Source organism: Triticum dicoccoides, chromosome 2B (assembly GCF_002162155.2).
Source record: "Triticum dicoccoides isolate Atlit2015 ecotype Zavitan chromosome 2B, WEW_v2.0, whole genome shotgun sequence".
NCBI lineage: Eukaryota > Viridiplantae > Streptophyta > Magnoliopsida > Poales > Poaceae > Triticum > Triticum dicoccoides.
This window is the reverse complement of record NC_041383.1, coordinates 572,176,621-572,245,114: the sequence shown is the minus strand read 5'-3', so window position 1 is coordinate 572,245,114 and position 68,494 is coordinate 572,176,621. Positions and strand designations below refer to the sequence as shown.

At 44.6% G+C, this 68,494-nt stretch overlaps 3 protein-coding genes and 2 long non-coding RNA genes across 6 annotated transcripts; 4 read left to right on the top strand and 1 right to left on the bottom strand.

Moving 5' to 3' along the window:
* Positions 1-14,650: 14,650 nt before the first annotated feature.
* On the bottom strand, positions 14,651-15,936 carry LOC119364934. The gene is made up of 2 exons (XR_005175228.1): positions 15,568-15,936; positions 14,651-15,258 (listed from the first exon to the last, which is right to left on the bottom strand). It is a non-coding gene; the product is annotated as an uncharacterized LOC119364934 (long non-coding RNA).
* Positions 15,937-19,872: 3,936 nt separating this feature from the next.
* Positions 19,873-21,442, top strand: LOC119364930 (probable aquaporin TIP3-2). The gene is made up of 3 exons (XM_037630505.1): positions 19,873-20,177; positions 20,287-20,534; positions 20,835-21,442. Exons 1-3 carry the CDS (start codon positions 20,030-20,032, stop codon positions 21,234-21,236), a joined length of 798 nt encoding a protein of 265 aa, XP_037486402.1. The 5' UTR covers positions 19,873-20,029; the 3' UTR covers positions 21,237-21,442.
* Positions 21,443-22,717: 1,275 nt separating this feature from the next.
* Positions 22,718-26,033, top strand: LOC119364933. Its single transcript, XR_005175227.1, has 3 exons — positions 22,718-24,495; positions 24,652-24,775; positions 25,049-26,033. It is a non-coding gene; the product is annotated as an uncharacterized LOC119364933 (long non-coding RNA).
* A 5,138-nt stretch (positions 26,034-31,171) lies between these two features.
* Positions 31,172-34,607, top strand: LOC119364932 (UPF0426 protein At1g28150, chloroplastic-like). Of its 2 annotated transcripts, none has more exons than XM_037630507.1 (3): positions 31,172-31,350; positions 31,432-31,581; positions 34,300-34,607. In XM_037630507.1, exons 1-3 carry the CDS (start codon positions 31,285-31,287, stop codon positions 34,480-34,482), a joined length of 399 nt encoding a protein of 132 aa, XP_037486404.1. In that variant the 5' UTR covers positions 31,172-31,284; the 3' UTR covers positions 34,483-34,607. The 2 variants fall into 2 exon arrangements, with proteins under 2 accessions (XP_037486404.1, XP_037486405.1); XM_037630508.1 differs by having other exon boundaries at positions 31,173-31,350; positions 31,441-31,581.
* LOC119364931 lies at positions 34,351-39,897 on the top strand. The gene is made up of 2 exons (XM_037630506.1): positions 34,351-34,483; positions 37,781-39,897. Exon 2 carries the CDS (start codon positions 39,219-39,221, stop codon positions 39,627-39,629), a length of 411 nt encoding a protein of 136 aa, XP_037486403.1. The 5' UTR covers positions 34,351-34,483; positions 37,781-39,218; the 3' UTR covers positions 39,630-39,897.
* Positions 39,898-68,494: the final 28,597 nt, after the last annotated feature.

Here is a 68,494-nt window from a genome sequence, read left to right as displayed (position 1 = left end):
AGAGCAATCCTCCCACTCGGGGGCTTAGCTGCGACCCCGTAATCGCCGAAGTTAAAACATTTCCAAGTGGAGAGCAATCCTCCAACTCGGAGGCTTAGCTGCGACTCCGTAATCGCTTAAGTTAAAAAACATTTCCGAGTGGAGAGCAATCCTCCCACTCGGAGGCTTAGCTGTGACCCCGTAATCGCCTAAGTTAAAATATTTCCGAGTGGAGAGCAATCCTCCCACTCGGGGGCTTAGCTGCGACCCTGTAATCGCCTAAGTTAAAAAACATTCCGAGCGGAGAGCAACCCTCCTGCTCGGAAGCTTAGCTGTGACCATGTAATCTAAAAAATGCGCCGAATGGAGAGCAATCCTCCCACTCGAGGACTTAGCTGTGACCCTGAACTTGCCTAAGTCGAAAGGATCCTCGAGCTACGCCACAAATACAATGTGCGCTCCACCCCAACCCGCAAGGATGACGAGGTGTCGACTAAGCACGCAACCGAAAAACATTCGGAAGCAACAAGAGCAAGAGCCAAAATATTCAAGGAAAGCAAACTTCAGATAAATCCCTCAAAAGTTTGGAACCACGACAGGCAGAAGTACAAGGGCATCAAGCCCGAAAGAGTTTAACGGTTACATAACCACTCGGCATCCCGAGGCAAAAAAAAGGTCGGGCATAATGTTTGTTTACTCGGCAAGAGGAGGACTTGCTGGCTCGACAAAGCTGTCAAGGTCGATATCGTCGGTGATGCGAGTGGCGGCATCGAGGAAGGTGTCCATGAAAGACTGGAAATTGAGCTTCTTTGTGTTGGCAACCTTGAGGGCCACCAGCTTGTCTTCTTTGGCGTCCTTGCAATGCACTCGGACCAGTGACAGAGCAACATCAGCACCACACCGAGCGGCTGACTTCTTCTATTCCTGCACTCGACCACGGATTTGATTCAGTCGAGCCATCAGAGACTCAAGATCCTGCAAGAGTTCCTCCTGAGGCCAGAGTTCAACATCAACCCGCGTCATTGCGGCCTTCAGTCGAGCAAGGTACTCCACGATGCTGTCCAAGCGAGACTCCAGTCATAACACATTCATCGCAACGTCGTCTTTGACGGGGCAGTTTATGGGATCGAGACCTGTCTCGACCCGCCCAGTTTCTGCTTCAAAGTTCTGGCAAAGCTTTGCATAGTCGGAAGAATAGTGAATCAACAGTTCAACAAGACAGGTCAATCGACGCCTCAAATCAGTCGAACAAGAGGAAATACCTTCAAGCTTTAAGACCAACTTTGCAGCAAGTTGCCCCAGATATGACTCCAGCTCACCCTGCTTGGCTTTGAGGTTCCCCACTTCACCAGTCAAGTTCTACTTGTCCTTCTTTAGTTGCGCAATCTCATCTTCCAACTTGCCGACTGAAGCCAGCTTCTTGTCCTCAAGCGTTGTTTCTCTCGCGCCTCCTTCTGGGCCGCGGCAAGGTCTTGATCCTTCTTCTCTAGAGCCTGCTTCATTTTCTCTAAAGAAATAACATTCTTCAGACGAGCTTGAAGTTGACGGTTTTCACTATGCACATCTGTTCGAGTGGAATCACTCGGTTCAAAGAGACTGGAAAAGAAGAAAGGGAGAATCATAAGGTGAAAGGTTCCGAGTGGTTACCTCCCATGATAGTTGTTTCGTCCTGGGCCTTCTTGAGGTTCTTCTTAGCCAGTTCCAGGTCAAGGGTAACGTTGATTTGCTTCTTATTCAGCTCAGAAAGTTGAGCTCCAAGATCACAAGACTTCTGCAGTCAGCAAAAAGGATATGTCAGTCGACAAGAACAAAAGTCAATCTCAGTGAAAGTTACTCTAAGACTACTACCGAATCAAACATTCAACAGTAGTCTCGGGGACTACACCCAGTGGGTGCACTTAGCGTGCCCCCACTAGTTTGGTTTTACATTCGGCATGGTCAGCCCAGCAGGAGTAAAAAAAGCAATTCTCAGACCACGGCCGACTACCAGCAGTCGACCGCGGTCTCGGGGACTACACCCAGTGGGTGCACTTAGCGTGCCCCCATTGGTTCAGAGAAACACTTGACTCAACCTAGTCGACTCAAGTGGAAAAGCTATTTCAGTCTAACTACAGAAAACACCACAGTGGGTGGTTGAATGAGAGGTGCAGTCCCATAGATGCACATTAAAGGTTCCAAAACACTCATCCAAAGACGTCATATGGGCAGTGAAGCGACATTTGCAACTATCACTACTCAAAAGATCAGTCGGAAATCAACTAATCTTGACGTTCGCTTGCAGAGCAGCAGTGGTGTTGTAGGCAACCTGACTGGCCTCATGCACCACTTTCATCTGCTCCATCACAAGGTTCACCTGGAGAAGAGCCTCCCTGGCAGCACTCGGAGGCTCGGCCGGAGTCTGGTACACAGCGAAGAGTGATGATGGCAACACAGTCGGAGCAGCCATGGGATCAGACACGTGGAGTTGTACTGGAGCGTCAGGGGCCTGAGCAGTCGACCCTGATGGACGGTCAGTCGACAACAGATTGGTGAAAGTGATGTTGGTCTGGGTCGGATCTCTGGACCGCTCGACCATCGTCTCAAGCATCGGCCACTCATTCGTCCTCCTGCTCGAAGTCCTTCCCCTCCTCCTTCTCTCTCTCAGAAGCACTTCTTCGTCTTCATCGTCTGAAAGGGTAATGACGTCTCGCAGGGCTGCAACACAGACAATCCCAAGAGTTCAATCGACCAATGAATCAGTTGGCAGATCAAATTCAAGTTGGAAAGGGCTTACCGACCCTGGAAGTAACCGCGTTGTCAGCCTCCTCATCCCCTGGGGCCTTGTCAACATCCATGTCAGTCGCAGTAGTCATGGGGCTGAAAAAGTTCATAATCCACTCGGTCAAAACAAGAGTATCAGTCGGAAGAAGGAAACACAGAAAGATAGAGCACTCACCCAGAGGCGATGGGAATGTCCATCTTGATCTTAGGCAAGGTCTTCCGAGTCTCCGAAGGCACGACCTTGGGCTGCTTGGTGACCTTTTCCGTCGGCTCTGGAGTCGATGTTCGAGTGTGTTTCTGCACTTGGGTGCTTGGGGCCGCGGTCTTGCCGCGCCCACCCACTGGGTCATGAAGAAGTTTGGATCGGCGCTCCATGCGTGGTGGCGAGTCGACTCCCTCGTCGTTGTCCGACTCGTCACTCTCCTCCTCGTCGTCATCCTCTAGGGACTGCCAATCACCACTCTCTTCTGCGCTGTCCTCGCCCTCTTGGTCCTGCTCCGAAGTTTGTTCGCCATTGGGCATAGAGTACATCTCAGTATAAACCTACAAGACAAGAAGTCGAGTGAAAGTTAGTCGGAGTCAAAGACAGTCAGAACATGTGCCCAAATATAGTCGGTGGCAGAGACTAAACCTTGTCCGGCTGGTTGCTGTCGCTGAAGGGGTCGACTCTCCTGGCGCCTCTGGGGTTGTCCTTGTTTCCCGTAATACTCCTCAACCACTGGGCCACTGTCTTGGCCAGTACTTCCTCTGGATGAACCCGAGCAGTGTCATTGGCTCCAGAATACATCCACATAGGGTGGTCACGAGCCTGGAGCGGGTGGACGCGTCGACTGAGAAATACCTCCAGCAAATCCATGTCGGTGACGCCTTGATTGATCAACTGGACCACCCTCTCGACCAGCATGTTTGTTTCCACTCTCTCCTAAGTGGTCACTTTCAGTGGGGAAGGGGTCTGAACACGATCGAAGGTAAAATGGGGAAGTCCTGTCGACTGACCTGGAGTGGTGACGTCCTGGCAGTAGAACCAGGTTGACTACCAGCCCCTGACCGACTCAGGAAGGGTCATGGAAGGGAGAGAGAGCTCCTTTTCCTCTTCTGGATACCCAAACTCCCACACATCTGGATAACCTGTGTTTTCTCATTGCTCGTGTTTGCTTTCTTCACCGACTAAGAGTGGATAGTGAAAATGTGCTTGAAAAGGCCCCAATGCGGTCGACAACCAAGAAAATTCTCGCACATGGACACGAACGCAACAAGATATGTGATGGTGTTGGGAGAAAAGTGATGGAGTTGGGCTCCGAAGAAGTTCAGAAAACCCCGGAAAAAGGGTGTGGAGGAAGCGAGAAACCACGGTCGATGTGGGTGGCGAGCAGAATGCACTCAGCCGATCGTGGCTGCGGCTCTGTCTCCCCCTCCGATAGTCGTGCAGCACCGTCGGTGATCAGCCCGGACTCAGCCAGCTCATCCAAATCTTCCTGCCGGAGCGAGGATCGGATCCAATCGCCCTGGATCCAACCCGGCGGCAATGCCGACCGCGACGATGACCCCGGATTCGTCTTCTTGCCTTTCATCGCTCTTGTCGCCTTCTTCACGCGTTCCAGTGCCGTCGTCTTGTCCTTCACCATGGTGGCGGAGCAGCGGCATCGAGAACGGAGGAGCCAGATGCGGTGGAGAAGCAGAGGAGAAGGGGGGAGAATGGATGCGCACAATGCAGGCGCCTCAGCCCCGTCGCCTTTTCAAGGCCCACTTCTGAGTGGCTGACGCGCGTGCCAAGGCGATCCTATCAAATCCTGCAACAATCGTGCGCTGGGTACGTGGCGAAAAAGGTGGCGTGGGGATCGAGGCGCTCCTGTCTATCCATCCCGCTTACCACGGCATGCCCCGCCCCACGTGCTTCCTTGAAATTTTGAATCCCGTGAAATCTGGGATACGCCGTAACCAATCGCACCAAAGATTCCGCGTCAAAAACAAAACTCGACGGATGACGTTATAAATTCACTCGGCAACTTCTGAATCGATCAAGACGACTGAAACGAAGCCGAAGTTCCAACATGAGCCTCCCGTTCAACGCAAGTACTTGTGAAGCACAAAGGTCGAAGCAAGATCAACTTCAACCTTCCTTCCACTCGGACCTCAATCCATTCGGGGGCTAATGATGATGATATAGACCTAAGGTAGGGTCATAGGCCTTACCCATATACCCTACCCAAGGTCACTGCCCTAGAAGCAAAGAAGCTCAAGAGACAACAGGGAATACCAATCGAAGACGTCGAGTGCAATCCACTCGACCAATCATATCACTCGGTGAAGGAAATATGCCCAAGAGGCAATAATAAAGTTGTTATTTATATTTCCTTATATCATGATAAATGTTTATTATTCATGCTAGAATTGTATTAACCGGAAACTTAGTACATGTGTGAATATATAGACAAATAGAATGTCACTAGTATGCCTCTACTTGACTAGCTCGTTGAATCAAAGATGGTTAAAGTTTCCTAGCCATAGACATGAGTTGTCATTTTATTAACATGATCACATCATTAGAGAATGATGTGATTGACTTGACCCATTCTGTTAGCTTAGCACTTGATCATTTAGTATGTTGCTATTGCTTTCTTCATGACTTATACATGTTCCTATGACTATGAGATTATGCAACTCCCAAATACTGGAGGAACACTTTGTGTGCTACCAAACGTCACAACATAACTGGGTGATTGTAAAGGTGCTCTACAGGTGCTTCTGATGGTACTTGTTGAGTTGGCATAGATCAAGATTAGGATTTGTCACTCCGATTGTCGGAGAGGTATCTCTGGGCCCTCTCGGTAATGCACATCACTATAAGCCTTGCAAGTAATGAGGCTAATGAGGTAGTTACGAGATGATGCATTACTGAACGAGTAAAGAGACTTGTCGATAACGATATTGAACTAGGTATTGAGATACCGACGATCAATTCTCGGGCAAGTAACATATCGATGACAAAGGCAACAATGTATGTTGTTATGCGGTTCGACCGATAAAGATCTTCATAGAATATGTAGGAGCCAACATGAGCATCCAGGTTTCGCTGTTGGTTATTGATCAAAGACGTGTCTTGGCCATGTCTACATAGTTCTCGAACCCGCAGCGTCCGCACGCTTAACATTCGGTGACAATCGGTATTATGAGTTTATGTGTTTTGATATACTGAAGGAAGTTCGGAGTCCCGAATATGATCACGGACATGACGAGGAGTTTCGAAATGGTCGAGACATAAAGATCGATATATTGGATGACTATGTTTGGACTTCGGAAGTGTTCCGGGCAAGATCGGGCATATACCGGAGTACCGGCGGGTTACTGGAACCCTCCGGGGAGTATAATGGGCATCATGGGCCTTAGTGGAGAAGAGGAGAGGCGGCCAAGGCAGGGCCGCGCGCCCCCTCCCCCTCTAATCCGAATTGGACAAGGAGGGGCGGCGCCCCCTTTCCTTCCCCCCTCTCTCCTCCTTCCCCCTTCTCTTACTCCTACTAGGAAAGGAGGAGTCCTACTCCCAGTGCATGTAGGACTCCCACCTTGGTGCGCCCTCCTCCTTGGCCGGCCGCCTCCCCCCTAGCTCCTTTATATACGGGGGCAGGGGGCACCCCAAGACACACAAGTTGATCATTGATCTTTAGCCGTGTGCGGTGCCCCCCTCCACCATAATCCACCTCGGTCATATCGTAGCGGTGCATAGGCGAAGCCCTGCGTCGGTAGCTTCATCAACATCGTCATCACGCCGCTGTGCTGACGAAACTCCCCCTCGAAGCTCTACTGGATCATGAGTTTGTGGGACGTCACCGAGCTGAACGTGTACAGATCGCGGAGGTGCCGTACGTTCGGTACTAGGATCGGGTGATCATGAAGACGTACGACTGCATCAACTGCGTTGTCATAACGCTTCCGCTTACGGTCTACGAGGGTACATGGACGACACTCTCCCCTCTTGTTGCTATGCATCACCATGATCTTACGTGTGCGTAGGAAATGTTTTGAAATACTACATTCACCAACAGTGGCATCCGAGCCAAGTTTATGCGTAGATGTTATATGCATGAGTAGAACACAAGTGAGTTGTGGGCGATACATGTCATACTGCTTACCAGCACGTCATACTTTGATTCGGCGGTATTGTTGGATGAAGCGGCCCGGACCGACATTACGCGTGCACTTACGCGAGACTGGTTCTACTAACATGCTTCACACATAGGTGGCGGCGGGTGTCAGTTTCTCCAACTTTAGTTGAATCGAGTGTGGCTACGACTGGTCCTTGTTGAAGGTTAAAACATCACTAACTTGACGAAATATCATTGTGGTTTTGATGCGTAGGTAAGAACGGTTCTTGCTCAGCCCACAGCAGCCACGTAAAACTTGTAACAACAAAGTAGAGGACGTCTAACTTGTTTTTGCAGGGCATGTTGTGATGTGATATGGTCAAGACATGATGCTAAATTTTATTGTATGAGATGATCATGTTTTGTAACAGAGTTATCGGCAACTGGCAGGAGCTATATGGTTGTCGCTTTATTGTATGAAATGCAATCGCCATGTAATTGCTTTACTTTATCACTAACCGGTAGCGATAGTCGTAGAAGCAATAGTTGGCGAGACGACAACGATGCTACGATGGAGATCAAGGTGTCGCGCCGGTGATGATGGTGATCATGACGATGCTTTGGAGATGGAGATCAAAGGAACAAGATGATGATGGCCATATCATATCACTTATATTGATTGCATGTGATGTTTATCCTTTATGCATCTTATTTTGCTTAGATCGACGGTAGCATTATAAGATTATCTCTCACTAAATTTCAAGGTATAAGTGTTCTCCCTGAGTATGCACCGTTTCCAAAGTTCGTCGTGCTGAGACACGACGTGATGATCGGGTGTGATAAGCTCAACGTTCACCTACAACAGGTGCAAGCCAGTTTTGCACACGCAGAAATACTCGGGTTAAACTTGACGAGCCTAGCATATGAAGGAATGGCCTCAGAACACTGAGACCGAAAGGTCGAACATGAATCATGTAGTAGATATGATCAACATAGTGATGTTCACCATTGAAAACTACTCCATTTCACGTGATGATCGGAACTGGTTTAGTTGATTTGGATCACGTGATCACTTAGATGATTAGAGGGATATTTGTCTAAGTGGGAGTTCTTAAGTAATATGATGAATTGAACTTTAATTTATCATGAACTTAGTACCTAATAGTATTTTGCTTGTCTATGTTGTTATATATAGATTGCCCGCGTTGTTGTTCCGTTGAATTTTAATGTGTTCCTTGAGAAAGCTAAGTTAAAAGATGATGGTAGCAATTACATGGACTGGGTCCGTAACTTGAGGATTATCCTCATTGTTGCATAGAAGAATTACGTCCTGGAAGCACCGCTAGGTGCAAGACCCGCTGCAGGAGCAACGCCGGACGTTGTGAACGTCTGGCAGAGCAAAGCTGATGACTACTCAATAGTTCAGTGTGCCATGCTTTACGGCTTAGAACCGGGACTTCAACGACATTTTCAATGTCATGGAGCATATGAGATGTTCCAGGAGTTGAAGTTAATATTTGAAGCAAATGCCCGGATTGAGAGATATGAAGTCTCCAATAAGTTCTATAGCTGCAATATGGAGGAGAATAGTTCTATCAGTGAACATATACTCAGAATGTCTGGGTATAATAATCACTTAATTCAACTGGGAGTTAATCTTCCTAATGATAGTGTCATTGAAAGAATTCTCCAATCATTGCCACCAAGCTACAAGAGCTTCGTGATGAACTATAATATGCAATGGATGGAAAAGACAATTCCTGAGCTCTTTGCGATGCTAAAGGTTGCGGAGGTAGAAATCAAGAAGGAGCATCAAGTGTTGATGGTCAACAAGATCACCAGTTTCAACAAAAAGGGTAAAGGGAAGAAGAAGGGGAACTTCAAGAAGAACAGCAAACAAGTTGCTGCTCAGGAGAAGAAACCCAAGTCTGGACCTAAGCCTGAGACTGAGTGCTTCTACTGCAAAGGGACTGGTCACTGGAAGCGGAACTGCCCCAAGTATTTGGCGGATAAGAAGGATGGCAAGGTGAACAAAGGTATATGTGATATACATGTTATTGATGTGTACCTTACTAGAGATCGCAGTAACACCTGGGTATTTGATACAGGTTCTGTTGCTAACATTTGCAACTTGAAACAGGGACTACGGATTGAGCGAAGGTTGGCTAAGGACGAGGTGACGATGTGCGTGTGAAATGGTTCCAAAGTCGATGTGATCGCCGTCGGCGCGCTACCTCTACATCTACCTTCGGGATTAGTTTTAGACCTGAATAATTATTATTTGGTGCCAGCGTTAAGCATGAACATTATATCTGGATCTTGTTTGATGCGAGACAGTTATTCATTTAAATCTGAGAATAATGGTTGTTCTATTTATATGAGTAGTATCTTTTATGGTCATGCACCCTTAAAGAGTGGTCTATTTGTATTGAATCTCGATAGTAGTGATACACATATTCATAATATTGCAACCAAAAGATGCATAGTTAATAATGATAGTGCAACTTATTTGTGGCACTGTCGTTTAGGTCATATTGGTGTAAAGCGCATGAAGAAACTCCATACAGATGGACTTTTGGAATCACTTGATTATGAATCACTTGGTACTTGCGAACCATGCCTCATGGGCAAGATGACTAAAACGTCGTTCTCCAGAACAATGGAGCGAGCAACAGATTTGTTGGAAATCATACATACTGATGTATGTGGTCCGATGAATATTGAGGCTCATGGTGGGTATCGTTATTTTCTCACCTTCACAGATTATTTAAGCATATATGGGTATATCTACTTAATGAAACACAAGTGTGAAACATTTGAAAAGTTCAAAGAATTTTAGAGTGAAGTGGAAAATCATCGTAACAAGAAAATAAAGTTTCTACGATCTGATCGTGGAGGAGAATATTTGAGTTACGAGTTTGGTCTACATTTGAAACAATGCAGAATAGTTTCGCAACTCATGCCACCCGGAACACCACAGCATAATGGTGTGTCCGAACGTCGTAATCGTACTTTACTAGATATGGTGCAATCTATGATGTCTCTTACTGATTTACCGCTATCGTTTTGGGATTATGCTTTAGAGACAGTTGCATTCACGTTAAATAGGGCACCATCTAAATCCGTTGAGACGACGCCTTATGAATTGTGGTTTGGCAAGAAACCAAAGTTGTCGTTTCTTAAAGTTTGGGGCTGCGATGCTTATGTGAAAAAGCTTCAACCTGATAAGCTCGAACCCAAATCGGAGAAATGGGTCTTCATAGGATACCCAAAGGAGCCTGTTGGGTACACCTTCTATCACAGATCCGAAGGCTAAACATTCATTGCTAAGAATGGATCCTTTCTAGAGAAGGAGTTTCTCTCGAAAGAAGTGAGTGGGAGGAAAGTAGAACTTGATGAGGTAATTGTACCTGCCCCCTTATTGAAAGTAGTTCATCACAGAAATCGGTTCCTGTGACACCTACACCAATTAGTGAGGAAGCTAATGATATTGATCAAGAAACTTCAGATCAAGTTACTACCGAACCTCGTAGGTCAAAAAGAATAAGATTCACACCAGAGTGGTATGGTAATCCTATTTTGGAGGTCATGTTACTTGACCATAGCGAACCTACGAACTATGAGGAAGCAATGATGAGCCCAGATTCCGCAAAATGGCTTGAGGCCATGAAATCTGAGATAGGATCCATGTATGAGACCAAAGTGTGGACTTTGGTTGACTTGCCCGTTGATCGACAAGCCATCGAGAATAAATGGATCGTCAAGAAGAAGACTGAGCTGACAGTAATGTTACTGTCTACAAATCTCGACTTATTGCAAAAGGTTTTTGACAAGTTCAAGGAGTTGACTACAATGAGACTTTCTCACCCGTAGCGATGCTTAACTCCGTCCGAATCATGTTAGCAATTGCTGCATTTTATGATTATGAAATTTGGCAAATGGATGTAAAGACTGCATTCCTGAATGGATTTCTGGAAGAAGAGTTGTATATGATGCAACCTGAAGGTTTTATCAGTCCAAAAGATGCTAACAAAGTGTGCAAGCTCCAGCGATCCATTTATGGACTGGTGCAAGCATCTTGGAGTTGGAATAAACGTTTTGATAATGTGATCAAAGCATATGGTTTTATACAGACTTTTGGAGAAGCCTGTATTTACAAGAAAGTGAGTGGGAGCTCTGTAGCATTTCTAATATTATATGTGGATGACATATTGTTGATTGGAAATGATATAAAATTTTTGGATAGCATAAAAGGATACTTGAATAAAAGATTTTCAATGAAAGACCTCGGTGAAGCTGCTTATATATTGGGCATCAAGATCTATAGAGATAGATCAAGACGCTTGATTGGACTTTCACAAAGTACATACATTGATAAAGTATTGAAGAAGTTCAAAATAGATCAAGCAAGAAAGGGTTCTTTCTTGTGTTACAAGGTGTTAAGTTGAGTCAAGCTCAATGCCCGACCACTGCAGAAGATAGAGAAAAAATGAAAGGTGTTCCCTATGCTTCAGCCATAGGCTCTATCATGTATGCAATGCTATGTGCCATACCTGATGTGTGCCTTGCTATTACTTTAGCAGGGAGGTACCAAAGTAATCCAGGAGTGGATCACTGGATAGCGGTCAAGAACATCCTAAAATACCTGAAAAGGACTAAGGATATGTTTCTCGTTTATGGAGGTGACAAAGAGCTCGTCGTAAATGGTTACATCGATGCAAGCTTTGACACTGATCTGGACGATTCTAAATCGCAAACCGGATACGTGTTTATATTGAACGGTGGATCTGTCAGTTGGTGCGGTTCTAAACAAAGTGTCGTGGCGGGATCTACATGTGAAGCGGAGTACAAAGCTGCTTCGGAAGCAGCAAATGAAGGAGTCTGGATGAAAGAGTTCATATCCGATCTAGGTGTCATACCTAGTGCATCGGGTCCAATGAAAATCTTTTGTGACAATACTGGTGCAATTGCCTTGGCAAAGGAATCCAGATTTCACAAGAGAACCAAGCACATCATGAGACGCTTCAATTCCATCCGTGACCAAGTCCAGGTGGGAGACATAGAGATTTGCAAGATACATACGAATCTGAATATTGCAGACCCGTTGACTAAGCCTCTCTCTCGAGCAAAACATGATCAACACCAAGACTCCATGGGTGTTAGAATCATTACTGTGTAATCTAGATTATTGACTCTAGTGCAAGTGGGAGACTGAAGGAAATATGCCCTAGAGGCAATAATAAAGTTGTTATTTATATTTCCTTATATCATGATAAATGTTTATTATTCATGCTAGAATTGTATTAACCGGAAACTTAGTACATGTGTGAATATATAGACAAATAGAATGTCACTAGTATGCCTCTACTTGACTAGCTCGTTGAATCAAAGATGGTTAAAGTTTCCAAGCCATAGACATGAGTTATCATTTGATTAACGGGATCACATCATTAGAGAATGATGTGATTGACTTGACCCATTCCGTTAGCTTAGCACTTGATCGTTTAGTATGTTGCTATTGCTTTCTTCATGACTTATACATGTTCCTATGACTATGAGATTATGCAACTCCTGAATACCGGAGGAACACTTTGTGTGCTACCAAACGTCACAATGTAACTGGGTGATTATAAAGGTGCTCTACAGGTGCTTCCGATGGTACTTGTTGAGTTGGCACAGATCGAGATTAGGATTTGTCACTTTGATTGTCGGAGAGGTATCTCTGGGCCCTCTCGGTAACACACATCACTATAAGCCTTGCAAGCAATATGACTAATGAGTTAGTTACGAGATGATGCATTACGGAACGAGTAAAGATACTTGCCGGTAACGAGATTGAACTAGGTATTGAGATACCGACGATCGAATCTCGGGCAAGTAACATACTGATGACAAAGGGAACAACGTATGTTGTTATGCGGTTTGACCGACAAAGATCTTCATAGAATATGTAGGAGCCAATATGAGCATCCAGGTTCCGCTGTTGGTTATTAACCATAGACGTGTCTCAGTCATGTCTACATAGTTCTCGAACCCGTAGGGTCCGCACGCTTAACGTTCGGTGACGATCGATATTATGAGATTATGTGTTTTGATGTACTGGAGGAAGTTCGGAGTCCCGTATCTGATCACGGACATGACGAGGAGTCTCAAAATGGTCGAGACATAAAGATCGATATATTGGATGACTATGTTTGGACTTCGGAAGTGTTCCGGGCAAGATCGGGCATATACCGGAGTACCGGGGGGTTACCGGAACCCCCTGGGGAGTATAATGGGTCTCATGGGCCTTAGTGGAGAAGAGGAGGGGCGGCCAAGGCAGGGCCGCGAGCCCCCTCCCCCTCTAGTCCGAATTGGACAAGGAGGGGATGGCGCCCCCCTTTCCTTCCCCCGTCTCTCCCCCTTCCCCCTTCTCCTACTCCTACTAGGAAAGGAGGAGTCCTACTCCCGGTGGGAGTAGGACTCCCTCCTTGGTGCGCCCTCCTCCTTGGCCGGTCGCCTCCCCCCTAGCTCCTTTATATACGGGGGCAGGGCGCACCTCAAGACACACAAGTTGATCATTGATCTTTAGCCGTGTGCGGTGCCCCCCTCCACCATAATCCACCTCGGTCATATCGTAGCGGTACTTAGGCGAAGCCCTGCGTCGGTAGCTTCATCAACACCGTCATCACGTCGTCGTGCTGACGGAACTCTTCCTCGAAGCTCTACTGGATCGTGAATTCATGGGACGTCACCGAGCTGAATGTGTGCAGATCGCGGAGGTGCCGTACGTTCGATACTAGGATCGGTCGATCGTGAAGACGTATGACTACATCAACCGCGTTGTCATAACGCTTCCGCTTACGGTCTACGAGGGTACGTGGACGACACTCTCCCCTCTCGTTGCTATGCATCACCATGATCTTACGTGTGCGTAGGAAATATTTTGAAATACTACGTTCACCAACACTCGGGTACCCCTCCTTCCCGATACCACTCGACCATGCAAGAAACCACTCAACCTACTGAAGACCAGGAGTCGCACAGGACAGCAACGGTCAAGCATTCACTATGTAGTCTTCAAAGGCATTAATAACACTTTATAGCTGACGTTATCAGTAAGTCCCCTCTTTATGTACATTGAACTCTCTGTAACGGGGGATGGCTGGGGTTCTGATGCACTCTATATAAGCCACCCCCTCCTCTGGGACAAGGGTTCGCACCCCCTATAACACACACACGCATACTGAAATCCAGTCGACCGCCTCCGGGCACCGAGACGTAGGGCTTTTACCTCCTCCGAGAAGGGCCTGAACTCGTAAACACTTGTGCACAACCTCGCCGTAGCTAGGACCTTGCCTCCTCATACGTACCCCCTACTCTTACTATCAGTCTTAGTACCACGACAGCCGCCGCCGTCGCAGCCGCAGATCTGAGTCGCCACCGCCGTCGGTGCCAACAACGGAGGAGGGCTTGTCCTACAAATAGAGGTGAGCGAGTAAATGGGGTGGTGAGGGGATATTTGGCGCCATCCCGCCTCGGCCGATTTTCCCATCTCGCCATCTCCTTCCGCATCCCTTACACTGCGCCCTACGCCGCGTCTTCATTGTTCGCCCCACTCAGCCTAGCTCGCTGGAAACGGCCGATTTGAGCGTTCCCAGCGAGCCAGTCTGTGGGGTGATTTAAGTTCCATGCAGATGCAAGCCAGGCCGGCCTGCAGGCAACCAAACGGCCTATTTTCATCTCGCCGGGCCTGATTGGGCTGTATGCTGCCTACCAAACGTGTCCTTGAACTTGTTTAGTAAGATGTTTAGTGGCCAAAAACCTCTAGTAATGTTGGCTTGCAAAAAATGTCTTGGAGAGCCCGACCTGTGGGAAATTTTCAAGACTGATGCTGACAAAATGTTTGTGTTTGAAGACATAGTCTCTTTTGCGGCTGGGAGATTTGCACTTTGGAGGAGAATGGGGGTGTTGGCTCCTTCATCATCTTCAAAAAGTGTGCATCGTAGGATTTGTTGATGTAATATAGGTTGGCAATGCTATCTGTAGCCTGGTTGGGTTTGTAAGACTTGATTTCTAATTGGCGGGTGCTAAAGCGCCGGCGTGCCGGGCCTAAATTTGGGCCGATCACACCAACACCATGCGATTCAGCAAATTAGAGACGTACGATCTTCTTCCTTCTTCCCCTGTGTCCTCTTTTCTGGGAAACATCCCCATGGTGTTGTGGATGAACGATGCGCCCGGCCTAGAAGCACTGCCCAACGCATCTCGGCGGTCGCTGCCCTCGCCGCCGGTAGCCGCCCCTCGTTGTCGTCGTCTCCTGTGTTTCTCGCCGGCTCCGTGCATGCAGCAGCGTGTCCTGTAGTTGCAGCTCTTCATGACGGCGATCGCAGCTCCTGTGACGGCAACTGCAGCTCTGGCGTGCGCCTGTTCCAGCTCGCAGCACCTGTGTCGCCCTGCTCTGTCGCCCATGGTATCAATTTAGATGTTGTTCATAGAAAAAACGACATTCCAGCAAAAAAACAAGGTTCCAGCAAAAAAATTGTGTGGTTCCAGCAAAACATTTATATGCTTATCGCAAAAAAATACATGGTTTCCAGCAAAAAAATTGTATAGTTCCAGCAAAAAAAGCAAAATGGCAAAAGAAAAAATTGGCATTGTTCTGTAGCGTCTCCCCTCTCGCCGCAGTCGTAGCAGCACCTCGCTAATCCCGTTGTAACATCTCATCTTGCCGATTGTAGCAAAAAAAAGAAAAGGAATAAAAGCTCACCATTCCATGGCGGCACTGCCGCCATAGCCTGAAGCTGGTCACCGCTCATCGTCTGCAGCTTCCAAGGACGCCGGTTGCAGCTCCTTTGGATGCCTATTCCAGCTTCCCGCTATCCACGGTTGCAGCTCGCCGCAGCAGTCGGGGCTCTCATGGACTCCGGATATAGCTCTTCTGAACATCGTTTGCAGTTCCCCAATCCATGGTTGCAGCTGCCTTCTGGTCGCCGGGAAGAGGTTGTAGCTCCACCATCTCGCCAGTTGTGTTGTGACCTCGCCGGGGGAAAGAAAGAGGAGGGGATTTGCTATGACCTCGCCGAGAGAGAGAAAGAGGAGGGGATTTGCTCGGGCATGGCCGCTTCGTGGGAGAAGAAACGAGTGGATAGAAGTGGTTCCGGGTGAAGATAAGGACGCGTTGTTTGTAAGTCCCACGTGGATCCCGCCCGATCGAACGCGTCCCGTGCGACTTCGACCGGTGAACCGGGTGGAAAGGTTTTCCTTTCTAATAACAGAAATCGGAGAGGAAACTCTTTCTTCTTAAAGAAATCTAGGAATAATTCTAGCATGGGGTGATCGATGCATTGGAAATTAGAATGAATTTTAAATTAGTACAATCCATTGTGTGGCAAGAAAAGAGAGGGCCCCGACCGAAAATCCGTAGGAGCGGATGAGCTCGCCTGCTCCTGAAATCGCTAGGCGCTCGTTTTCGCCGGGATTGGGCCATGTCAGGTATTGTCGGACGTATACGCTGTGTACTGAGCTTTGCAGGTAGGACAGGACCCACGATTAACTAACGGGTGTATCACGGCGTAGAAGCGAGGACGTCCAGGACGTGCGAGCCGGCACATGCCACTGGAAATAACAGTGTTGCTCCACGTCCACGCCTGTGATTTGGCACACCTATTACAGATCAGGAGAAACTTTTTTGAGGGTACAAATCAAGAGATTTGATGCACCAACTTTTGCATGAGCCGCAAAACAGAACTAGTATTCATACGTGGATTTGTTCGTGAACATGAATGCGGAAGCTGGCCGTCCAACTTCATACCTCTAGTATCCGTCTTTATTAACTTAAAAAATGTCAAGCCGCTTTGCATAAAATAGTAGCCGCTTTGCACTAAATAGAAATCACTTTCCATCAAACCGAAAACGGTTTTTGCCAAATAGTAGCTGTTTTTCACCGACGGTGCAATGACAGATGATCTAGATAATATAGATTGTCATGCTCCTAAAAATAAAATTGTCATGCTATATACATACGAAGGTGTCATAAACATTATATAAAAATTGTTAATGTTAGCGCGACCTAGATGACCTACGAGCCCATTGTACTTACAATGGCAAGTTAAAAAGACTTTGGTTTCTGAAAAAGCATGACAAAAATAATAACAAAAACTTTTTCAATACTCACATGGAAAATTTCAAAATTGTTTTTTGCTATTTCTCTACAAGCGCACACATTCATATTTTTGTTGTTGTTCACATGGCAATCTTGTAATGCTCGCAAGGCATTCATGAACAAAAATTCTCTATAACGCATGACAATTCTCTAAACACCCCTACAATTTTTATACCATGGCAACTATTTTTTCTATGACTTTGCTGGCAAAACTAGATAGTGGACCAAGGCAACTCCAAATTTTTCTGTTATCTTTTCATGTAACGAAAAATTCACTTCCCTATTTTTTTCTAAAATGATGGCAACTAATGACATAGCAAAATTCGTAGATTTTGTACAATAAATTTTACATGCTAGGTTCCAAAAAAATTATTTGTGATGTTACCCACAAACAAAAATGACATGGCCAATACAATAAATTTTCGATGGTCAGATATAATAAATTTGCCATAAGTGCAATTTTTTAAATGTAGTATAAAACTTAAACTGCACATGGCGAAAACATCAGAAAGTTTGCCATGGCTAGTTTATAAATAAAAATCAAGTAAAACTTTGTCATGTAATGAATACATATATAATACAAAGGTTTGCCATGCCATGTCTATATATGTATTGCAAAACTTAAGGTGGCATGGCAAAAAAGATCTTACTTTTTTTACCATGGTAACTACAGAGATGTAGAATAGCTACTTAAGTGCCATGGCAAAAACATATTAAAGTTTGTCATGGCTATCATATAGTTGTAGTACAAAACTTAAATTGCCCATGTAAATTTTTTTTGCAACGTCAAAGATTATAGCTACAAAACCAAGTAAAATGTCATGTCATGTACTACCTCCGTCCTGTTTATTGGTCCTCATTGTATTCTGTGTTAAATTTTGACCATAAATTTAACTAACAAAATGTTCATGCATGTCAATAAAAATTATATCGTTTTAAATTATATTCAAATACGAATCCAACGATATAATTTTTGTTGACATGCATTAACATTTTGTTAGTTAAATATTTGGTAAAAATTCGGCACAGATTACGAAGAGGACAAATAAACCAGGACGGAGGTAGTACATAGTTGGAAGCAAATAAGAGATCATAAACACTCAAAACTAATAAATGACAACATGGCAAAAATGGAAAATCTGTGTAAAAATTACCACGACACTACTTGCCATGATGTTGAGAAAAACCAAAGCATTGCAATTGCGTATAAATTTTGCTATGGTGCCTACGCAAATATATGCCATCATGTTCTTAAAAACAGTGCACATCATGGCAAAGTTAAAGAATTTGTTCATTTATTATGGCAAATTTAGATTTTTCCATGGGACATGCCAATTTTTTTAGGAATTTTGTTTTCTAGAAACACGGCAAAAGTGCCATAAAAATGCCATAGTACAAACAATAAAGGGAGAATTTGCCATGGTTTCTACAATAAAAATGACATTATAAACACATTTTTTTTTACATTTGTCATGGTCCAATTCAAAAAAGAATACCTGCATTTGCCATGTGAACACGATGACATATTCTATAGAAAATACAATTCAAAAAAGGTTGCATAGTTGTGTACTATTTATTTCAACAATGGCCATTTTATAGAAAACACAATTTGTTTCGAGAATTGTCATCAGACAACTATAAATTTGTTTCAAGAATTGTCATGATTTAGAAAACAGAATTCATAAATCGTCATGTGATGATTACATTTCTTCCTAAAATCTGCCATGTGTTGGGGAACATAAATTTCTGAATTTGTTGTGTGACCAATAGAAATTTCTTTCAAATTTGCCATGTTCAAGAGGAAAACACTTTCGCTCACGAATGCCATTGACCACTACAAGACGTTTTCAAGAAATGGCCAACGTTACAAATCGATAGCGTACACATTACTACTATGCTTCAGATGCCATCTTCAGAGCCCCATGTTGTCATGCCAGTAAGGTGAACCTGAACCTAACTGAACTGGACTGAACCTAAATAGAGAAAAACAAGAGTATGCTCACATTTTGACAGTACTACTTCGCTTCACATTGCAGTCGACACTAAGGAAATGGCGAGAGAAAGATGAGGAGAGGAAGTACCTCATCTGCCGCCTTAGATTATTCCATGGAGCTCCACACCCGTCACCGCTTGGAAGCCTGCTGGGAGGCGGCGGGATGACGCCACTGGAGAGGGACGATGCGAGCAGAGCAGGATGAGATCGGGGAAGATCTCGGGCGTGTCGCGAAGAGACGAAGTCTATACGTCTCGGCGTGGAGAGCGAGCTCTAAGTCGGCAAACATGGCGGGTCGTCCTCGTCGGGGTGCTTCATCTGCGCGCCGAGGTTGTCCTGAAGGCGGCGCTTGAACCCCAACACTAGCCGCTTGGTCGGCCGAGGCCCAGCACGTCGGTTGTCGCGTACTCCTCCTCCACCCGCTTCCGCTTCTGCACGGTTGACGCAGCCTCGCCGGTCGGCGCCGGCGATGCGCCCGCGCATGCGTCTTGCTGGTGTGTGTGGTCCCAACGAAACGGCTCGTCAGTTCCCGTGACGGCAAGGCCTGACGCCGTAACCCTGCAATACGGGCCAAGGGCCGTATATCAACCATTATCTACACTTCTAAGCCCGCCACGTATTAATGTCGGCCGCATGTGCACGTTGTACCATTGGTCCACTTAGCGAGAGCACACGAGCTCGGGAGCGCTATCGCCGTTCTCCCGCCCCGACCTCTCGCTTAACACCAACGTTAGACTACTCCGAAGGAAAATGATCACTGCTTACAGGAAAGGAAAGAAGAAGAAAACACTGCATGCGTAGCGTCCCCGTACGAGGGGCTCCTCTTCCCACGAACCTCGAAGCTTCGGAACCATATATCTCCAGATGTGATTGCGCCCACACGGCCACACGCGTCCCCTCCCACTGACCACCTGTCCCCTCCACCTCCAGCGTCGCCGCCTACAGCCTTAGCGCTAGCGCTGCAAAGAGCAACCCCCAACTCCAGGCGCACTTCAATAGCTTGCGGAAGAGTGCAGTTCGTCGCGAACTCGGGGATCACCACTCAGACAGAGGAGAAGGTCAGCATCTTGGACCATGCTGCCAACACGTTTCCCTAGCCGCGGTGCCGACAACGGTGCGGGGCTGGAGACCCTGCTGCCAGCAGCTTCCCGCGCCGTGCTGTCGGAGTTCATAGGCACCGCCGTGTTCGTCTTCGCCGCCGAAGGCTCCGTCTACGGCCTCTGTACGTGAAGAATTTGGTTTGATTGTTGTCACGCATCCTCTCGCGTACATGGACATTTCCCGGTGCTCTGTGTGCGTGTGTGAAGATTTTGGTTCTGTTTGTATGGCAGGGAAGATGTACAAGGACACGGGCACGCTGGGGGGCCTGCTCGTGGTGGCGGTGGCGCACGCGCTCGCCCTGGCCGCGGCGGTGGCGCTGGCGAGCGACGCCTCGGGCGGGCACGTCAACCCGGCCGTCACCTTCGGCGTGCTCGTCGGCAGGCGCATCTCCTTTGCGCGCGCCGTGCTCTACTGGGCGGCGCAGCTTCTCGGCGCGGTGCTCGCCGCCGCTCTCCTCAGGATCATCTCCGGCGGCGTGGTAATTAAGCTGTTCTCTTCTCAACAAGCGCTTTTTTTTTTCTGCACTGCGTTGCCTTTGATTAAGTTGTTTCGAGTTCAAGCACATTTGTCTGAAAAAGTCACCACGCTCAAATTCGTGGCCAGAAGCATTTACCGAGCATGGCACCGTTGCTCGGCTACATTTTGGTTGTTCTTGAGCCTACCAACAAATTCAAAGAAACGGTTGCGTATTTTCCTCTCGGCGAGAGTTGTCTGCACACACGTACACACGTCATGTCCGCCACGTCTCATTTCTACGTGTCTTGGTCTTGTCCTGCAGCGCCCCATGGGGTTCATGCTCGGCCACGGCATCCACGAGCGGCACGCCCTGCTGCTCGAGGTCGTCATGACGTTCGGGCTCATGTACACCGTGTACGCCACGACCGTCGACCGGAACCGTGGCGGCAACGTCGGCGCCATCGCGCCCATCGCCATCGGCTTCGTCCTGGGCGCCAACATCCTCGCCGGCGGCCCCTTCGACGGCGCCGCGATGAACCCGGCGCGGGCGTTCGGCCCGGCCCTCGTCGGCTGGACCTGGCGCCACCACTGGGTCTACTGGGTCGGGCCGCTGATCGGCGCCGGGCTAGCCGGCGCACTGTACGAGTTTGTGATGGCTGAACAACCCGAGGAGCCGGCGGCTGCGGCCACGCGTGGGCTGCCCGTGCCCGCCGAGGATTACTGAGCTGCGCTCTGCATCTGCTGTAACTAATTAGCACCTGCAGTACATATTACGGAAAACGGAAATAAATTCAAATAAAGAAGAGAGAGGGAGTCAGAGTCCGATTCCAAGCCGGTTAGTAATGGCACTTCGTGTTGGGGTTCATCACGGTGTGGTGTGATACTGTGATAACGACATACCGTGCGGGCAAGTAGATATAATGCCAGCCTCAGCTAGCACCTGACTCGTATCTTGGCTAACCCAATGTCTTGGTCTGAGCTCCCGGAGGACCTCGGCGACTCGATCCTCCGCCGCCTCCGGCGCCACGATGATCGCGTCTGCTTCGGCGCCGTCTGCCGGCAGTGGCGCTCCTGCGCATGGCGGAACAGCCCTCCGTCGCTCTTCCCGTGGCTCGCCTTACCGGACCAGACCTTTTACAGCTTGCCCGACTCGGCTTTCCGGCCGCTGTCGCTCCGTCTTGACTTCCATCGCCAGGTACCGCATGCCCAGAGCTCCTGCGGCGAGTGGCTCGCCTATGAGCGCATCGACGGCGCCTACACGCTGGTGAGCCCTTTCTCTGTGGCCACTGGCCACCACCATGGTGCTCCCTCGGCTATCCGCAGGACCGGCCTTGTCGGAGCCGTTCGTCAGGAAGCTGGTCGTGTGCTCGCCCAACCTTGTTGTTGCGGTCGTTGGTGAGGAAGGGATTCACAAGCTGGCCTTGTGCCGGCCAGGAGCGGCGTCCTGGGTGGTGATCGCTCACGACCAGCTGAGGCGAGTTCAAGACATACTAAGAAGACTAGGCCCGTAAGGGGTCCATTTTTCTGGTTTTTCTGGAATTTTTTTTACCTATGTTGTTTGAGCGACACGTTGCCTCCGTGTGTGCAGTACATCCTACACGGCCTTTCTTTGTTTTCTCTTTAATATTTGTTTGACTGCGCGTCACATGCATGTCTTGGTCCAGTTCACGTGAGCTTTTCTGGTGGCCTTCTAGATTTCCTGCGATTGTTGCATGGGCCATGCATGCCGTCACGTCTGCCTCACATGTTGTTGACTGGCAGTTTACTGATGGACACGTTGCCTTCTAGGCTTTTACCTTCTCTGTTGGGGCGACGCGTGTGCATGAAAGTTTTCTGGGATGTGTTCGATTCCATTCTTCCTTTGCTTGGACTGTTCAAGCACATTTTGTTTACTGCTGCATAGGTGTGGTGGACTCTCCTGGAAGGTTTTTCCTTAAAAAAGAGGTGTATGGGCTGATTTTATCTCATGCCAAAAGATTAGGTTGACCACGCATGACTCTTCTAGAGATGTATGGGTTGGTTTTGTTTTTAGCTCATGCATGCATGCATATGCCCACGTTTGCCTGTTGTATAGTTGTCTCTCTATGTTATGGATGGACACGTTGTGTTCTTGATCTTTCTGGTGGGTTCTTTTTTCATCTCCTTTTGCTTGCCTATAAGTAGCTCCTTGCTATGTTGGTCCTTCATTCAGTTTCCACGTCCTTCCCTAGATTGGTCTTCTCAATTCAGTTTTTGCCTCACTGCCGCATCCATTCTCTCCAGGCTCTAGCACCGTCTTGCCTCCGGCAATTGGAGACGAAGCATCTGGTCATGGAAAGCCGCATCAGGACGTTCGGTGCGGTGGTCATGGCGCACCATGATGGTCCGCCGCCTACAGCCACGCACCGGAGAGCACGGTAGCAAGCACCAGTTTGAGGTGAGGATATCGCATTGGTCTCCTGCTGCTCACATGTGAGGCCTCGGACGAGCGGCCAAATCCACGTGAGGTGGATGTTGCAGGCACGGCCATCTCCCCTTCCTTCCTTCCTTCTTTTTCCCTCCAACAACCATGTTATCTTTACCATGTCTTCTTTCCTTGTTGTATTGTTTTTTCACCCATTGGGATAGAGATGTTACCTCAGTCGGCAATGAAGCCGGTGATTTGTATTCAATAATTTTCGTTAATACGGTAACAACTTATTTCAGTCCACCTGACGGAACGAGTTTGCATCTGATGATGTCAGAACTTACGGAAAGTTTCTAAAAGAAATTATGACATGGTATTTTTCTTCACTCTTGATTTGTTCCATTCGTATTATCCACTCCGCCCTGTTAGAAGTATAAACGTGATTAGCTAGCGATAAGGAGATGGAGATAGACTTAGTTTAAACACACAATATCTTGCCTTATACTCCAAGCCTCTTCTACGTTGTACTCTATATATACCTCTACGAGGGTCAGATCAATACAACACATAATCTAGGCATCCTACAATTTCCACATGGTTCCGGTCTTGGCAAAACCGGTGGACTCATCACCGACGGCATCCTCTGACATCCGCAAGGTGCACCTTCCACGTCTGCAGCCCCGTCATAGCGCATTTTTTTGTGCCTCCAGCTTTGTGCGGCTTCATCATCCACGGCGACCATACCATCGACCATGGCTACATCACCCTGACCGGCTACCTCGACATCGACCACACGGCTACGTCTACAGCAACTCATCGGCAACAACTCCAGTCAACAGCGTCCGCGTCGTCACTAGCGTCCACGCCACTTCCGCTGTGACTGCGGGAGGGAATAGAGGAGAAGGCAGGAAGGCAACAGAAGGGGGCGCAGTCACCGCCCTAACTGCCGACCCATCAGAGACGCAGTTGATGATGGCGCAGCGGAGAAGACGACAAAAGAGCAAGACTTCAAATTCAGTCGTAGTCATCCGCTTCACTCCCGCTACGACTGAGGGGAAATGTTAGAAGTATAAACGTGATTAGCTAGAGATAAGGAGATGGAGATAGACTTAGTTTAAACACACAATATCTTGCCTTATACTCCAAGCCTCTTCTACGTTGTACTCTATATATACCCCTACGAGGGTCAGATCAATACAACACATAATTCTAGGCATCCTACAATTTCCACACGCCCTAGGTTCGTCCCCCGTTATAAAATTTGGAGCCTCCCGCTGAAGGTCCAAGGAGGTGGAAGCATGAACAATGCCCTCATCAAATCAACTTAATTGGATTCGAATTGAAGGATGACTTTCGAGAAAAGGTAGTACGCAACTTCATTTATATTATGCACTTGGCAGGGATATTCTCAAGGAATTGCAAGATGATGGGCTATACACTTCACATAGCCTGAGATCATGGTGAGTACATGGTCTTTTGACTTACTTTCTTTGTAGTTGTTTTACAAATTGAGGAGGGGTAGCAGATGGATGGCATTGCCATGCAGAACTGAAAACACTGTTGTATGACTACAGACTCTTCACTGGAATAAAAACAGGTGCGTGAGATGATAGATCGGGACAGACATGCATGCTCCAAGTTGTGAGCAGTTTTGTTTTTCAGAGAGATGTTTATCCTGGAATGGAAAATTTTCTTTTGAATATTTCTTAATGTGGCAGTTATGTGATGTTTGGTTGGACATGCGCATTTGCAGCACCATGGGGTACTCTTTGGCTGAAGTACATATTTTGTATCTTCTTTGGACCTAAATCAGACTGTTCAAGTGGTGTTTGCTCAGAACATGCAGGTGGAGCACCATGGGATGCTCTTTGGCTGAGGTACAAATTTTATATCTTCTTTGGTTTGCCAGAAAGCAAGATGTTGGAAGAAAAAAATATGCATCTTATGAACTAACCAAACAAGGCCTTAGAATTTTAATATCTTAGATATAATATAGGGGAAGGCGGTGTTTTTATTTTATGAAAAGAGTCTCATTACTTTAGAGACAATGATAGAATCGGCACTGTCATATATTATGGTGTTGCTTTTACTCTACCTGGACAATTTTTAAGTGTAACTATGTATAATTTATGGCTAAATCACATCGGCAGGGAAGCACTATCTAGGACCGTTTAGACACTACCTAGAAGAGTGTTCTGTCTACAAAGGTACAGAGTTCAGACACTACATAGAAGAGTGTTCTGTCTACAAAGGTATAGAAAGACTAATAGTTTCATTTCTCATGTCGACAGTCAGCTATAAGAGTGTTTTGTCTCATTTCTCATTTGACATAATGAACTGTGAGTTTGCCAGCCAAATGTCATACACAAAGACATACAGTGTTAATAGCTGACAAGAATATGGATTTCCTTCCTCTGTCATGATGTGCGGTATAGTTTATTGCCGCCTGGTGGTGATAGTCAATCCCCCTTGACACTATCTTATGTTAGCCCTTATTTTCACCATATTTCCTTATGCAGAGCCAAAGAAGGAAGAAATAACAACACAACCAAAAGAAACAAAATTAGGATTTGAAGGACGGGAGGGCAGCACTCTATTAATATTATGAATGATCTGAATTGCTGATCATTTTCTTTAAATAAAAAACACTACCAACAATTGAAGGATTGCTTGAATCAAAATACCCTTATACGGTTAATTTAGTTCTTTCCAACAAATTGTGTTCATAATTACCATACAATTTCTATTGACTTTAAAATATGTGAGGAGTGATTTATGAAGGCATGTTATATTCAACCTTAATATTAGTACTTAAATATAATTTCTTTTCTTTAGACATTCATTGAAGCTATTATTTCCTTTCCCTTTGGGTAAGCCAAGGACGCCTGCTACAACTAGAAGAAAGTTCAGTGGATAACAAGTTATTCCCTCTGTAAAAAAATGTAAAAGTGTTTAGGCAACTAAAGTAGTTATCTAAATGCTCTTATATTTGTTTACGGAGGGAGTATATATTACCCAAGAAAACACATAAAACCCATCAGCATAACAACTTGCATCAGGCACGCACTACTGCCCAGAGTCAAAACTTCCCAAAACTTAGCCTGCACTGAATAGGAATTGAGCTAAGGCAAAAACTACTCACTGATGCACCTCCTGCGGTCAGGGACAAAGAGCAAAACGAGTCTACAACTCCATGAGGAAGATGTTCAGCCGCGGTGCATCTAGCTACGCACCAGGAAAGTCGCTCACGCTAGGCAGTAGGCACACAGGATCAGACAGTGTCCTTGCACAGTCCACGGCGCTCCATCCCCCCATCCACCTCCAGCTCCAAAATCACCTGCTCCCCCGCAAGTCCTGCCGCGTCGACTACCACGCGTGGGCACCAGATCCGGCAGAGGTCGCCCTCGTGGGCTTCGTAAATCCCACCACCTCCGCATCAGCTGCCGAGCGGGCGGACCAGCGCGGGCTCCGTTGCTGCAGCGATGGCCATGGCTGACCGCCTGCTTCCGCACGAGCCAGGATCTCCTCGATATTGCACGCGAGGCACGCGGTCTTGGCTTCGGTCTTTGGGAGAGCTCAGTCTCTGGCGGTCAAGAGCACGAACGAGAAGCAGGGTGCCGGCCACCGGCGTGACCCGTGACTCCGGCAGATCGGGTCACGGGCGAGCGGCTGCAGCGGCGAGCCCTAGCACGCAAGAGAGAGGGCAGGGGAGTCGTGACCGGTCAATTCACTAGAGGAAATGATTTGGGGAAGATGTTCTGGATCCATCTCGTCCTCTCTCTCTCTCTCTCTCTCTCTCTCTCTCTCTCTCTCTCATATTGCGACGCGCTCAGCCTCAGAGTACAGCGGGCGCAACTAGCATACGATCATCACTTCAGGTGCAATCGTGCAATCGTGCGATCCAACTATGTGGACCCTTGGATGAGAAATGAGCTGTCCATATTTAGCAGCTTGGCCTAGATATGTTCTCTCAAAGGAATTTGCATACATGACATCCAGTGAAATATTGTTTAATTTCCCGTCAAAAAAATTTGTTTAATTTACATGTGTTCGTCAATGTAGCAACTCTTATTTCTAATGAATCTGATCTAGCAAAGGTTTTTTCTTGTTTTGTACATTTCTGCTTCAGGATTTGCAGCATAATCCGTTTTAACTACCATAATGTGAAATCTCTATCGAGAACACTATAAAGACACACATATGCAAAACGTACAACAATTCTGAAGAAGTCCATAAAAGCAAATTTCAAACAAATCAATGGAGCGCAGCGTGCCGCCGTGCACTACTCGCTAGTGATCTTCTATCAAGGCAAGCTCTACGTCCTCCAGGAGACCCGCGGCCACCTCCTCTCCGTCTCCGTCAGCGAGGACAGAACCGGCGAGCCGACCGTGACCCGGGTGGATAGACTTATGCACGTCCCTACATGGGGCTACATCGAGTCGCCGCTGCAATACCTCCTGGAATCTGACGGCGCGCTGCTGATGGTGCGCAGAGAGGATCCTAACACACGAGACCCCTTACAATTCTTGGGAGACGGTGGAGGGCGTTTGCACAAGGTAGGCGCGGGCTTGGAGAAGCCCACTGAATTCACGGTGTTCGCGGCGGACTTGGCGGGATCACGGTGGACGGAGGTGAGCAGCGTCGGGGAAGTCCGGGTGCTGTTCGTCGGGCAATGGTGCTCCCGAGCTGTACGCGTCCCGGACCAGTGCAAGGAGTACGTCGCGGGGGACCGTATCTTCTTCGTGGACGCTCATGCTGCCCGCGGCTACGCCGACCCGTGCTACCGGAAGAAGGTCTGGTTTTACTGCAGCGTCCACGACATGGGGGAACCGCGGTCTCGAACGTATCTGAGGATCAAGGTACGGCCGCTGAAAGGGTTTCCCGTTGCGTGGCTGTTCCCTCGTTTGGAGCCGGTGATGAACAGCTAGCCTGAACGGTTATCCTATGCAAAAAATTGTTGTTATGCTAATAGTTTTTCTTTATTTTTTTATCTATTCATCTTCAATCATGACAGTACAACAAAAATTAAAAATAATAAAAATTACATCAAGATCCGTAGTCCACGACTATAAGCACGAAAGCGAGCCGAAGGCGCACCGCCGTCATCGGAGTCGGGCAAACCTTGTTGTAGTAGACAGTCGGGAAGTCGTTGTGCTAATTAAGGCCCCATATGACGAACGCACAAGAACAACAACCGTCACCGATGAAGAGTAGTATAGATCGAAAGGATCCAACTTGAGAACACACAAACGTAGACGAACGACGAGCAGATCCGAGCAGATACACCAAACACAGGTCGACTGGAGACATGCCTCCACACTTCCACCGAAGATGCTAGACGCACCGCCTTGGCGGGGCTAGGCAGGGAGAATCGTATTCCATCTTCAGGGAACCGCCGCCGTCTCATCTTCCTGAGCAAGACACAAACCCTAACAGAATTCAAAGAAATGTTTGAAAACGGAGCCCTCCCACCGACAAAGGCTGTGATCCACGACGCCCCCATGGCCCTAAGGCCACTGGAGACGAGGTGGACAGACGGCGGCAGCGGTGGGAGATAGATGAACCCTAATAATAGTTGGATGGGATGATTTGGGTATGTGCACCGGTTGATAAGGCTTTTTTATGTAATAATTCACATCATCTAGAGAAAAAAAAACTTTTTTTCCTAACCAGCCGAGTTACACTCATTTCGCGATAAAAAAACCATTCAAGTTCAGATTGAATGGCATCACATATTCACATCTACATGAATAGGAGTTTCCCTTTACTTTTCGGTAAGGGTACAAAACCACTCAAATTCAGATTCATTCCTCTGCCCAGATACTTGCTCTCCTCTACAAGCAGAAGCAACAGTGCTCTTCCTTGTAGCTAATGCAACTCAACTCCTTCAAGTCAATCAACCCACTTTTCTTATTGATAACCTGACTCTTGCTAAGGTTACGACAGTTAGGAATGTGGCTCGAGACATAATTCATCGGTCCATTAGGAAGTCTCTAGCAGATTACTTCAAAATCACTAAAGACCTTCATCCTCGGGTGTATCACATCTCTAGAGAAACAAATGACAAAACTCACAATGTTGCTCATCATGTTCTAAATAATTATGCAAAACCTGCTTTTAGAGATATATGGCATGCCCTATAATTTCCTTGCTTTCTCTGCAAACTTCTGGGGTTTTATACTCCATGTTGTAAACTACTCCCTCCGTCCCATAATGTAAGACGTTTTTTGACACTACACTAATGCTAGAGAACATCTTACATTATGGGACGGAGGGAGTATATTTGAGCTAAATGAATTTGGTGCCTTGGGCGCCTTGTAGTGTTAAAACACTATGAGTAAGCCAGGGACATGTAAAATCTTAGTACAAAGATCCAAATGTCTAGTACTTCCTCTGTTTCAAAGTAATTGAAGTTCTAGGTTGTCTTAAGTCAAACTTGTTTAAGTTTGACCAGGTCTAGAGAAAAATATATTAACACCCAGAAAACTAAAGTACTCTCATGAGATTCTTTATAAAATGTATTCTCGTATGACATGTATTTGTTATTGTTGACCTTAGCATACTTTTCTATAAAAGTTGGCCAAGTTAAACAATTTTGACTTAGAACAAATCTAGAATTTCAAATATTTTAAAACGCGGAAAGTATAACCAACCTCTTTGCAAATTTAGAACTCTAGACTATTTTTTGAGTAGAAGACCAAATTTTATAATCAAGTAAAACACAGTGCATCAGATTATACAAGGAAATCTTAGAACAACTTCTGAATTTTTCTATTTCTTGAGAATAGAACAATTATTGACCTTTTTTTAAGGAACAACTGATGACTAAGTAGACAATTTTTTCCTTTGAGGGGACTAAGCAGACAAGTGCTTCACAGTTCGATGCTCGTCTAGATAGGTTGGGCCAAGATGCAGGCCTGGCGGCTGTCGTACATCACGACCCTTCTTCATAAGGCCCATGCATGCAGACCATGTGTAATAATTCACTCCACATGGTCCGGGTCCTGAAGGAAACACCTACAACCTCCACTTCGGGCGCCTCTATGTCTTTACTTCACGCGAGACAGAGGGAAGTCTCGCCCGAAGGGAGGCGCGAGATGGGCTGACCTAGGTGCACCGGAGGCCACAAATCTCAGTTTTACTTTCACATTTTTTTTAATTTTATGCTTTATATTTTACTTCTGTTTACACTTCCAAATATTCTAAATGAATATAATACAGAAAACACTTTACATAAAAACATTTAAAAAAATTGTTAAATGTGTATAGTGAAGGTGTTTCTCATGTATACAAAAAAATGTGTATAATATTTTTTGATCATGTATTAAAAAAATATTAATCAAGCATTTGGAACAAAAATTTAAACAAGTATTTGAAAACTGTTAATCAAGCATTTTTAAAATATTTAATATGTATAGAAAAAGTATTGGCCATGTATTAAAACATATTTTAATCTTGCATTTAAAAGATGTTAACCGAGCATTTGATATATATATATATATATATATATATATATATATATATAAATATATATAAATTAAATGTGTATACAAATATATTGACTATGTATTAGAAAAATGTTAGTCTTATACCTTAAATATGTAATCAAGCATCCGAAAACGTTAATATGTGTACAGGAAAAAATGTTGACCATGTATTAAAAATGTTAATATTGTATTTAAAAATGTTAATCAAATATTTTAAAATGTTTACAAAAAACATTGACCGTGTAAGCAAAACATGTAAAATTTGTATTTAAAAATATTAAACATGTAATAGAAAAATGTTCTTGACGTATACGGAAAAAGTAAAATGAAATCCAAAAGAAACAAGGAAACACGAAAAAACCAATGAAAACCCAAAAAAGAAACATGAAAAAAACCAATGAAAGCCCAAATAAGAAACAAAGGAAACCAAAGAAAAATAAAAAAAAAACCCGAAGAAACAAGTGCAAAAGAATGAAAAATAGTGAAAACCGATAAAGAAAAACAAAAGAAAACCGTTGAAAACGAAAAAACTAAGAAAAAAAGGAAAAAGGAGAAAAAAAAACAACCCAATGAAACCATGAAAGAAACAAACAGTAATCAAAGAAATAAAAAAATCAAAAGTTTAGCGACAGAAAGACAGAGAAGAAATAATGAAAAGAAAAAAAAATCCGAATGAAGACGTCAGCAAAGAGATCGACCAACGAACGAGCGAGTAACACTCTGTTGGGCCGGCTCATACGCCTGCGCGCTGCTAGTCTCGCTATAAGCGAGACATAGCATTCGCGCTGCACCTCTGCGTTCGCCCGCGGCTCCAGAAAAGATCCCCTCCGCCCCCGACCCCGAGGCAACAAGGGCAGCTCGCATTTCGCCGCTCACCGAGCCCTCGAGGCGCGCTATCCATGGCCACGTACTACCCTTCCGGCGCCTCCGCGCTCCTGCTCCCCGTCCCGCGAACCCGCGCCGCCGTAATTTCCAGCGCCTAGCACAGAAACCCTCGATTGCTCAAGGCAGAGCTGAGCCGCGCCGTGCTGATGTGTTTTTTCTAGTTTCCGCAGAGGTTTCCCGGTCCGGCTTCCGGGAGGAGCTCTCCCTGTGCAGCTGTTCGGCCGCAGCGGAGGGGAAGGGGAGCGGTGGGCGTCGTGCGAGCATGCTTCAATCCTTTCGGGGACGAACGCATCCTCCGGGAGGCCTTGAAGGTAACTTCTGTGTGAAGCTGGCCGGGTATTGGGGTTGTTGAATTGGTTCCTCGGCTTGACGTTTATGTACAGTTGAGTATACGGTTCCTTGATGTGCATGTTTGCTCTATGAAATTGTTAACTGTCTGTTAGATTTAGATCCATCAGTTATGCTTAGGTAATCTCCCGTGTAGTTGCAGATTTATAGAATTTCTAGTCTTCGAAAAGTCCTTTCTTGGCGTGCGTATATAAAAGGGGTAGTTTATTGTAATTGGTTACTTCTCTTATCCAAAAATAATTGGCTACTTCGATGTTCATGGAGTGAGGGAGCTCAAAAGAATGATACATAGGGTTCACTCTTAACTGCAGTTGTTATTATCTTCTCATCAGTATAGAGAAGGGGATAAAAATTAATAACTTCCATTTAGATATGTGCGTGTGTGTGTGTGATTCTCTTTGTGTAGTAAATGTTTGATTGATAAAGTTCTTGCTCAACAACAACAACAACAACAACAACAATAGCAAGCTTCCACACACACCTGTCCATAGCTAGCTCTTTGGTGATACTCCAATCCTTCAGGTCTCTCTTAACGGACTCCTCCCATGTCAAATTCTGTCTACCCCGCCCTCTCTTGACATTCTCCGCACGCTTTAGCCGTCTGCTATGCACTGGAGCTTTTGGGGGCCTGCGCTGAATATGCGCAAACCATCTCAGACGATGTTAAACAAGCTTCTCTTCAATTGGTGCTACCCCAACTCTATCTCGTATATCATCATTCCGGACTCGATCCTTCCTCGTGTGATCACACATCCATCTCAACATACGCATCTCCGCCACACCTAACTGTTGAACATGTCGCCTTTTAGTCGGCCAACACTCAGCGCCATACAACATTGCGGGTCGAACCGCCGTCTTGCAAAACTTGCCTTTTAGCTTTTGTGGTACTCTCTTGTCATAGAGAATGCCAGAAGCTTGGCGCCACTTCATCCATCCGGCTTTGATTCGATGGTTCACATCCTCATCAATACCCCTATCCTCCTGCAGCATTGACCCCAAATATCGAAAGGTGTCCTTCTGAGGTACCACTTGGCCATCAAGGCTAACCTCCTCCTCCTCACACCTAGTAGTACTGAAACCGCACATCATGTACTCGGTTTTAGTTCTACTAAGCCTAAACCCTTCCGATTCCAAGGTTTGTCTCCATAACTATAACTTCCTATTTACCCCCCGACTATCGTCAACTAGCACCACATCATCCGCAAAGAGCATACACCATGGGATATCTCCTTGTATATCCCTTGTGACCTCATCCATCACCAATGCAAAAAGATAAGGGCTCAAAGCTGACCCTTGATGCAGTCCTATCTTAACCGGGAAGTCATCAGTGTCAACATCACTTGTTCGAACACTTGTCACAACATTACCGTACATGTCCTTGATGAGGGTAATGTACTTTGCTAGGACTTTGTGTTTCTTCAAGGCCCACCACATGACATTCCGCAGTATCTTATCATAGGCCTTCTCCAAGTCAATGAACACCATATGCAAGTCCTTCTTTTGCTCCCTATATCTCTCCATAAGTTGTCGTACCAAGAAAATGGCTTCCATGGTCGACCTCCCAGGCATGAAACAAAATTGATTTTTGGTCATGCTTGTCATTCTTCTTAAGCGGTGCTCAATGACTCTCTCCCATAGCTTCATTGTATGGCTCATCAGCTTAATTCCACGGTAATTAGTACAACTCTGAACATCCCCCTTGTTCTTGAAGATTGGTACTAATATACTCCGTCTCCATTCTTCTGGCATCTTGTTTGCCCGAAAAATGAGGTTGAAAAGCTTGGTTAGCCATACTATCGCTATGTCCCTGTGACCTTTCCACACTTCAATGGGGATACAATCAGGGCCCATCGCCTTGCCTCCTTTCATCCTTTTTAAAGCCTCCTTGACCTCAGACTCTTGGATTCGCCGCAGAAACGCATGCTGGTCTCATCAAAGGAGTCGTCCAGTTCAATGGTAGAACTCTCATTCTCCCCATTGAACAGCTTGTCGAAGTACTCTCGCCATCTATGCTTAATCTCCTCGTCCTTCACCAAGAGTTGGCCTGCTCCGTCCTTGATGCATTTGACTTGGCCAATATCCCTCATCTTCCTCTCTCGGATCTTGGCCATCTTATAGATGTCCCTTCCGCCTTCCTTCGTGCCTAACCGTTGGTAGAGGTCCTCGTATGCCCGACCCCTTGCTTCACTAACAGCTCGCTTTGTGGCCTTCTTCGCCATCTTGTACTTCTCTATGTTGTCTGCACTCCTATTCAGGTATAGGCGTCTGAAGCAATCTTTCTTCTCTTTAATCGCCTTCTGGACATCATCATTCCACCACCAGGTATCCTTGTCTTCGCTTCTCCTTCCCTTGGACACTCCAAACTCCTCCGAGGCCACCTTACGAATGCAAGTCGCCATCTTCATCCACACATTGTCCGCATCCCCCCCTTCCTCCCAAGGGCCCTCCTTAATGACCCTCTCCTTGAACACCTGAGCTACCTCCCCCTTGCTCGCTGTCATAAAATCTTCCAGCTCCATCAAATTTGGGGGTAGAAGTTTAGGAGGAAAAGCAAACAAAATGCAGGGATGAGTAGTTAGAGATTTTGGGGAGTCATCACATTGACAATAATCTCTGGATTTTACAATATGTCGTTCTTGAAGCAATAACACGTGTTTATGTTTTGCCTGCCTTGTATGTAGGAGCCAGTTGCATTCATGGGTGGCGTGTTTGCTGGCCTCTTGAGGCTTGACCTGAATGAGGATCCTCTCAAGGAGTGGGTAACTCGAACGGTAGAGGCTTCTGGAATAGCTGAAGAGAATAGTGCTGAGGAATCAAATGAGGGAGCTCAAAATGATGGACCCCAACAAATTGAGATTGAGTGAGGTGCATTAGTTGCCTTTTGCCCTCCTTTACAGCCTTACTTGTAATTTATCCTGAATATTTGTAATATCTAAGCAATAAAATGGTTGCCCATATTTTTGTGTTTATAGTACAGCTCTAAGTCAAATTATTAGCACATTGTCATTATTTACTAACTTTGCCTCTTCTTAGTGGGTATAACACTAAATACTATATCTTATTAGTTCCCTTTGTATTTTGGGTCAAACTTTGACCTTATATTTAACTAGCAAAATACAAGTTATATACCACAAAAACAGTATCATGGGAAACATCTTTAGAATACAAATCCAACAATAAGTTTTTTATGGCATACAACTATATTTTGCTAATCAAATCTATGGTCAAAATTCGACACAAAGTATGATGGGCCCCAATAAATCCAGATGGAGGAAGTAAGAAATTATTATAGACAGAACAAATTGAGCCGATTGGAGATACATACTTCTATTTGTGAGTTCTGGTTAAATGTTGCAGTTATAAGAAATGCAGCTTTTAGCCTTCTGCTGAGACTTCGTTATCCCTTTTTTAAGCCGTATCCCTTTTGAGTTACTTTTGGAATATTTTCACTTATGGGGTTGAAGCAGTATATGTTGGCAATTAAGCAAGATAGCCAGAGAGTGAATTTCTCAGCCGTTCTGTGTCTTCTTTTTGGTAGTTTAGCTTAACTTAACTTAACTTATTTTCAATGCTTTTTCATCTTTTCTTCTCTTTGTGTTTGCATTGTCTTTTTTTTTTCTAGTTTAATTATAATTGTACTTTGCCCCTTCTTGGCATTCTTCTTGTAATGGAACATGACACACGCTTTGTGGTGTGCTCGAGAAAAGTTTAGCAAGATAGCCATATGAACATGGCATGTCTTGTTTCTTCAGTACGTGTAGTAATTCTGGCCCCGCTTTCATGCTATTTTTCAAACTGTTGTCATTTTCAGACCCACAAAATGAATAATGTTTTTTCAGCAAAAAGAGAGGACAGAACCCATCACAGTGATTGATGGATAACTAGATGATCAAACAGTCATGGCCTTTCAGTGGGTAGGCACTTTCCTGTTCAATTTTGCTTGCATTGATTAGACATTATGATCTAGTTTTGGAAGTCTCGAAAATGCATTTATTTGCACTGGAGCTTGACTACCAAAACAGTGTGTTTTTCATCACCTTGTGCTGTCTTTCATGATCTTCGTCTAATGTGAGCTTGACTATTAAAAAATAGTGTGTTTCTCATCATCTTGTGATGTCTTTCATGGTCTATGTCTAATGTGACAGAAGTATACTCTTGGCCCATGCATCATGTGGCTTCAGGTAAAGTGTTAGGTTGAGTCTAACTATGGAAAAAGGCTCTCTTGCATCTTTTGCTTCCCCTCCCGGTCTCTATTCTAGATTGACCGTCTTCGGATGCATCAGTTTATTATGCTTATGCCTAATATTAATAGTTTAATACTGGCTAGTTACTTCAATTACCTTACCCCTGACATGCGATAAGTATTCTGTATTGGGTTTGACATGGATATTATTTAATGTTTATCACTTTAGAGTTTAGACGTAGTACACTAGTTCAGAGTTGAAATTGCATTGTGTATGACAGGTTGACAGCCATGACTTACTAGAAACAGTAGTTATTGCATGGATTCATGACATGTAGTTTTGAAGAATCATTTCTAAGGGGGTTAAAAACTGCACAAGGAAATGTAGTAGTCTGCCATATTAACACCCTTTACAAAGGGGAATTTTTAGCCCACCAAACTGCTTTTGAGGAGCATTACTGTTGGACATTGTTTTTCTGTGCACTCAAGAAAGTAAGATTTGTAGTTCATTTCTGATTTTTGAAGTTGGCCTGAGATAAAGGTCTTGAGACTCGATACGTCATTCTTGGTTTGAATGTAGTTTCTGGACATTGGTTGACCAATGGTTTCTTAGCCAGATTCTTGCTGAAATAATTTATGTTTTCAAAATATGATGCATGTGTGTTGTGCTATTTTAAAATAAGTATGTGGACATTCGTTGATCAACTATTTTGTTTTTTGCAAGGAAGAACGTGTGTTTTATTCTAATGATAGTAACTTTTTACTAGGTTGATGTTGGTATATATACTCTTGATTTAATCTAGGATGGCACTATTTATGTAAATTACTTCTATGCTTCACACAGATTTCTCCAATGATCAGTAGTTCTCTGTTTAACCTTTTCAAAATAATATACCTAAATATGTGAAGCCTTACCTGAGGTGGTCTGTTTTTCTGAAGTGTCATGGAATATTGTTACCAGGAGAAAGCTATGGATACTGCCATTTTGCTAGGTCAATGAGCAATGAAGTCTTGCCACCAATATTTTCAAACTGGGAGAAACATAGGCTTGCGTGTCTTGACATGACAGTGCAGACAATGGTGTTATTTTACAAGCCTTGACAATTCATGCTTGTTCAGCACTGTACCTTTATCAAGATTGTCTTCAGCACTGTACTTTTTTCACTGTTCGATTCCAGTTTCCTCAGTTGGTTCGGTTACTAAGTTTATCCAGACACTCATGATGTGGTCAAGTTGTCCCAACACTCATAATGTTAATGCACCAAATATTGGAGATTTCTGGATTTGGGAGCCGACCTTCTCGATTTCTTGGGCCTTAAAAAGAAGTTCACCAATTACGAAGACCTGTCCAAAATGATTATCTTTGCTTCCTATCTTTTATGAGCAACGAATGTGTCGTTCCATATAAGGTTCTGCCTTTCATGCTTTCAGTATTTGGTTCATCCCCTTTTTTTTATTGTGTGCATATGTGGACTGGAAAGTAGGCGATCATATTTGCCTCCATAACATGCTGTTTGGCTTTTTTCGTCAGTGGTCTTGTCACTTGTACAGGAGCACTCCTGTATCTACATCATTATGCATTGACTAAGTACTACTCCCTCCGTCCCATAATATAATAGCGTTTTTTACACTACATTAGTGTCAAAAACGTTCTTATATTATGGGACGGAGGGAGTACTAATCAGCTCTGGTACGGTGGTGGTTGTTCTGTGTCTGCTGGGATATTTGTGGCCTCTTAACTAAATGTGCCATGCCTTGCCAACTGACAGTTTACACGATGTTTAGGCTGGTTGCTGTTAATGCACAAATGACCCACATGTACTATCTCCGACAAATTGTCCATTTAATTAGAGCCAGTAGACTTCCCTTTCCACTTGGAGGCCTCTGTTTCAAGCCCAAACTTTTCTTAGTTCGACTTCGACGTAATCGGACCCCGTTTTTTCAGTGTTTCTGGCTGATTGTTTGGTTTAGCTGTGCAGGGCCTAGCAGGCTGTTGGGCGGCGCTTTCCAACTAATAATCGGATGATGGACAAGGATCTAGCTGCACAGGCCTGAAGCCTGAAGGGCATCCTTCGCTTGTAAGTTTCCGACTGCAACTTGCTTGCGAGCTGTGTTATTATGGTTGTGGAATGGTTGGCATTCCAGTGCCAGTAGCTGTTATCGTCGCTGTTTTGACCAATGACGTGAACACAAGTGATAACTCATTGCAACTGCTATCTGCCTGACGATGACTTCATTTCCTCCCTAGTTTGTTATGCTTCTTGTTGGAGAAGGATCGCCTTTGAATGCTGACCGAAAAACGCTGTGAATTCACATCCAGAAAATTTCCTCCAAATAGGTATATAAATTTGAACTTCAGTTGGTACTAGTAGCAGTAATCAATTCGGTATTCAGAGAATCATATAGACTGAAGTGTTGCGAATATGAGTATTATTATGCCTTACATGTAGCATAGAGCATAGCACACACATCATTTGCATTGGTCACCGCAAATTTGGTTTTAATTACATCGTTTTCGTTTGCAAAGTTTTCCCTCCCTAAGGAAGAATTTCCTTTTAGAGTTGGACTCTTCATCATGTACCAACTTTTTATATATTTAAATTGCAATTATACCTCTCCCCCCAGTGCTCGTATGTGTGAACTTGACTTGCTACAGTGAAGAAGGAACTCTTCGACACCAAGCATGGCTGAAAGCTCTTCGACACCGGGGTCATGGGATACAGTTCAATGTCGTCCTAATAAATGACAATGTTGTGGTCTTTTAAATCAGTCAATCAATCAAGCAATCAAATATTTTATTTTATCATCTTCATAGTTTAGTTTCCCTCGAGCTTAAGAGACCATAATACCACAGACACCTGGCTCGGGATAGAAACAGGTCCTTGCAATCAAACTACACAGACACAATCAGAGCGGCATCCTGAGACGCCACTGTCAGTACACCTGTCTTTTGGTGCCGTGGAGGGAGAGCTACTGCTCATGCAAGTGACCTGATCATTATCGTGCCATTGTCGTGCCCAACTGAAGCACCATCAGGCATCCATCCCCGAAATTTTGCAAGGAAGGATGCCATCTGAAACCCACAAATCATGGCAATGGCACCCCCTTTGCTGTTTCGTCCACGGCTCCTCACACGCACTGTCACGCTTCACGCCCCACCCCCGTACGTTCATCGCCATGTTGACACGCATTTGATGTTCACCGCAGTTAGGTAGCCCATGCAGATGGTTTCCGTTTCCATGCCATGCCCCATGCATCCTTTGCTGATGATGACTTGACCGCCTATATAAGAGAACAGTGTTACCGTGACCTCACCTGCACCGGTAAAGTAACTAGTGGCAAGTGGTACTGTAAAACATCACATCGTCGCACCGTGACGGTGTTCGGCCGAGCCGGTCGATCGACACGGCAGCCAGCATGAAGGCGTCCTGCTTACTGGTCGTGCTTCTGCTCGCCGTCGCCACGGGGAGCAGGCTCTCGCTCGCCGCCCGCGAGGGCAGCACCCTGGGCGGCGAGCTCGGCAAGCTCATCGCCAAGGCCGGCAGCTTCCTCACGTCGGCGCGCCGCGCGGGAGCAGACGGCTGGCACTCCGCCACGGCCGCGGAGGTGGACGCCTCGGCGAAGAAGGGGCACGGCCATCCGGCGGGGCCGAGGAAGCGTCTGAAGAAGTCGTCGGTGAACTGCATCCCGGCCGACATGTGCCGGAAGAAGAAGGTGCTGTGCGGCAAGCGGTGCTACAAGACGTCGCACGCTGCCGGCGCCGGCCTCGACCACGTCCCCTCCAACCGGTGCGTCGTCAGGTGCAAGAAGTGCGTGCCCACCTGCTAGATCGATCGTTGGTTGCTCCTACCCTTCCCTCTTCTGGGTTACGTGTCGTGTCGTGTCGTGGTGCTCGATCCGTGCATGCTAGCTACATTTGCTTTTCCTTCCATAGGGTTCATGCATCAGTTGAATAAGCAGGCGGGCTTCCCGCCATCATGCATGCAGTATAGGTAGTGGATGGGTTCTACTCTAAAAGAAATGCACCACGGTTGTGTGCTAAGTTTGAACGTGATCTCATCCCATCTTCTCCCCTGGTGATGAGTAGTTTCCTGCACGTGATAATGCCGACTCTACGTAGTGGAGAAACGAAACCGTGGGGCAATGCGATCGTTGTGTGCAGCTTTCCGAGACGCAAAAGTCATGTGGTCATGCGGTTGTAGGGCATGGCGACTCCCGCGTCATGACGGCTGTGGGGATGAGGGAGACCTCAACCTGAACGAACCAACTGTTGTTCTAGTGTACTATACGAATTATCGTCACGTGTTGTTTGTGGACGGATGGTGGTGCCACTAGCACTCCTTTCCAGTTCGACCCGTTTTGCTACTCTGGCACCGTTTTCCTCGCTGGATGCCACTGTGCCAGCAACTCGCTCGGCCCATGACCATGCATGGTTCATGCACATGAGATGAAAACCTACGTGGCTCCAAGACAAAGCCCCTTTTGCTGTTACTGTCGCTGTACCATAATAACTGTACGTAACCCCTCAAAAAAATCACTGTGCGTATCTGGTTGCAGTTGAGGGTTTGAGCTTTGAATGCCGATCGTTTTCCAAGTGGCACGCAGGCTGCAGACAGCCGGAATCCATGGATCGTTTTCATAATACTCCGTACCATGAAACTTTCTTCTTTCGTCGCTGCTCGATCAAATCCTTCATGTGAACGTCTCTCGCCCTGAACCTGAAGTCTGAACCATGGACATCAGAAATATCGTTCATGCATCCTACTAGTAGTAGTACCACTGTGCTAGCTAGCTATCGTGCATTTACTCGTCGACCCGTGCGGCCTCCGTGATGTCCACTCGGTTGCTTGCCTGGACTAACCATTTCACGAACATGGCTGATATCTTCTCTCTCGATGGGAACATAAAGTAGTACGTACGTACAATGTTTGCACGCTCGAATGCAAGTCAGTGAGCTCTACCGAACACTCTAGATGGTTCGCGCGGGGCCTCGGTGCTACGTTCCCCGTCGGTAACTGTTAGCAGCAGAGTATGGATTGACAGAGCCTATCTATCGTGGTTCGTGGATCCTTTCACCAAGGATTTCGTTTCCTCTTCCCGCTGAAAGTACTGTGTGGTTATTCAGTCAAATCATATGGCTGGGTACTGGAGTACGTAGTAGTTATGGTGGTCAAGTGGCCAGGTGGAGACTGGCGCGGAGACAGGAGCCGACAGCTACAGAAGAGAAGCACAGTGCGCCTGCCGCTCGTGTTACGCATCGCCGTCAGCGTAGCCGTCGCGCCGTTGGATGGATGCCAGGGGCGAAGATGACGGCGCATCATGGGTGCGTGCAGTTGGGGCGCGCGGTTGGAGCTGCACCGGGGCGGGGCGGACCTCATTACGGCCAGAATGGACGTCCAACTGCACCGGGGCAACAACACGGTGGTGTATCCATCCATCCATCCATCGTGCCTGCCTGCGGGCCGTGGCACCAGGCCGGCTAGGTTCGATACGGTGCAGTGCATGTGTGCTCGCCCGGTGCCGGCCGGCCGTACGCACGAGGCTTCCCTAGGTCAAACTTGGACGCTTGCTCGATCGTCTTGTTGGGAGGATGGTGGTTGAGGACTTGGGGTCTACGTCCCTTTTTTCCTTCCAGCAGATACTTTCATTTATGTCCATTTTAGAAGAGAGAAACAAACACAAGGGGTGCTGAACAGAGACGAGATAGCATCGTTTTTGGAACACATGGGCGCGGTGTGGCAGCGCCGGGTGGCCACGCACGCGCGCGTTCCCTTGTCGCGGCCGGCTAATCTGAAGGGAGTTTCGGCGGCAGCCACCGGCGCCGGCCGTGACGCCTTTGCATTCAAGCCGTTGGCGGAGGCGAGGCAACTTGACTAGCTAGCTGGAGCTAGGGGAAGAGTCAAACAACTCGACTCCATCTGGGCTACTTTTTTTTCCTTCAGTTTTGCGAGAAAGTATCTGGGCCAGCCGAGAGTATGTGTAGGAGTTGGAATCGAAGCAAACTTCCACAGAGTCAACCCCATAACCATCTCCGGCCGTTCGCTGGTGGCAGATAGCAGCACCGCCGGGAGTTTAATTCCCTAATTTGGCATTTGTATCACGTACTCCTAGTAGTCTCCTACAGCTAGCCGCTACTGTATGCCTGTGTGCCCGGCCGTGTCCTGTCCTTCTCACGACTCACAAGACAAGCGTTGACCATGTATTATTAGTTAGGTTATTACATGCAACTACAGTACTCGTCCAAGAATCATGCATGCAGGTACTGAGGTACAGCAAGAAATAGCGAGACTGGATACTCCTGCGTGTATCGCAGTTGGCATATGCTCGGGTTGTGTTGGTAAAAATCTACGTCGTGTTGGTTCGTTGCATCGATCGCCCGCCCGGATGGCTCTGGATATCCACTGGTCCACAGAAAGCAAGCTTAAAGACGGGACGATGGAGTGAATAAAGAATCAATAACTAAAAATAAATGAAGATAAAGGGCGTGATGGCCGGACGGAGGGGCAGCGGCCGGGGGCAGGCGACCATAAAGTTTCTGCACCAACGTCTACCAGTACATCCTCCGTAAAATTGAATGCGCCCGCATCTCGTCTCCGGGCTCCGGCTCTCTCCCTCTCCGTCTTCATGGCGTGTGCGTTGTAGCACGCCGTACGCAACGTAACGTGTTTCTTCTTGGCCGGCCGGCCTCTTGACTGCTCTAGCCCGCGCCAACGTACTACAGCTAGAAAACACGCACGGCTTTGCGCAGCCCAGCATGTATGAATCGTGATTTGGCACGCCTTGCGTCCACTGCCGTCACAGCACCTTGCGGTGCTAAAATCACAAGGTTCGAGTTGGGGTCTGATTCTGAGTCCCACGCACAAACATGCAACATGCATGCATGTGTTTGGGTCTGGGGATATCAAAACTGATTGAAAATAATAGTATATGTTTACACGGATACACTGTTTATGAAACATACTACTCGAGCAGGATGTATTTTTGGTTCACATGTGTAGCATAATTCATGGTGTCTCAACAAACTAAATACTTTATCCAAGAAGAATTAAAATGGTAATACCTAGTGGAGCTTCCACGTATTTGAACATTGTGGATGCACAACAGCAAGACCATTCTTGCTTAATTTGAAGCCCACTTAAAACGAGTGAAGAGGAAAGCATAAATGACACCTGGTGGTTTTTTTTTGTTCGACATTTCATCCCTGCAGCATCAACAAGACTCATCTATATCGTCGCAAAAAAGAAGGTTCGTGTAGGCTTCGGTCTTCAATTGTCTTTCTTCTAACAGCATCTACAATCATAATTGGCTAATCTGGATCTCTATACGTCCGCAGACGCGTCTGCGGAAGTGACTGGGCAAGTCTCAAATATTACCATTTGCAACCATAATTCTAATTTTCAAAACATCAAACACATACAAACACATGCACGTCGATCATCTTGACCAAACATAGTTCAATGCACACAAATACAAATTGTTCATTCTTAAGAATACATAATCCAAATATAATTCAAACATAAATATTGTTCATAGTGCATAACTGATAAAATAATAGCAAAGTTCACTGATTTTCAGTGTGGACCCACATATGCTTCACAAGATCATTCAAAAGTTGCATATGCATCTGTTGATCTCGCAGTTGTCAATGCATTTTCAAAAAGTTGGCAATGCTCTCTGCCTCTTGGTCCAGGAGGCGGATTTGAGTTCTAGGCTTCTCAAAATCATGCGTGCGTGCTGCCCCTTCACCCTTATCCTCATCAATCATGTTGCTCCCCCGCAAAAAAAAACAATCATGTTGTTCAAGATTACACAACACATCATGAGCTGGCAAAGTGTCTCTGCTTCCGACATCATCTTAGCTCCACGAATAATACATAAGAACACATTTCTACTCATTCAATAGCGAAGTCGAAAGAAACTTTCAGGGAATGTTGGGTTCGCCATGAAGTAGTCCGAGTACAGAAGCCTTGCAGCGGCAATCCTATCCTGGTGGATAACTCTCTGGCCCTTTATGGAACCCTTAAGTTCAGGACGTGCTCATCTTCCTTCTCCAACTCATGTTGGATGCTCATCTTCATAATCATCATCATCATTTCGGCATCCTCGTCGTCCGAATCCGATGAGGCAATGAACTCGGTTAATATGGATTCGTCAAGGTCGGGGTTCCCATAGCCATCATTCCATGATGAATCCATTGGTGACCTTGAAATAATGACCGAAAGAATCAAAATCTGGCTCCGGCATTTCATCGAACATGTAGAGCATGAAGTGTACATATGGAGGAGTTGGATGTACCGAGGCGGCCTCCGGTGGCGGCGACCTTGACCAGTTGTGGCCTGGTCGGCGACAGTGTGGGTTGCGACCTCCGGTGACGAAACTCTAGGTTGGGGATGATGACGGAGCAAGGATGGCGGCGAAACTCCTGTGGAGGCTTTGCGGACAAGGACCAACAGAGAAGAGGAGAGGGTTGGTCAGGCAAGAAGGGGCGAATATGGGTGAATTGGCGCAGGCCCTAGCGGTCAGCCCGACATGGCGAGTGCGTCCGAGCATCCCCATAACAGCCCTAGATATGGGTTAGGTATGGAGAGCGTCGGTCAGTCCAGGCGTTTGGGCCGAATATGAGGAGCCCGATTGGGTGGCAATTTTTCGTCCGGACACTGACCGGGCAGCCCGCCGAGGCATTTGGGGTGGGTATGGGGTTCAGTTGTAGATGCTCTAAGGGTTTACAACTACTTGACTTAAGACAAATCTAATATTCAAAGCGAAAACACGAAGGGAGTACTCCCCTTTTCCTTTGTACCAAGGAAAAAGTACATATAGATAATCTCTCAACTATTGTTGGAAGTCTAAGTTTGGTCTCTTAACTCCAATAAGAAATGGTTGATTTCTCAAATGTCAAACTCTTATAGATTTGGTTATTTGGTATGTGTCATCTAGATTCTTTCAGATTTGGGTGGACGCTTTGTCCTTCTTAGCCGTAGCGTTGAAGTGATGGATGATGTTTGTGGTCTTTGGAGTATTTGCAGGCTCTCTCTGACGTTTTTTTTCTCCAGGGTGCAATTTGCTACGCAGATAGCGACCGTCGACTCTTCTGGTTTACATCGACGACTTCCCGACAACTGCTTGCTTCTAGATTTAAACAAGTTTGCTTCGTTGAGACGGAGGTCCAAGGGCGACAACGAGTTTTGATCACGGCGTGCCGCTGGTGGATGCAGAAGGAAGAATACTTTAGCACCCTAAATCCATGCATTTTCAGTTTTCTAGGGTGTGTTTGGAAGGATCTGTGATGCTTAATATACGACCTTATACTTTTCCACAAAAAACGTAAAAAGAGGTGTTGGTAGTGAAAATGCCAAGAGTTTCACGCGCGCGACAGCCAATCAACACACAAAAAACAATTCTAAGAAATTTGTGGGTATAAACATAATATTTAACATTTAGGGGGAAGAGAAAAAAATAGCACGCTACAACAAAATAGCATCAGCCTCAAAGTACGCTATTAGCGTGCTATATTATGCTATTAACAAAGCGTTCTGCACTGATTTATTTAGCGAGGCGATTCTGAGCATGCTATAGCGTGCTATTAGTGGCGCTATAACACGCTATTTCTTCAGTTGGAAGACATAAATATTTCAAAAAGCTACAAGAGTATTATCACCAAACTTTTGGCCAACAAGTTGCAAAAAGTTATTCTCAGGCTGAACACAAACCAGTATGGTTTCCTTAATAACAGATGCATTCAAGACTACCTAGCATGGTCATGTGAATATCTGCACCAATGCAACCAAGCCAAGAAAGAATTCTTTTACTCAAATTAGACTTTGAAAAGGCATTTGACATGCTCAACCATGAGACCATTTTTGAGATACTGAAAGCTAAAGGATTTGGAGACAAATGGATTAGCTGGATCAAGAAGATTTACAACACTGGCTACTCATCGGTTCTACTCAATGGAGTTCCTGGCCAACAACTCCTTTGCAAAAGTAGAGTAAGACAAGGGGACCCCCACTCCCCATTGATACTTGTTATTGCAGAAGACCTCCTCCAATCCATGATGAATGAAGCTATGAACAATTCACTAATTGAATCCCCTCTTATGCATGCATCATGCATAGATTTCCCAATTATTCAATATGTAGATGAGTCTACACAAGCCCAAAGTGGTAGACTATTTCCCTTGGCTAAGGAGAATTTAATCAAGATTACAGAGATGCTCCACTCTGCTCTCATATGGAGATAAGCTTGTCTTGATCAAGTCAGTTTTCTCATTGTGCCTATTTTTTACTTGAGCATCCTATCTACGCCAGTGACTGTTATACAACAAATCAATAAGTATATGAAGCAATGCTTCTGGAGGAAATATGGCAATGAGGAGGAAGCTCCTACTCTGATTGCATGGGAAGAAGGCTTACTTACCAAAACCTCGTGGAGGTCTAGGTATACTGGATATCTCAACACACAATGAGGCCCTGCTCATGAAGTTCCTACACAAAATTATCAATAAACATGACCTCCCTTGGGTGAAGATTCTATGGGAAACCTACTATACTTTGCATACCTCAGGAGAGAGACTGATTGGATCATTTTGGTGGAAAGACGTTGCTACTTGTGAGCTGCATTGGGATTTTTCCCGAAGAGGAGAGGAGGTGCAACACCATAGAGATAAGTATTTCCCTCGGTGAGAACCAAGGTTTTTCGAACCAATAGGAGAATCACGCGAAGCCTCGTGAACAACACCTGCACACACAAAAGCAAATACTTGCACCCAACACGAGCAAGAGGGTTGTCAATCCCCTTGAACTCGTTAATTGCAAGGATCAAATCTCGTAGTGGTAGATAGATAAATTATGAAACAAAATAAAAGTAATAAAATTGCAGCAAGGATATTTTGGTTTTTATATATGATAAAAGTAGACCCGGGGGGCATAGCTTTCACTAGAGGCTTGTCTCTCAAACACATAGCATATGGTGGGTAAACAAATTATTGTTGGGCAATTGATAGAAAAGCACATAGTTAAGACGATACTCAAGGCAGTGATCATCTATATAGGCATGACGTTCGATACAAGTAGACCGACTCCTGTCTGCATCTACTACTATTACTCCACCCATCGACAACTATCCAACATGCATCTAGGGTATTAAGTCAATAAAACAGAGTAACGCCTTAAGAAAGATGACATGATGTAGACAAAGTAAACTCAACTAATATGAATAAACCCCATCATTTTACCCTTAATGGCAAAAATACAAATACGAATCTTGACCCATACTTTGTCACTGGGATAGAGCACCGCAAGATTGAACCCATTACAAAGCACCTCTCCCGCTGAAGATAAATCAATCTAGTTGGCCAAACCAAACCAATAGATCAAAGAGAAATACAAAGGTATAGAAATCATGCATAATAAACTTCGGAAAAGACTCAATTAGTTCTCCTGAATATTCAAATCATAAATCCACAATTCATCTGATCCCAGCAAACACACCGCAAAAGAAGATTACATCGGATAGAACTTCAAGGACATCGAGGAGAACAAGGTATTGGAGATCAAAGACAGAGAAGAAGCCATCTAGCTACTAGCTATGGACCCATGGGTCTGTGGTAAACTACTCACGCATCATTGGAAGTCATCAAGGATGATGTAGAAGCCCTCTCTGATCGATTCCCCCTCTGACAGAGTAGCGGAAAGGCCTCCAGATGGGATCGCGGAAGAACAAAAGCTTGCGGCGGCTGAAAAAGTGTTTCAGGTGGCTCTTTGTTGGTTTGGGAATATTCTAAATTTATAGGTTTGTAATTAGGTAAATACATGCCATGAGGGGCCCACAAGCTCAGGGGCGCCCCCTACGAGCTGTTCGCTCCCTCGTGGCTCTTCTGGCCTCCTCCCGTGATGTGTAACGTTGCATGAAAATAAAAAAAATCCTACGAACACCCAAGGTCTAATCTAGGAGATGCATAGCTACGAGAGGGGAGTGTGTCTACGCTCCCTTGTAGACTGAAAGCGTTAGCATCATAACACGATTGATGTAGTCGTACTCTTCACGGTCCAATCATGATCCAATCCGATCTAGTACCGCATGTGCGACACCTCAGAGTTTAGCACACATACGGCTCGGTGACGTCCTCTCCTTCTTGATCCAGCAAGCAAGGGAGAGGTGGTAGATGAGATTGGAACCAGCCTAACGGCAAGGTGGTGGCAGCCGAATTCTGCCAGGGCTTCGCCAAGCGTGTACACATGGGAGGAATTCGGAGCGAAAATGGGCCAGGGTGAAGGGGTGGCTGCCCCCATGCACCTCCCCCATCTATATATAGCCTAGGGGCAGGGAAGGGCATCCAAAACCCATCTAGGGCTGGCCACAAGGTTGAAATCACTTTAAACATGGAGATAAACATCTTATCTCTAGATTCAACCCTATAAATTTAGAGATAAGACCTTAACTCTAGATTTAAAGAACATGTGCCTTGGGGAATGGGGTGGCCAGCCTATGTGGACTGTAGCCCCACCCCTTGGTCCATTTGGCCCCTTCCTAGGTCGTTGGGCCCCACGGTGGAACCTCCAAAACCTTCTAGAACCTTCCCGGTACAATACCGAAAACTGGACTTTTTCCGGAACCCAAAATATGACTTCCCATATATAAATCTTTACCTCCGGACCATTCTGGAGCTCCTCATGTTGTCCCGGATCCCATCCGGGACTCTCAACAACCTTTGTACTTTCCACAATTATGATCTCAATACTACCCTAGCAACATCGAATGTTAAGCACGTGACCCTACAGGTTCAGGAACTATGTAGACATGACCGAGACACCTCCTCGGTCAATAACCAATAGAGGGACCTGGATGCCCATATTGGTTCCTACATTCCACGAAGATCTTCATTGCTTGAACCACAATGTCGAGGATTCGGGTAATCATGTATGCAATTCCCTTTGTCTGGTGATATGTCACTTGCCCGAGATTAGATCATCGATATCTCCATACCTAGTTCAATCTCGTTACTGGCAAGTCTCTTTACTCGTTTTGTAATACAAGATCCCGTGTCTAAAATCATTAATCACAAGAAGCTTCTTATGATGTTGTATTACCGAGAGGGCCCCGAGATATCTCTACGCCACACGGAGTGACAAATCCCAGTCTCAATCCGTGCAACCCAATAGACACCTTCAGACATACCTGTAGAGCACCTTTATGATCACCCAGTTACGAAGTGATGTTTGATAGCACAAAAGGCATTCCTCCGGTATCCGGGAGTAACATGATCTCATGGTCGAAGGAACGAATACTTGACATGAAGAAAGCCATAGCAAATAACTAAGCGTCATGTTCTATTGCTAAGATTATGGTTGGATCTTGTCCATCACATCATTCTCGTAATGATGTGACCCTGTTATCAAATGACAACTCATGTCTATGGTTAGCAAACCATAACCATCTTTGATCAACGAGCTAGTCTAGTAGAGCCTTACTAGGCACATGGTGTATTCACACATGTATTTAAGTTTCCGGTCAATACAATTCTAGCGTGAATAATAAACATTTATCATGAATGGGAAATATGATAATAACCAATTATTATTGCCTCTAGGGCATATTTCCAATAGTCCCCCACTTGCACTAGAGTCAATAATCTAGTTCACATTGCCATGTGATTAACACCCAATGAGTTCTGGTGTTTGATCATGTTTAACTTGTGAGAGAGGTTTTAGTCAATGGGTCTGCAACATTCAGATCTGTGTGTACTTTGCAAATCTCTATGTCATATCGTAGATGCTGCTACCACGCTCTACTTGGAGCTATTCCAAATGGCTGCTCCACTATACATATCCAGTTTGTGACTCAGAGTCATCCGGATTGGTGTCAAAACTTGCATCGATGTAATCCTTTACGACAGACTCTTTATCGCCTCCATAACAGAGAAACATTTCCTTAGTCCTCTTTAGGCACCTAAGGATAATGTTGACCACTGTCCAATGATCCACTCCTGGATCACTTTTGTACCCCATTGCTAGACTCTTGGCAAGGCACACATCAGGTATGGTACACAGCATGGCATATATTATGTTGGAAATATGCCCTAGAGGCAATAATAAAATGGTTATTATTGTATTTCCTTGTTCATGATGATTGTCTATTGTTCATGCTATAATTGTATTAACTCGAAACCGTCATACATGTGTGAATACATGGACCACAACATGTCCCAAGTGAGCCTCTAGTTGACTAGCTCGTTGATCAACAGATGGTCATGGTTTCCTGACCATGGACATTGGATGCCATTGATAACGGGATCACATCATTAGGAGAATGATGTGATGGACAAGACCCAATCCTAAGCATAGCACAAGATCGTGTAGTTCGTTTGCTAAAAGCTTTTCTAATGTCAAGTATCATTTCCTTAGACCATGAGATTGTGTAACTCCCTGATATCGTAGGAGTACTTTGGGTGTACCAAACATCACAACGTAATTGGGTGGCTATAACGGTGCACTACATGTATCTCCGAAAGTGTCTGTTGGGTTGGCATGAATCGAGACTGGGATTTGTCACTCCGTATGACGGACAGGTATCTCTGGGCCCACTCAGTAATGCATCATCATAATGAGCTCAATGTGACTAAGTAGTTAGTCACGGGATCATGCATTACGGAATGAGTAAAGTGACTTGCCGGTAATGAGATTGAACAAGGTATTGGGATACCGACGATCGAATCTCGGGCAAGTAACATACCGATTGACAAAGGGAATTGCATACGGGATTGCTTGAATCCTTGATATCGTGGTTCATCCGATGAGATCATCGTGGAACATGTGGGAGCCAACATGGGTATCCAGATCCCGCTGTTGGTTATTGACCGGAGAACGTCTCGGTCATGTCTGCATGGTTCCCGAACTCATAGGGTCTACACACTTAAGGTTCGGTGACGCTAGAGTTGTTATGGGAAATAGTATGTGGTTACCAAAGGTTGTTCGGAGTCCCAGATGAGATCCCGGACATGACGAGAAGCTCCGGAATGGTCTGGAGGTAAAGATCGGTATATTGGACGAAGGGTATTGGAGTCCAGAATTGTTCCGGGGGTACCAGGTGATGACCAGCGTGTCCGAAAGGGGTTTCGGAGGCCCCGGCAAGCGTTGGGGGGGGGGCTTATGGGCCAAGGGGAGAGGGCACATCAGCCCACTAAGGGGCTGAGAGCCCCTCCCACCCCATCTCACGTAACCAGGAGAGGTGGGGGCGCCACCCCTAGGGAAGCCGCCCCTCCCAGCTTGGGGGGCAAGTTTCCTAGGGGGTGGGGGCGCCCAAACCCATCTAGGGTTTCCCCTGTGGCCGCCGCCCCTCCCCTAGGGAACCCTAGGGCGCCTCCCCCTCCTCCCTTCCCCCTATATATAGTGAGGGAGAGAGAGGGCAGCCGCACCCTTCCCCTGGCGCAGCCCTCTCCCTCCTCCAACACCTCCTCCACCATAGTGCTTGGCGAAGCCCTGTCGGAGAACCACGAGCTCCATCACCACCATGCCGTCGTGCTGTCAGAGTTTTCCCTCAACTTCTCCTCTCCCCTTGCTGGATCAATAAGGAGGAGACGTCCCCGGGCTGTACGTGCGTTGAACGCGGAGGCACCGTTCTTCGGTGCTTAGATCGGATTCGACCGCGATCTAAACCGCTTCGTGTACGACTCCACCGACCGCATTCTTGCAACGCTTCCGCTTAGCGATCTTCAAGGGTATGAAGATGCACTCCCTCTCTCTCTCGTTGCTAGTCTCTCCATAGATTGATCTTGGTGATGCGTAGAAAATTTGGAATTTTTGCTACGTTCCCCAACAGTGGCATCAGAGCTAGGTCTATGAGTAGTTTCTATGCACGAGTAGAACACAAGTTGTTGTGGGCGTTGATTTTGTTCAATATGCTTACCGTTACTAGTCCTATCTTGTTTCGACGGTATTGTGGGATGAAGCGGCCCGGACCGACCTTACACGTACACTTACGTGAGACAGGTTCCACCGACTGACATGCACTTGTTGCATAAGGTGGCTAGCGGGTGTTTGTCTCTCCCACTTTAGTCGGATCGGATTCGATGAAAAGGGTCCTTATGAAGGGTAAATAGCAATTGGCATATCACGTTGTGGTTTTGGCGTAGGTAAGAAGCGTTCTTGCTAGAAACCTATAGCAGCCACGTAAAAACTTGCAACAACAATTAGAGGACGTCTAACTTGTTTTTGCAGCATATGCCGTGTGATGTGATATGGCCAAGAAGGACGTGATGAATGAAATATATGTGATGTATGAGATTGACCATATTCTTGTGATAGGAATCACGACTTGCATGTCGATGAGTATGACAACCGGCAGGAGCCATAGGAGTTGTCTTTATTTATTGTATGACCTGCGTGTCACTGAATAACGCCATGTAATTACTTTACTTCATTGCTAAACAGTTAGCCATAGTAGTAGAAGTAATAAGTTGGTGAGACAACTTCATGGAGACACGATGATGGAGATCATGATGATGGAGATCATGGTGTCATGCCGGTGACGATGATGATCATGGAGCCCCGAAGATGGAGATCAAAAGGAGCAAAATGATATTGGCCATATCATGTCACTATTTGATTGCATGTGATGTTTATCATGTTTTTACATCTTATTTGCTTAGAATGACGGTAGCATAAATAAGATGATCCCTCACTAAAATTTCAAGAAAGTGTTCCCCCTAACTATGCACCGTTGCGAAAGTTCGTTGTTTCGAAGCACCACGTGATGATCGGGTGTGATAGATTCTAACGTTCACATACAACGGGTGTAAGCTAGATTTACACACGCGAAACACTTAGGTTGACTTGACGAGCCTAGCATGTACAGACATGGCCTCGGAACACAAGAGACCGAAAGGTCGAACATGAGTTGTATAGTAGATGCGATCAACATGAAGATGTTCACCGATGATGACTAGTCCGTCTCACGTGATGGTCGGACACGGCCTAGTTGACTCGGATCATGTATCACTTAGATGACTAGAGGGATGTCTATCTGAGTGGGAGTTCATTAATAATTTGATTAGATGAACTTAATTATCATGAACATAGTCAAAAGGGCTTTACAAATTATGTCGTAGCTCGCACTTTAGTTCTACTGTTTTAAATATGTTCCTAGAGAAAATTTAATTAAAAGTTGATAGTAGCAATTATGCGGACTGTGTCCATAAACTGAGGATTGTCCTCATTACTGCACAGAAGACTTATGTCCTTAATGCACTGCTCGGTGTGCTGAACCTCAAACGTTGTCTGTGGATGTTGCGAACATCTGACATACACGTTCTGATGACTACGTGATAGTTCAGCAATGTTAAACGGTTTAGAATTGTGGTGCCGAAGACGATTTTGAAACGTCGCGGAACATAAGAGATGTTCAAAGGGCTGAAATTGGGATTTCAGGCTCGTGCCCACGTTAAGAGGTATGAGACCTTCGACGAGTTTCTTAGCCTACAAACTAAGGGAGAAAAGCTCAATCGTTAAGCATGTGCTCAGATTGTATGGGTACTACAATCACTTGAATCGAGTGGGAGTTAATCTTCCAGATGAGATAGTGATGATTCTCCATAGTCACTACCACCAAGCTATTAGAGCTTTGTGATGAACTATAACATATCAGGGATAGATATAATGATCCTTGAAATATTTGCGATGTTTGACGTTGCGAAAGTAGAAATCAAGAAGGAGCATCAGTTGTTGATGGTTAGTGAAACCACTAGTTTCAAGAAGGGCAAGGGCAAGGTTGAAACCAAGCCCGAGACTAAGTGCTTCTGTAATGAGGGGAACGGTCACTGAAGCAGGACTACCCTAGATACTTGGTAGATGAGAAGGCTAGCAAGGTCGATAGAAGTATATTGGATATACATTATATTAATGTGTACTTTACTAGTACTCCTAGTAGCACCAGGGTATTAGATACCGGTTCGGTTGCTAAGTGTTGCTAACTCGAAATAAAAGCTGCGGAATAAACGAAGACTAGCTAAAGGTGAGATGACGATATGTGTTGGAAGTGTTTCCAAGCTTGATGTGATCAAGCATCGCGTACTCCCTCTACCATCAAGATTGGTGTTAAACCTAAATAATTGTCATTTAGTGTTTGTGTCGAGCATAGACATGATTGGATTATGTCTATCGCAATACTGTTATTCATTTAAGGAGAATAATGGTTACTCTGTTTATTTGAATAATACCTTCAATGGTCTTGCACCTAAAATGAATGGTTTATTGAATCTCGATCGTAGTGATACACATGTTCATAAGATAGTGATGATAGTACCACATACTTGTGGCACTGCCATTTGAGTCATATTGGTATAAAATGCATGAAGTAGCTCCATGTTGATGGATCTTTGGACTCACTTGTTTTTGAAAAGATTGAGACATGCGAACCATGTCTATTGGTGTATATGCATGAAGAAACTCCATGCAGATGGATCGTTTGGACTCACTTGATTTTGAATCACTTGAGACATGCAAATCATACCACATGGGCAAGATGACTGAAAAGCCTCGGTTTCAGTAAGATGGAACAAGAAAGCGACTTGTTGGAAGTAATACATTTTGATGTGTGCAGTCCAATGAGTGCTGAGGCACGTAGTGGATATCGTTATGTTCTTACTTCACAGATGATTTGAGTAGATGCTAAGTATATTTACTTGATGAAACACAAGTCTGAATTATTAAAAGGTTCAAGTAATTTCAGAGCGAAGGTGAAGATCGTCATGACAAGAAGATAAAATGTCTATGATATGATCATAGAGATGAATATATGAGTTGCGAGTTTGGTACACAATTAAGACATTGTGGAAATTGTTTCACAACTAATACCGCCTGGAACACTATAGTGTGATGGTGTGTCCGAACATCATAGATGCACCCTATTGGATATGGGGCATACCATGATGTCTCTTATCGAATTACCACTATCGTTTATGGGTTAGGCATTAGAGACAACCACATTCACTTTAAATAGGGCACCACGCAATTCCATTGAGATGACAACATATAAACTATGGTTTAGAGAAACCTAAGCTGTCGTTTCTTAAAAGTTTGGGGCTGTGATGCTTATGTGAAAAAGTTTCATCCTAGTAAGCTCAAACCCAAAACGGATAAATGCATCTTCATAGGTCACCCAAAATAGTTGGGTATACCTCCTATTTCAGATCTGGAAGCAAAAGTGATTGTTTCTTAAATGGGTCCTTTCTCAAGGAAAAGTTTCTCTCGAAAGAATTGAGTGGGAGGATGGTGGAGACTTGATAAGGTTATTGAACCATCACTTCAACCAGTGTGTAGCAGGGCATAGGAAGTTGTTCCTGTGGCACCTACACCAATTGAAGTGGAAGTTGATGATAGTGATCATGAAACTTCGGATCAAGTCACTACCGAACCTCGTAGGTCGACAAGGATGCGTACTGCTTCGGAGTGGTACGGTAATCCTGTCATGGAGGTCATGTTACTAGACAACAATGAACCTACGAGCTATGGAGAAGCGATGGTGGGTCCGGATTCCGACGAATGGCTCGAGGCCATAAAATCCGAGAGAGGATCCATGTATGAAAACAAAGTGTAGACTTTGGAAGAACTACTTGATGGTCGTAAGGCTGTTGGGTACAGATGGATTTTAAAAGGAAGACGGACAATGATGGTAAGTATCACCATTAAGAAAGCTCGACTTGTTGTTAAGATGTTTTCCGACAAGTTCAAGGAGTTGACTACGATGAGACTTTCTCACTCGTAGCGATGCTAAGAGTCTGTTGGAATTATATTAGCAATTACTGCATGATTTATGAAATCTTGTAGATAGGATGTCAAAACATTATTTCCTCGACGATATTCTTGAGGAAAGGTTGTATGTGATACAACCAGAAGGTTTTGTCAATCCTGAAAGATGCTAACAAGTATGCAAAGCTCCAACAATCCTTCTAAGGACTGGAGTAAGCATCTCGGAGTTGGAATATACGCTTTGATGAGATGATCAAAGATTTTGGGTTTATACAATGTTTATGAGAAACTTGTATTTCCAAAGAAGTGAGTGGGAGCACTATAGAATTTTTGATGAGTATATGTTATTGACATATTGTTGATCAAAAATGATATAGAATTTCTGGACATCATATAGGGTTATTTGAAAAGTGTTTTTCAATGGAAAACCTGGATTATGCTACTTGAACATTGAGCATCAAGATCTATAAAGATAGATCAAAAAAACGCTTAATAGTACTTTCAAATAAATACATACAGTGACAAGATTTTGAAGGAGTTCAAAATAGATCGGCAAAGAAGGAGTTCTTGGCTGTGTTATAAGGTGTGAATATTGAGTAAGACTCAAGACATGACCACGACAGAAGAGAGAGAAAGGATTAAGGTCGTCCCCTATGCTTCAGAAGTAGGCTCTATAGTATGCTATGCTGTGTACCGCACCTGAAGTGTGCCTTGCCATGAGTCAGTCAAGGGGTACAAGAGTGATCCAGGAAAAGATCACAGGACAGCGGTCAAACTTATCATAGTAACTAGTGGACTAAGGAATTTTCTCGATTATGGAGGTGGTAAAAGAGTTCGTCGTAAAGCGTTACGCCGATGCAAACTTTGACACTAATCCGGATTATTCTAAGTAGTAAACCGGATTCGTATAGTAGAACAGTTATTTGGAATAGCTCCAAATAGAGCGTGGTAGCTGCATCTAAGAGATGACATAGAGATTTGTAAAGCACACACGGATCTGAAAGATTCAGACCTGTTAACTAATAACCACTCTCACGAGCGAGATATGATCAAACCCAATGGGTGTTGGACTCGTTACAATCACATAGTGATGTGAACTAGATTATTGACTCTAGTGCAAGTGGGAGACTACTGGAAATATGCCCTAGAGGCAATAATAAAATGGTTATTATTGTATTTCCTTGTTCATGATGATTGTCTATTGTTCACGCTATAATTGTATTAACTGGAAACCGTAATACATGTGTGAATACATAGACCACAACATGTCCCTAGTGAGCCTCTAGTTGACTAGCTCGTTGATCAACGGATGGTCATGGTTTCCTGACCATGGACATTGGGTGTCATTGATAACGGGATCACATCATTAGGAGAATGATGTGATGGACAAGACCCAATCCTAAGCATAGCACAAGATCGTGTAGTTCGTTTGCTAAAAGCTTTTCTAATGTCAAGTATCATTTCCTTAGACCATAAGATTGTGTAACTCCCTGATACCGTAGGAGTACTTTGGGTGTACCAAACGTCACAACGTAACTAGGTGGCTATAAAGGTGCACTACAGGTATCTCCGAAAGTGTCTGTTGGGTTGGCACGAATCGAGACTGGGATTTGTCACTCCGTATGACGGAGAGGTATCTCTGGGCCCACTCGGTAATGCATCATCATAATGAGCTCAATGTGACTAAGTAGTTAGTCACGGGATCATGCATTACGGAACGAGTAAAGTGACTTGGCGGTAACGAGATTGAACGAGGTATTGGGATACCCACAATCGAATCTCGGGCAAGTAACATACTGATTGACAAAGGGAATTGCATACGGGATTGCTTGAATCCTTGACATCATGGTTCATCCGATGAGATCATCGTGGAACATGTGGGAGCCAACATGGGTATCCAGATCCCGCTGTTGGTTATTGACCGGAGAACGTCTCGGTCATGTCTGCATGGTTCCCGAACCCGTAGGGTCTACACACTTAAGGTTCGGTGACGCTAGAGTTGTTATGGGAAATAATATGTGGTTACCGAAGGTTGTTCGGAGTCCCGGATGAGATCTCGGACATGATGAGGAGCTCCGGAATGGTCTAGAGGTGAAGATCGGTATATTGGACAAAGGGTATTGGAGTCCGGAATTGTTCCGGGGGTACCAGGTGATGACCAGCGTGTCCGAAAGGGGTTTCGGAAGCCCCGACAAGCGTTGGGGGGCTTTATGGGCCAAGGGGAGAGGGAACATCAGCCCAATAAGGGTCTGAGAGCGCCTCCCACCCCATATCACGTAACCAGGAGAGGTGGGGGCGCCACCCCTAGGGCAGCCGCCCCTCCCGGCTTGGGGGGCAAGTTTCCTAGGGGGTGCGGGTGCCCAAACCCATCTAGAGTTTCCCCTGTGGCCGCCGCCCCTCCCCTAGGGAACCCTAGGGCGCCTCCCCCTCCTCCCTTCCCCCTATATATAGTGAGGGAGAGAGAGGGCAGCCGCACCCTTCCCCTGGCGCAGCCCTCTCCCTTCTCCAACACCTCCTCCTCCACCATAGTGCTTGGCGAAGCCGTGCCGGAGAACCACGAGCTCCATCACCACCATGCCGTCGTGCTGTCGGAGTTTTCCCTCAACTTCTCCTCTCCCCTTGCTGGATCAAGAAGGAGGAGACGTCCCCGGGCTGTACGTGTGTTGAATGCAGAGGCACCGTTCTTCGGTGCTTAGATCGGATTCGACCGCGATCTGAATTGCTTCGTGTACGACTCCACCGACCGTGTTCTTGCAACGCTTCCGCTTAGTGATCTTCAAGGGTATGAAGATGCACTCCCTCTCTCTCTTGTTGCTAGTCTCTCCATAGATTCATCTTGGTGATGCGTAGAAAATTTTGAATTTCTGCTACGTTCCCCAACATATTATAGAGCCTATGGATGAGGCATAGGGGACGACCTTCATCCTTTCTCTTCCTTCTGCTATGGTAGAGATTTGAGTCTTACTCAACTTCATACCCTACAATACTAGCAAGAACTCCTTCTTTGACTGATCCATTTTGAACTCCTTCAAAATCTTGTCAAGGTATGTGCTCTGTGAAAGTCTTAATAGGCGTCTTCATCTATCTCTATAGATCTTAATGCCCAATATGTAGGCAGCTTTACCTAGATCTTCCTTTGAAAAATCCTTTCAAACAACCCTTTATGATTTCTAGAAATTCTACATTATTTCAAATCAACAATATGTCATCCACATATACTTATCAGAAATGTTATAGAGCTCCCACTCACTTTCTTGTAAATACAAGCTTCTCCATAATTTTGTATAAAACCATAAGCTTTGATCACCTCATCAAAGCGTATATTCCAACTCTGAGATGCTTGCACCAGTCCGTAGATGGATCGCTGGAGCTTGCATACCATGTTAGCATCCTTAGGATCGACAAAACCCTCTGGTTGCATCATATACAACTCTTCCTTAAGAAACCCGTTAAGGAACATTATTTCGACGTCCATCTGCCAGATTTCATAATCATAGTATGCAGCAATTGCTAACATAATTCTAACAGACTTAAGAATTGCTACGGGTGAGAAAGTCTCATCATAGTCAACTCCTTGAATCTTTTAAAAACCTTTTGTGACAAGTCAAGCTTTATAGATGGTGGCATTATCATCTGCATCTTTCTTCTTAAAGATCCATTTGTTCTCAGTGGCCTTCCGGTCATCGGGTAAGTCTACAAAAGTCCATACTTGGTTCTCATACATGGATCCTATCTCGGATTTAATGGCCTCTAGCCATTTGTTGGAATCCGGACCCATCATTGCTTCTTCATAGTTTGTAGGTTATCCATTGTCCAACAACATGACTTCCAAGACGGGATTACCGTACTAGTCTGGTGCGAACGTGTCCTGGTCGACCTACGAAGTTTAGTAGTAACTTGATCCGAAGTTTCATGACCATCATCATTAGCTCCTCTCCGGTTGGTGTGAGCATCACGGGAACTGCTTTTTGTGATGTGCTACTCTCTAGTTTGAGAGAAGGTACAATTACCTCATCAAGTTCTACTTTCCTCCCACTCACTTCTTTTGAGAGAAACTCCTTCTCTAGAAAGGACCCATTCTTGGCAACAAAGATCTTGCCCTCAAATCTATGATAGAAGGTATACCTGATACTTCTCCAACGTATCTATAATTTTAGATTGTTCCATGCTATTATATTATCTATTTTGGATGTTTTATGTGCATTAATATGCTATTTCATATTATTTTTGGGACTAACCTATCAACCTAGAGTCCAGTGCCAGTTTCTGTTTTTCCCTTGTTTTTGAGCTTCGCAGAGAAGGAATACCAAATGGAGTCCTAACAGAATAAAACCTTCGTGATGATTTTTCTTGGACCAGAAGACACCAAGGAGACTTGGAGATTAAGTTGTAAGAGCCACGAGGCGGCCACAAGGGGGGAGGGCGCACCCATGGGGTAGGGCGCACCCCCTGCCTTGTGGGCCCCCGTGACTCCCCTGACCTAATTCTTCGTCCTATATATTCCCAAATATCCCAAACCACTAGAAGCATCCACAGAAACACTTTTCCACCGCCACAACCTTTTGTACCCGTGAGATCCCATCTAGGGGCCTTTTTTGGCGTCCTGCCGGAGGGGGATTCGATCATGGAGGGCTTCTACATCAACTCTATTGCCCTTCCGATGAATCATGAGTAGTTTACCTACCTATGGGTCCATAGCTAGTAGCTAGATGGCTTCTCTCTCTCTCTTTCATTCTCAATACCATGTTCTCCTCAATGTTCTTGGAGATCTATACGATGTAATCTTCTTTTGCGTGTGTTTGTCGAGTGATACGTCCATTTTGCATCACGTTTTCCTACTCTTATTCTAATGCCTTTTCTCTCATAATATGCAAGGTATGCACAAAGGGGGAGAATTCTAGCACCTGGAAATATGGACATGAAAAAGCTATGTCAAGCTACCTATTCTGCACAACTCCAAATGAGCTAAAACTTCCCATGGATTTTTATGGAATATTTAAGAATTATTGGAGCAAATAAGTACCAAAGGGGGGCCACCATGTGGGCACAACCCACCTGGGCGCGCCTGGAGGCCCAGGCGTGCCCTGGTGGGTGCTGCCCTCCTCGGCCCACCTCCGGTGTCCCTCTTCTGGTATATAAGTCATTTTGACCTAGAAAAAATAAGGAGAGGACTTTCGACACGAAGCGTCGCCGCCTCGAGGCGGAACTTGGGCAGGAGCACTTTTGCCCTCCGGTGGAGCGATTCCGTCGGGGGTACTTACCTCCCGGACGGGGAAATCATTATCATCATCATCACCAACAACTCTCCCATCTTTGGGAAGGCTAGCTTCATCAACATATTCAACATCACCAACTCCTTTCAAACCCTAGTTCATCTCTTGTGTTCAATCTTTGTACCAAAACTATAGATTGGTGCCTATGGGTGACTAGTAGTGTTGATTACATCTTGTAGTTGATTACTATATGGTTTATTTGGTGGAAGATTATATGTTAAGATCCATTATGCTATTTAATACCCCTCTGATCTTGAGCATGATTATCATTTGTGAGTAGTTACTTTCGTTCTTGAGGTCACGGGAGAAATCATGTTGCAAGTAATCATGTGAACTTGATATTTGTTTGATATTTTGATGATATGTATGTTGTCATTCTCTTAGTGGTGTCATGTGAATGTCGACTACATGACACTTCACCATATTTGGGCCTAAGGGAATTCATTATGGAATAGTTATTAGATGGTGGGTTGCGAGAGTGATAGGAGCTTAAACCCCGGTTTATGCATTATTCCGTTAGGGACCGATTGGATCCAAAACTTCAATGCCATGGTTAGAATTCATTCTTAATACTTTTCTCGTACTTGCGGATGCTTGTGAGAGGGTTAATCATAAGTAGGAGGTTTTTTCAAGTAAGAACAACACCTAAGCACCGGTCCACCCACATACCAAATTATTAAAGTAGCGAACACGAATTAAGCCAACATGATGAAAGTGACTAGATGAAATTCCCGTGTACCCTCAAGAACATTTTGCTTATCATAAGAGACCGGTTTGGCCTGTCCTTTGCCTCAAAAGGATTGGGCTACCTTGCTACACTTTTTTTATACTATCATTACTTGCTCATTACAAATTATCTTGCTATCAAACTACTCCGCTACTTACAATTTTAGCACTTACAGACATTACCTTGCTAAAACCACTCGTCATTTCCTTCTGCTCCTCGTTGGGTTCGACACTCTTACTTATCAAAAAGGCTACAATTGACCCCATATACTTGTGGGTCATCAAGGCTATTTTCTGGCGCCGTTGCCGGGGAGTGAAGCGCTCTTGGTAAGTGGAAATTGGTAAAGAAACATTATTACTACATGCTGAAATTTATTGTCACTTGCTACTATGGAAAACAATCCTTTGAGGGTTTTTTTGGAGTATCTTCACCTCGATCGGAACCACAATTAGTTTCCCCTCAATTGACTGCACCTACTGAAAATATTGAGTATGAAATTCCTTCGGGTATGTTAGAACAACTGCAAGCTAATCCTTATGCAGGAGATGGAATCGAACATCCTGATATGCACTTGATATATGTGGATGAAATTTGTGGATTGTTTAAGCTTGCAGGTTTGCCCGGAGATGAAGCTAAGAAGAAGGTTTTCCCTTTATCTTTGAAGGTAAAAGCATTGACATGGTATAGGCTATGCGATGATATTGGAATTAAACGCAACTCTGAAGATTGGGAACTAGACGAAGGTAAAGAGTCAGGTATTAAACCTAAGTTTTATTGTGTTAAATCTTTTATGAATACAGAAGCTTTTGAAAAGTTTAGCACTAAAAATGGACTTGACTCTGAGATAGTAGCTTCCTTTTGTGAATCTTTTGCTACTCACGTTGATCTCCCTAAGGAGAACTGATTGAAATATCATCCACCTATTGAAGAAGAAGTTAAAGAACCAGTAAAAGCTAAAGAAGAAACTATCATTTACAATGTTGATCTAGCTGTTCCTACTGCTTATATTGAAAAACCACCTTTCCTTGTTAGGATGAAGGAACATGCTAAAGCTTCAACTATGGTTAACAAAAGTTATGTTAGAACACCCAAACCATCTAAACAAATCAGAATTGAACCTAGTGTTGCTATGGTTAAAGATATCTTAGTCGATAATATTGATGGGTATGTTATTTACTTCTGTGATGAAGCTTCTAGAATTGCCAAACCCGAAGAAAAAGATAAGCATAGACCAGTTGTTGGCATGCCTGTTGTCTCAGTTAAGATAGGAGATCACTGTTATCATGGGTTATGTGACCTAGGTGCTAGTGTGAGTGATATTCCTTTTTCCTTATATAAAGAAATTAAGAATGAAATAGCACCTGCTGAAATAGAAGGCATAGATGTCAGAATTAAACTTGCTAATAGAGATACTATATCACCAATTGGGATTCTTAGAGATGTTGAAGTCTTGTGTGGGAAAATAAAATACCCTACTGATTTTCTTGTTCTTAGCTCCCCACAAGATGACTTTTGTCCCATTATTTTTGGTAGACCTTTCTTGAACACCGTCAATGCCAAAATAGATTGTGAGAAACAAACTGTCGGTGTTAGCTTTGGTGGTGAATCTCATGAATTTATTTTTTCCAAGTTTAGTAGACAACCTCATAAAAAAGATTTGCCTAGTAAGGATGAAACTTTTGGTCTTGCTTCTATTGATGTGCCTCCTACTGATCCTTTGGAACAATATTTGCTAGACCATGGAAATGATTTTCATATGCGTGAAAGAAATGAAATAGATAGAATATTTTTTGAACAACAACCTCTGCTTAAACACAATTTGCCTATTGAAACTCTAGAAGGTCCTCCTCCACCTAAAGGTGATCCTGTGTTTGAATTAAAACAATTGCCAGACACTTTGAAATATGCTTATCTTGATGAGAAAAAGATATATCATGTTATTATTAGTGCTAACCTTTCAGAACATGAAGAAGAAAGATTATTGGAAGTTCAAAGGAAGCACATGGCTGCTATTGGATATACTCTTGATGATCTTAAGGGCATTAGTCCCACTCTATGTCAGCACAATATTAATATGGAACCTGATGCTAAACCTTTTGTTGATCACTAATGTCGGTTAAATCTGAAGATGAAAGAAGTGGTAAGAATGGAAATATTGAAACTTCTAGAAGCAGGTATAATCTATCCTATAGCTGATAGTAGATGGGTAAGTCCTGTTGATTGTGTCCCTAAGAAGGGAGGTATTACTGTTGTTCCGAATGATAAGAATGGGTTTGTTCCATAAAGAATTGTCACATGCTATAGGATGGTAATTGATTATAGAAAATTAAACAAAGCAACTAGAAAAGATCATTACCCTCTACCTTTTATCGATCAAATGTTAGAAAGATTATCTAAGCACACACATTTTTCTTCCTTGATGGATATTTTGGTTTTTCACAAATACCTGTTCTACAACCTATTCAAGAAAAGACCACTTTTACTTGTCCTTTTGGAACTTTTGCTTATAGACATATGCCTTTTGGTTTATGTAATGCACCTGCTACCTTTGAAAGATGTATGACTGCTATATTATCTGATTTTTGTGCAAATATTGTTGAGGTTTTCATGGATGACTTTTCTGTTTATGGGAAGTCTTTTGATGATTGTTTAAGCAATCTTGATCGAGTTTTGCAGAGATGTGAACAAACAAATATTGTCTTGAATTGGGAGAAGTGCCACTTTATGGTTAACGAAGGTATAGTTTTGGGCCGCAAAATTTCTAAAATAGGCATTGAGGTGGACAAAGCCAAGGTTGATGCAATTGAGAAAATGCCATGTCCTAAAGATATCAATGGTATTCGTAGTTTCCCCAGCCATGTTGGTTTCTATAGGAGGTTTATCAAAGACTTTTCTAAAACTTCTAGGCCTCTTACGAATCTTTTGCAAAAGGATATTCCCTTTGTGTTTGATGATGATTGTTTGTAAGCCTTTGAAACACTAAAGAAAGCCTTAATTACTGCACATGTTGTTCAACCACCTGATTGGAACTTGCCTTTTGAGATTATGTGTGATGCTAGTGATTATGATGTTGGTGCTGTTCAAGGACAAAGAGTTGATAAGAAACTAAATGTTATTCATTATGCTAGTAAAACTCTAGACAGTGCTCAACAAAATTATGCTACCACTGAAAAAGAATTCTTAGCAATAGTGTTTGCTTGTCATAAATTCAGATCTTACATTGTTGATTCTAAAGTAATTGTTCACACTAATCATGCTGCTATAAAATATCTTATGGAAAAGAAAGATGCTAAACCTAGACTCGTTAGGTGGGTTCTTCTGCTAAAAGAATTTGATTTGCATATCACTGATAGAAAAGGAGCAGAGAACCCTGTAGCTAATAACTTGTCTAGGCTTAAAAATATTCTTGATGACCCACAACCTATTAATGATAGCTTTCCTGATGAACAATTGGCTGCAATAAATGTTTCTAATAGTACACCTTGGTATGCTGACTATGCTAATTATATTGTTGCTAAATACATACCACCTAGCTTCACATACCAACAAAAGAAAAAATTCTTCTATGATTTAAGACATTACTTTTGGGATGACCCACATCTTTATAAAGAAGGAGTAGATGGTATTATTAGACATTGTGTGCCTGAGCATGAACAGGAACAAATCCTACGAAAATGTCACTTTGAAGCTTATGGAGGACATCACGTGGGAGACAGAACCGCTCATAAGGTATTGCAATCTGGTTTTTATTGGCCTACTCTCTTCAAAGATGCCCGTAAGTTTGTCTCATCTTGTGATGAGTGCCAAAGAATAGGTAATATCGGTAAGCGTCAAGAAATGCCTGTGAATTGTTCACTTGCTATTGAACCATTTGATGTATGGGGATTTGATTTCATGGGACATTTTCCTTCCTCTAATGGGCATACACATATTTTGGTTGCAGTTGATTATGTTACTAATTGGGTAGAAGCTATTCCAACCAGTAGTGCTAATCACAACACCTCTATTAAAATGCTTAAGGAAGTTATTTTCCAAGGTTTGGAGTCCCTAGATACTTAATGATTGATGGTGGTTCACACTTTATTCATGGTGCTTTCCGTAAAATGCTTGCTAAGTATGATGTTAACCATAGAATTGCATCACCTTATCATCCTGAGTCTAGTGGTCAAGTTGAACTTAGCAATAGAGAAATAAAACTAATCTTACAAAAGACTGTCTTTGGGTCCCGGAAGAATTGGTCTAAGAAATTAGATGATGCACTTTGGGCTTATAGAACAGCTTATAAAAATCCTATGGGTATGTCTCCATATTAAATGGCTTATGGAGAAGCTTGTCATTTACCTCTTGAGTTAGAACATAAGGCATATTGGGCAATTAAAGAACTCAATTATGATTTCAAACTTGCTGGTGAAAAGAGGTTATTTGATATTAGCTCATTAGATGAATGGAGAACCTAGGCTATGAAAATGCAAAGTTATTTATAGAAAAAGTTAAAAGATGGCATGACAAAAGAATCCAAGAGTGTGAGTTCAAAGTTGGAGAATATGTTCTTTTGTACAACTCTTGTTTCAGATTCTTTGCAGGAAAACTCCTCTCCAAATGGGAAGGACCCTATGTCATTGAGGAGGTCTATCGGTTCGGAGCTATCAAAATAAATAATGTTGAAGGCACTAACCCGAAGGTTGTCAATGGGCAACGAATAAAACACTATATCTCATGTATGCCCATTAATGTTGAAAGCAATACTATCCAAACTTTGACACCGGAAGAACACATAAAGTAAACCTTCCGGAACACTCTAGAATCATGAAAAAAGGGAGGTACGTCATACGGTAAGTAAACGGACTCCGAAAAATCTGCAAAAATATTTTTTGTCAGTTTTGGAATATTTAAAAATTTAGGAAAATAAGAAACTTCCAGGAAAGTGACCTTGGTGGGCACAATACACCACGGCGCGCCTGGCATGCCACGCGCGCCCAAGTGGGTTGTGCCCACCTCGGGTACTTTTCGGACTCCGTTTTTCTTCCTTCTACTTGTTCCCCAAGATAAAAAATCTTTATATACCTCCCGGACATATTGACCTCCGTATCATGGAGAAATCTCATGTTTTCTTTTCTTGCTGTTTTTCTGTCAGATCTGTTGAGCCAGGTATCATGTCTTCTCCCTCCTCCAACATTGAAGAAGGCGAAGCTTGGTTGCTTCAGGTAGAATCCAGGGGAGAGGGATTTGAAGAGATCATTATGGAGGAAGATGAGGGGGACTTGTTCGGAATTCACCCTCCGGCCTCGGAGAGAGGCACTCTGGCTGGCATCTCCACTCATCCTAACCCCCATCAAGCCATGAGGCCCCTAAACAATCAAGAGAGCCCAAGAGATCAGGAAACTCCCTACAAGGAGGCCTCTATGCAGGTTACATCAAAACAATTTTTACAATTTGATTCATAATTATGGGTTCGAAAACACTCCTCGTGTGCATGTACCGTCCAATTGGGACATATCTTGTCCAAGAGAAAGTGATGCAGGGATAAAATCTTGGGGTCCGGAAAATAAACATATCATGGCCGGAGTAGAGAAGAACACTGAGCTGCTTCATCAAGCCCTTCGAGAGATTCACAGCTTAAGAGATACACTCGGAGATGTATTGGACCGGATCGCTTCTACTACATCACCATCACCTCCTTCTTCAGCACCAAAAGAAAACTGACTATCGAGTATGGGCACTCCCCTTGGCCTTCGCCAAGCTTGGGGGAGGTGCCTTGGTATCATATCATCTCCACTATCTTTTACCTTTACTTTCTTAGTTCGATCCATGGTTATCTTTTGCTTTTAGATGAATAAAAGTTTAGTTGATCCTTTCTTTTTGTGAGTTTGCCTAGTGATCAATCTTTGTAATCGTGTGCGAGATATATAATAAAGTTTAGTTTGAGTTTTGCTTCTTTACTATCTAGTTTCAATAAAAAGAAAGGAAATAAAAGAAAAAGATCATATGCTAATCTTATGGTAAGTGATGACACTACACAAGGAAAAGTATAAGTAGAAAATTTTATTGTAGATTGGCAAACATAGCATCGGTCAATGATGCAACTCATGGAAAATTTAATAAGGGAAGAGAAGATTCACATATAAATATACTATCCTGGAAATCTTTTATGATTGTGAGCACCCATTAAAATATTATATGCCAAAATTGTTGACGTGGGACAAGGAAGACAACTTAATGATTTATGTTTGTCCATATTCACATAGAAGTTATATTGTCATAGATCCTTCAACATGTGGTGCTTGAACCTATCTTTGCTAGCCAAAAACTCCGCACTAAGTAGAGATACTACTTGTGCATCCAAAACCCTTAAACCCAAATCTTGTTTGAGAGTCCACCATACGTACCTATGGATTGAGTAAGATCCTTCAAGTAAGTTGTCATCGGTGCAAAAAGGGCAATAAAAATTGCTTTTAAAAGTGTGAGATCATTTAGTGTAAGGGAAAATTGAGTGTTGTATGAACTTGTGATGGTGAAGAATAAAAGCGACAGATTGCATAATAAAGGTTGCCATCACAAGGGGCAATATAACGTGGCGTTCTCTTGCACTAAGGGGTTGAGCATACAAACAAAAAGTGCATGGCAACCTCTGCTTCCCTCTATGAATGGCCTATCTTTTACTTTCATGTGTTTACTTTCATGCAAGAGTCAAAGTTTTTCTCTCTATTCCTTTTATTTTTCTCCTTTGGGAAGCATCATGTGGTGAGGAAAGATCTAGGCACATATATCGAGTTGAATATGGGTAGCATGAGTTATTATTGTTGACATCACCCTAGAGGTGAGTGCGTTGGGAGGCGAAACTATTATCCCCTATCTTTCTATGTGTCCGGTTGAAACGTTTTGCTCATGTGTACGGTGAGTGTTAGCAATCATAGAAGACTAAATGATGGTTGAGTATGTGGACTTGCCTAA

Excerpts from the sequence above, each read along its gene's own strand:
- LOC119364930 (XM_037630505.1), top strand. The coding sequence starts at position 20,030 with ATGCTGCCAACACGTTTCCCTAGCCGCGGTGCCGACAACGGTGCGGGG. Across the intron at positions 20,178-20,286 it reads AGGCTCCGTCTACGGCCTCT|GGAAGATGTACAAGGACACG; the intron begins GTACGTGAAGAA and ends TTTGTATGGCAG. Across the intron at positions 20,535-20,834 it reads GGATCATCTCCGGCGGCGTG|CGCCCCATGGGGTTCATGCT; the intron begins GTAATTAAGCTG and ends CTTGTCCTGCAG.
- LOC119364932 (XM_037630507.1), top strand. The coding sequence starts at position 31,285 with ATGGCCACGTACTACCCTTCCGGCGCCTCCGCGCTCCTGCTCCCCGTC. Across the intron at positions 31,351-31,431 it reads TCCCGCGAACCCGCGCCGCC|TTTCCGCAGAGGTTTCCCGG; the intron begins GTAATTTCCAGC and ends TGTTTTTTCTAG. Across the intron at positions 31,582-34,299 it reads TCCTCCGGGAGGCCTTGAAG|GAGCCAGTTGCATTCATGGG; the intron begins GTAACTTCTGTG and ends CCTTGTATGTAG.
- LOC119364931 (XM_037630506.1), top strand. The coding sequence starts at position 39,219 with ATGAAGGCGTCCTGCTTACTGGTCGTGCTTCTGCTCGCCGTCGCCACG.